Source organism: Zootoca vivipara, chromosome 2 (assembly GCF_965207765.1).
Source record: "Zootoca vivipara chromosome 2, rZooViv2.hap1.1, whole genome shotgun sequence".
In the NCBI taxonomy this organism is placed as follows: domain Eukaryota; kingdom Metazoa; phylum Chordata; class Lepidosauria; order Squamata; family Lacertidae; genus Zootoca; species Zootoca vivipara.
In genome coordinates, this window is record NC_142584.1 from 101895102 (window position 1) to 101949653 (window position 54552).

The following is a 54552-nucleotide window of genomic DNA, read 5'->3' on the forward strand; positions in this document are numbered from 1 at the left end:
AAATACAGTCTCTGCTGCGCCTTCTTCACTTCTGAATTAGGGAGGGTTTCAACTTCTGATTCACTTGAATGAAAGCCCTGTGTGGAGAAGAGGCGGGCCACGTATGATTCACTTGAATGAAAGCCCTGTGTGGAGAAGAGGCGGGCCACGTATGAGGAAATCTTGACGAAAACTGAAAAAGGATGGAGTTTAAAACCTTTTGAGGACATTAAAGGAGTGTTAACAGGATGGATAGAATACCATCAAATAAATGATGTGCTTAAAGAAGATAGAAAAATAGGCTTTGAGGATAAAAGATCCAAATTTCAAATAGAAGTGCTAGAAGGCAAAACAAAGCTTTTGGCAAAGATGTATGATTTGTTGTTGGAGTGGTATACAAAAGATGAGTTGACAAAAGAAGTGATGATTAAATGGGCAAAAGATTTGGGGCATAATATTGAATATGATGCGTGGTTGAAATTATGGAATCAAACTTTAAGATTTACAGCATGTACTGCCTTGAAAGAAAATGTATATAAGATGATGTACAGATGGTATTTAACTCCAGTTAAATTAGCTAAAATGTATAGAATGAGTGATAAAAGTTGCTGGAAATGTAAAGAGAAAGATGGTGAATTTTATCATATGTGGTGGACATGCGAAAAAGTTAAAAGATTTTGGGAAAGTTTATATAACGAATTGAAAAAGATGTTTAGATATACCTTCCCAAAAAAACCAGAAGCATTTTTGTTAGGAATAATAGGAGGAGAGATTAGAAAAGAAGATCAAACACTGTTTATGTATGCAACAACCGCGGCTAGGACTTTGTTAGCCCAAAAATGGAAATTACAGGAATTACCTACAATTGTGGAGTGGCAGATAAAAATGATGGACTATGCTGAACTTGCTAGATTGACATGCAAGATTCGTGACCAGGGGGAGACAAGGTTTCAAAAGGACTGGAGTAAATATGTGGACTATATGGAGAAAAACTGTAGATCATTAAAAACTCTCGCAGGATTAAAATAAACCTTACGAATTGACCAATATGTTAAAAAAGGAACTGCAAAAAAGGGAATTAACAAGAAACCCGCATGAAGGGAGGGGGGGAAGTCATAGCTCGGCGGAGCAAGGTAAAAGATGTGAATATAAGATTTTGTATAAAAGATTGGTTTTGTTAATTTGTTGAATTTGGAAAATTGGAATAAAATGTATTTTTTTTTAAAAAAAAGAATGAAAGCCCTGTGAAGCCCTACATGGCCCTGCAGATGTTAGAGCCTGATTTATAATAATAAAACACAGAAAAAGCAATCATAAAAAAACAATTTGACATTGATAGACTTAAAACTATATACATATATAAAATCTATTAAAACCATATAGCACGGCACCAGTCCTTTCATTAAAAGCAACTAGTTCTCAAAAGCCTGTTGGAATAAGAAGATATTTAGCTGTTGGCGCAAGGGCAACAAGGAGGGAACCAGTCTAGCTTCTCTGGGGAGGCAGTTCCAAATCTGGGAGCAGCCACCGAGAAGGCCCTGTTCCTTGTCCCTAGCAAGTGTGCCTACCAAGGCAGACTCATTTGAGGGGATACGGTCTTTTAGGTAGCTTTGCTTTCCCCACCAACATTACATCCCCCCAAAATTCTTAGATATAGCAGGAACATCCTGTGGGTTATATAACGTTTGGATCAAGCTCTTACCATAACAATACGAGGAGGAGGCTACAATTCAAAGGTTTAAATAAATGCAAATTAAACAATAAGCAAATTATTTCCCTTTTTCCTAGAAAGAATACTCCCTGCAGCCCAAGTGCCACAAGGAAAACGGGAATCATGTTATCAATGGTTCAGGTGAGTGTTTGAGATAGCTATGAGCCCAGGTGATGGGGACTGCTTCTGTAGCTGGGCCAAAAATTTCTGAGACTTTCTCTTCACATGAAGTGTCCTGCCCCCTCCAGAACTTTGGATAGAGTGTTATACTGAGCCAGACCCATTGTTCCGTCGAGCTCAGTATTGTCAACCCTGACTAGGAGCGGCCTCTCCAAGGTTTGAGAACGTAATGCTGTACGCCACCCCAATCTCTGAATGATGCAAGATTCCGGGGTTCCAGGCATGTACCCAAGGATTGGTCTCTCTCTCTCTCTCTCTCTCTCTCTCTCTCTCTCTCTCTCTCTCTCTCTCTCTCTGGCTTTTGTCTTTCTCACTACCAGCCAGGTGAGGAAGGAAGGTCCACCCATTTGCCCTTCCTTTCTTATACCAACGATCCATACATAGGGCCATTACCAAGAAGCTGGCTTGGCTACTTCAACAGTGGGGTCCTCCATTAGATTTTAACCCTCTGCTGGATTGGGCCAGTGCCTCATCTAGTCCAGCATCCTGTTCTCACAGACGCCAACCAGGTGCCTGTAGGAAACTCACATGCAGGATCCGAGGACAAGAGCACTTTCCGCTGCAACTGGTATTCAGAAGCGTTACTGCCCCAACTGTGAAGCCAGAGATCTCATGCAGGGGCATAGCAATGGGGGGGGGGGCGATGGGGCGATGGGGGCAGTCCGCCCCAGGTTCCACTCGGGGGGGGCACTCGGTGCGCCGAGTGGACTTTTTACCAGTAGGCTGGAGGCTCGGCTTGGGAGTCGCGAGGGTGGGAGCGCCAAGTGGCACGCCCCCGCTGTGCCGAGCGGGCTTTTTACTTGGAGTTTGAGGTGCGCGGCTTTGGAGTCGCGGGGGGCGGCGATACCCCGCCACGTAACGACGCATGCGCAGCATCACGCTGCACATGCGTGTTATGTAGCGGGGTATCACCGCCCCCCGTGACTCCAAAGCCGCGCACCTCCAGCCCCAGGTAGAAAGCCCACTCAGTCCGGCAGGGGGCATGCCACTTGGCGCCCCCACCCCCGTGACTCCCAAGCCTCCAGCCTCATTACTTCATTACGTGGCGGGGTGTCGTCGCCACCCCGCGCCTCCAAAGCCGCCGCCTCCAGCTCCAAACTCCAGGTAAAAAGCCGCCCCGGGTGTTGCAGCGGCTCGCTATGCCACTGAGATCATGGCTAGTAGCCCTTTCCTCTAATCCTCTTTTATAGCCATCTAAGTTGGTGGCCATCACTGCCTCCTGTGGAAGCGAGTTCCATAGTTTAACTAGGTTCTATGCATGAAGATGTGCTTTCTTTTATCTGCGTTGAAACTTCTAGCACAGGGTCAGCAAACTTTTTCAGCATTGTCCCTCAGACCTTGTGGTGGGCCGGACTATATTTTGGAAAAAAATTAATAAATGAACAAATTCCCATGCCCCACAAATAACCCAGAGATGCATTTTAAATAAAAGGACACATGCCCTACAAATAACCCAGAGATGCATTTTAAATAAAAGGACACGTTCTACTCATGTAAAAACACCAGGCAGGCCCCACAAATAACCCAGAGATGTATTTTAAATACAGTCATACCTCATGTTGCGTCCGCTGCGGGTTACATTTTCCAGGTTACAAACGCGGCGGACGCGGAAGTGTTTACTTCCGGGTTTCACTGCGTGCGCGTGTGCTGAAGCGTACTGCACTCTATCGCACTTTCATGCATGCGCAAAAGCGCTACTCAGGTTGCGGACTTTTCAGGGTGCGAACAGCCCCCCGGAATGGATCAGGTCCGCAACCCAAGGTACCACCGTAAAAGGACACATTCTACTCATATAAAAACACGTGATTCCCGGACCATCCGCGGGCCGGATTGAGAAGGCGATTGGGCCACATCCGGCCCCCGGGCCTTGTAAGTTTGCCTACCCCTGTTCTAGCGTTTGGCTTCAGAGCAGAGTGCAAGAAACTGCAGCAGAGCAGCCTTTCAAAAGTCAAAGTCCTCCATGATGTAAGAGAGGCAACATTTTCATTTTCTGTTTCTTTCAACGTAGAGGCAAACACAGAAACGCCGGCAGTGGTTTAATCCCAATGATGCAACAAGCTGATTGATACGGAAGTGCCTCGCCGTATGTGAGAATAAACTCGCTTTCTATCTAAAAATGCTGGTTGCATTCCAGGTTCCCTGGGAAAGTTCTCTGTGAACTGCCTGGAACCCTGAAGCTGCTGCATGTCAGAGAAGGCAATGGGACATTGGTCTGACTCGGAAAAGACAGCATTATCTCTTCACAGGCAACTACAGTACTGACTTTCACTGCGAAACATTAAATGTTGAGCTTTGGTGCTGGAAGTCCATTGGGGAGTTTCTAGAACCTTGTGGTATCATGACCTTACTCCTCGAGCGCCGAACTTTGGACTACTGTGTTCTAGAAGCAAGCAGAGGATGAGTTAAAGTGAGCCTCTTTTGAGGAAACAGTTCTGTAACTCATGGGTCCATCTCTGCTGCCAGAGGCCCATGTGACCTCAATAGCTGAGAAAGCCTTCTACCAGGCAGCATGGCAAAAACTTAGTGATAGCGGGAGTTGTAGTACAGCAGGATTTGTAGGACAGAAGGTTAGCCAACATTGCCATAGCCAAAAGATGGGTCTTCAGATGTGGAGAGCTGAGGCCACATAGTGCTTTGTAGGTTATCACCAGCAGGGCAACAGAGCTTCGTAGTTAGCAGGCAGGTAATGTTAAAGGGATGCGGGTGACGCTGTGGGTTAAACCACTGAGCCTAGGGCTTGCTGATCAGAAGGTCGGCGGTTCAAATCCCCACGATGGGGTGAGATTCCATTGCTCGGTCCCAGCTCCTGCCAACCTAGCAGTTCAAAAGCACGTCAAAGTGCAAGTAGATAAATAGGTACCTCTACAGCGGGAAGGTAAACAGCGTTTCTGTGTGCTGCTCTGGTTCACCAGAAGCGGCTTTGTCATGCTGGCCACATGACCTGGAACCTCTACGCTGGCTCACTCGGCCAATAACGCGAGATGAGTGCCGCAACCCCAGAGTCGGTCACCACTGGACCTAATGGTCAGGGGTCCCTTTACCTTTACCTTTAATGTTAATTTGATGGTACATAAGCATTTATATCTTGTGCCCTCCAGAACTTTTGGACTTCAACTCCTATCGGTCCCAGCCAACAAGACCAACAGTAATGGATGATGGACACTGTAGTCCAGTAGTCCAGTGATATCTGGAGGCCACCAGCTGGGGAACGATTGCTTCACTCTCGTAAGAATGATAGCAGCTAAACTTTGTGCCAGTTGCAGCCTCCAAATGTTTTTTGTCAGTGAAGGGGGAATGAAGGATGCTTCCATGTAGGAGCTGATCTTTAAATGTCCCTTGGCCATTCGCATGGCATGTGAGGTATTACAAAGCGTCATCTTCACTCGTAGGCGTAAATTAACAGAGAACATGATAAAAAGATCCTTATTAAGCTGATCTCACTTCCACTCTGCAATGCAACACCTTTGCAGCAGCTGTTAACACACTTCTTTTCAGGTTAAGTGGAGGGTAGTCATTGGTCCAGAGCATGATGCTAAACTACTGATCAAGCTAAGCAGCAACACAGGAAGATATAGAGGGCTTTGTAAGTCATTACTAGCACCCAGAGGCACTAAGTTGCGCCCAACATTAGGGGGACCCATTGCCCATATGTGACGTCACAAACTGGTGCATATGGCTATGGAAAAAGCAAAGCCTTCTTGGGGTGTTAATGCTGCAAGCCCCTCCATTGTAGGCTCAGGTTGCGTATATGTGTAAATAAACCATAAATCCTAAAGACACCACCCAAAAAATGTGTACTAGGAGAAATCCACACAAGATGCTGATGAATTTTCACGTGGACTGTAAGGAACAAACAGAATAAAAATAATAATAAGAATAATAATTTATTATTTGTACCCCGCCCATCTGGCTGGGTTTCCCCAGCCACTCTGGGCAGCTTCCAACAAAAAATTAAAATACATTAAAATGTCACACATTAAAAACTTCCCTGAACAGGGCTGCCATCAGAAATAATAATATGTGGGATGTGGATGTGGAAATATGGTGAATGGAACTTTAAAAACAAGGAAAATAGGAAACAGAGAGAAACCAAAATCGATTGATTGATTAATCGACCCCTAGTTGTAAGTTACATTGCTTACTATCACTACTAAATGGTGAAAGTTTGGGAAGAACCTGGAATATGTAGGCTACCTAATTCTTACTTCCCTGTCATAGGTGCCAAGTTCCAGATTGAAAAATCCGGGATCAGCAGCGCCGCGGCACCGGAAGTAGCTTCTACGCACTTCCGGACATGCGTAGAAGCGACTTCTGGCACTGTGGACATTTTGGAAATGGGCACAGCGGCATCGGAAGTCACTTCTACGCATGTCCGGAAGTGCGTAGAAGCAACTTCCAGTGCTCGCGCGGCACCAGAAGAACATGGCCGTCGGCAGGAGCTCCGTAATCCGGGGGAATACGGGGTATTTTGCCATTCGGGACACCTGCGGGAAACAGTAAGAAAATATGGGGGGTTCCCAGGTAAAACGGGGTACTTGGCAGCTATGCCCCCTGTACAACATGTGACCCAGTAGAAGCTAGAGCAGAAAAGCGGGGTTGCCATATTCCAAAGCACAAAAACCTGGACACATTTGGGGCACACACACACCCCACCATCCTGCATCTCCGTCGCTTGCCCCCTCCCATCCGCTGACCCCTTCCTCGCCCGCCTGCTTGCCCCTTCCTTCCCTCCCCTCTCTTACCTTTGCTGTCTTTGTCCTCCTGCTCATGAGATACTGCGTCTCCAGACGATGGGAGGCTAGATGCCCGTGCAAGGCCTGGCGGCCATCAGAGTCATCACCAGACCTAGCGCGGCCCCAAAAATAAAAACGTTATTTAATGTAAAATACAAAAATCCGCCCAGAGGGGTATGCTGGGCCCCCAAAAGAGGCCATGTCTGGGAAAACCTGGACTTATGGCAACCCTACCCTGCCCAATTACCTCAGTAATTGGGACCTAGCATCAGCCCACCACTTTCCTCACCTGTTGTTGTTTTCTTGGTGGTTAATTAACATTTATACCCTGCCCTTCTATTATAAAGTACCCAGAGCAGCTTGCAGAAAAGAATAAACAGAAAAGTTAAGATGTTTTTAAAAAATAAATAACGAACTTTGCTTACGGGGGACCAGATATGCTACACAATGCCCTCTTAATTTGCCCAGAGGCACTTGTTTTACCTTTAATGGGCACATAAACCGGAGGTTCTTGCCAAAGGGTTGCAGGTAGAGCGGAGGGCCCAATCCAGGGCACTGGACCTGGAAAATTCTGTCGGCACATAATTCCCAGTAAACCTTGGGAGCCAGAGTTTGTTGTCTCCCCCTTATATATTTGCACATACTGTACCATATAAATATAAATTATCACGTGGCACATTGTGTTATGGGCCTGTGTGTACCCAAAGTCTTTTAAGCACATAGCTGTCAACCCTCCCTTTTTTTGCGGGAAACTCCCTTATTCCAAGCCACAGCTGTCAACCTTCCCCCTTTTTTTTGCTGGAAATTCCCTTATTCCAGCACCGTTTCCCGCTGCTATCCTGGATTGTTAGATATACCCTAGACCAGGCACCCCCAAACTTCAGCCCTCCAGATGTTTTGGACTACAATTCCCATCTTCCCTGACCACTGGTCCTGTTAGCTTGGGATCATGGGAGTTGTAGTCCAAAACATCTGGAGGGCCGCAGTTTGGGGATGCCTGCCCTAGACTGTCCCCGGGACAGGTGAGGCTGCTGATCCCTTATTTTCAAATCCGAAAGTTGACAGCTATGTTTAAGCACCTAGCAGCACTCCTCCTTGGTAGTAAGCAGGCTGTGACCCAGAAACAGGGTGTCAGGAGTTTGTGCAGGAGCCGGGCCCTGGGACCAGCAGGGCTTTGCAGGACTGGGATCCTCTTCGGCTTGATCCAGAGAGGCAGGGCGCGGCCGCACAGGTGAGGCCACTTGGTATTTGCAGCACCTAGTGGCAAGAGCCGGCAGGGGATTTAAGGTCAGCATTTCCCCTCAGCAATTTGCCACACTCTCTGCCTCGATGTGTGCCTTCTTTCCTTTTGTCTGTGACTTCATGCCTTGATCCTTGGACTGTGACTTCATGCTCTGATCCTCGGACTGTGATTTTGTGCTTCAACCTTCGGACTGTGACTTCTTCCCTTGTGCTTCTTGACCCTTGGACCTCTGCTCTTCGGACGTTTGTGTCTACCATCTTGCCCCCGGTCCCGACGCTCCTTGCTGGGACTTCGCTCGTAAGCAACCCAGACCGTGACACAGGACTCCATCACCACTTAGCTTATTTTGACCGAGGACTGTAGGGAACCATCAGCTTCCAGTGTTTCTCAAACTTGGGCCCCCAGCAGTTGTAGAAATACAACTCCCATCCCTGACCGCTGGCCCTGCTACCTAGGAATGATGGGAGTGGTAGTCCAACCACAGATGGGGTTTGAGAAACACTGGAAAGGACTGCGGTTCAATGCCAGAGCACCTGTTTTGCGTGCAGAATGTCCCTTATTTATTTAGATGGCTTAGCCTAGATGGGCCAGCGGCCTGAGTCAGGATAAGGTAAACTTCATGTGCCCCTATGGCTTTTGCCCACCAACTTTCTCTCTCTTTCTTTCTCCTGAGGAACAGTGTTCAGAGTGCACCTGTAAAACAAAGTCTCTTTGGCTGCTGTGACCTGGGTGCTAATTCTGACATTGGCACCTGCTATTCTAGGCGTAGGAGGAAAGCTGCCAACATTCCTGTCTAAATTGCCATTCTAGGAACTCCTCAGCTCCTTGAAAGCTGGCTTCTATAACTCATTGTTTTGCACCACGCTGCCCACTTGCTAATTCAATTTCCACCTCCCAATATATGTGTGTGTGTGTGTGTTTCCTGAAATGAACACAAAATATTATTTTTTAGCATTGAAGGCACTGACAAAGTTCACAGCATGAACAACAAACCTAGTGCAAAGGGGAGTCTATAGTGCCCCCTTCTTAAGAGGTGTGGGCTGATGTGCTTTCTTTCTTCTTCTTTTTTGCACAGTAAGTAATGTAATATATTACAGGATCTGAGGGAAATGGTTTTGTTAGAGCAGAATGTGCTTGTCAGCAGGGGAGGGCAGCAACTATACAGCCGCTCGCAGGGTCACATGACCGCTTATTCTCGTTGCCTCTGAAAAGGTCTTTGCAGAAGTGAAAGAGCTTAGCAGTATACTGCCAAAAAGTCATGCAGGCTTAGAAACATGCCGAGGTGCTGGAAAGAGGGAGAGGCTTAAGTCAGTGCCAGGGAGCTGAGAGAGAGAGACCGACCAAGACCTGAAAGCCTAAATGAGCCAGAGGATGGAAGACCAGGTGAGGATCCCACCTGGGGCGACTGGACTTTACAGAGCAATGCTAGTCAAATCAGGTAAGTGCAAACATGAGGGTGCTTTCTGAGCAGCACAGCGCAATATATCTGCCGTATATGACACTGGGTTTGTAGCAGAGCACGCACGCACGCACGCACGCACACCCCTATTTTCTTTGACAACAGGGACTGTAGATCTCACACTGCCTAGGAATTTCTCTTTTGGATTGCAGAATCCCTTTCGTCTACGAATGGGTCCCCCTTTTGTTTCTCGTCGTCCACTGAATTTCACTATCCTGAGATGTCTGGATTTGGTGGCAGATTCTTTTAAATCTTTCTCAGCTGCAGAAGATTTCACTGTGCATAGTTCTAGCATTACACAACTTGAAAACTTATCAGGCTAATAGCATTTAGAAATATATTTTCCCTTTCTTTCTTTCTGGAAGACTGCCAGCAAATAAACCCTCTCTGAACTTTCTGTGACAATTTGCTCTGCGCTGTCAGCTGGGGCTGAGGGAGTGGACCCTGTTTCTGCGAGGTGTCTAGTTAATTATCTAATTAATGATGACGTGATGGTGCAAATTGGTAGTTTTCGTATTGTTCCCGGACACCCGTCACTGCTTAGCAAAAGCAAATAGTTGTTTTGATCCTTTAGATTACATAGTATTTCTTCATATTGAATATATCGTTATCAGAAGGGCTGGAGAGAATTGTTTTATACTCTTTAGAGGTGGGGGAATCAATATTGCTGCACTGCTTCTTTGCAATTATATTTTTAGAAAAATATTGCTGGCTACTGGAGTGGTTTTGGTGAACAGTAGCATGCTTGACATTTCAGAGAGGCATTTAAAATGATTCGCTGTGTTAACTCATCAGGGGAAGGACAAATATGTAACTTGGCGTATTTATATGCCTGCAGTCTTTTAGACCTTTCTTTTCCCAGAGAAGATGAAGCTCTGCACTCACTTAAATAGGAAGTTGGATTGCACCTGTATTGGCTAAGGGTGGGTTCCCATGTGCATAAGCTGGTTTAGCCAGGTGCATGTGAAATAGTTTAATCTTCCTTTACCCCAAGACCTGATAAGGAGGAAGGACGATGACCCAGGATGAAGTCAGCCTCGGTTTCCAGACGCCTTGCTGCATTATGAATACGGGAAAATTAGATGTGGTTAATTATTTAATGTTTCACATGCCGACCGCACAAAGGGGGCTCGACTCTTCCTTTGGGAGCTTTTGTTCCTGGAAAAAAGGGGCATCGCTTGGCATTCGGGTGAGTGACAGGAGAGCAAATGGTACCCCGTCAAAAGTTATGCTCAAGTTTTTCCCTCTTCGCGGGCAGATAACGGGCATGGTGTGGGAATCTCTGCGCAAGCCAAACTCCCACAAGCTGCTGAAGAAAAAGCTCTGTGATTAAAGGAATAGCTCACTGTTGGCTTAAATGGGCATATCGTGCGAGAAGTTTGGAGATGATTGGATAGGCAATTAATTGCAGAGACAATTGGTAGAAAAGAATTAAGGGTCATCAGCCTACCTAATCCTCAAACTCATGTGACTCCATGCCTACAAGAAATTTCATATTCAGGGAATTAGGAAGAGGAGTGACTGTACTTCAACAGGGCTGCCCTAGAATTGAAGTGGCCAGGGAAACCTATGCATGTAGGAATTCTTGTGCACACTGAAAAGCACATAAAGCTTTGGCCCGGAGTCCATGTAGTTGGGTTCACAAGCATGGAATCTGGTTCCTCATTCAGTATCTTGTCCTGAAAATCAAAGCTTTGGTTTTATTTTATTTTTAAAGAAAGGGAATCAAGGTCCTGGCCCTCATGATTGCAAAGAAATATTGTGCATGGTATTTGATTAGCAAAGACTCCTAAACTAAAGTAGGAATGTACCTTAGGAGACAAGGCATTAACTGTTTCTAATAGTCCTTTATCAGGCTGAGTATACAATGTACATTCAAAGTGCATGAATCTCCCCCCTCAAAGAATCATGGGAGCTGTAGTTTATCCCTTGCAGAGCTACAACTCCGAGCACCCTTAACAAACTCTCCCCAAATTACCTCAGTCCCCATGCAGTCATCCCATTGCTTTTCAAAATTAATAAAAAAGCTCTCAAAATGTTGGCTGTGCAACAAGGTAGGTAAACAAAAGAAGTAGTAAATTTATGCAAGTGTTCTTAATTTGCAAAAATTATTGGGGGCAAAAACTCTAGGTTGCAATTCTGTTCATCACCATCATTCTTATTTATTAAATTCATATACCGCCCTTCTTCTGAAGATCACAGGACAGTTTACAGCATTAAAGAAAATGAAAATACAAAATGCATAGCATATTAACAACCCCCCCCCCCCACAAACACATTTAAAAGGCTATATATGATTAAATGAGCCAAGGCCCTGCTTGAAAAGCAGTATTTTCACCCGATGCCTAACTTTTCGTAACTTTTGAGTGTTTGCAAACTCTTCCGTGTTCACAGATTCTTTTGCTCGCAGAATTCAACAGCTTCCCACCCATGTTCCAAACCTCCTTCCAGCTCCCTGCATCTCTCCAGCACAGAGCTGCAATCTTCTATATCTCCAATTCCAAAACAGGACTGCAGGACATACAGCTGCCAGAGGTCTGGTTGCAAAGGTTGCATCCATTGCATGCAGCCTAATTAAGAGACTAAAAAGGGCCCCATTTCTGGGTCATACGAAAGGCCCATCAATTCCACCGTACAGTTCCCCACACAGTTGCCAATTAGATACCACTGGGAAGCCCTCAAGCATTGCTCTTGGCAGCTGTTGCTTCCCACCGAGTGGTATAGAATGATAGAATCATAGAGTTGGAAGAGACCACAAGGGCCATCCAGTCCAACCCCCTGCCAAGCAGGAAACACCATCAAAGCATTCCTGACAGATGGCTGTCAAGCCTCCACTTAAAGACCTCCAAAGAAGGAGTCTCCACCACACTCCTTGGCAGCAAATTCCACTGTTGAACAGCTCTTACTGTCAGGAAGTTCTTCCTAATGTTTAGGTGGAATCTTCTTTCTTGTAGCTTGAATCCATTGCTCCATGTCCGCTTCTCTGGAGCACCAGAAAACAACCTTTCACCCTCTTCTATATGACATCCTTTTATATATTTGAACATGGCTATCATATCACCCCTTAACCTTCTCTTCTCCAGGCTAAACGTACCCAGCTCCCTAAGCCATTCCTCATAAGGCATTGTTTCCAGGCCTTTGACCATTTTGGTTGCCTTCCTCTGGACACGTTCCAGCTTGTCAGTATCCTTCTTGAACTGTGGTGCCCAGAACTGGACACAGTATTCCAGGTGAGGTCTGACCAGAGCAGAATACAGTGGTACTATTACTTCCCTTGATCTAGATGCTATACTCCTATTGATGCAGCCCAGAATTGCATTGGCTTTTTTAGCTGCTGCATCACACTGTTAACTCCTGTCAAGTTTGTGGTCTACCAAGACTCCTAGATCCTTTTCACATGTACTGCTCTCAAGCCAGGTGTCACCCATCCTGTATTTGTGCCTTTCATTTTTTTTGCCCAAGTGTAATACTTTATATTTCTCCCTGTTAAAATTCATCTTGTTTGCTTTGGCCCAGTTGTCTAATCTGTTAAGGTCATTTTGAAGTGTGATCCTGTCCTCTGGGGTATTAGCCACCCCTCCCAATTTGATGTCATCTGCAAACTTGCTGAGGATGCCCTCAAGCCCATCGTCCAAGTCATTGATAAAGATGTTGATAAAGAGGAATACTACCTCTGAAAATGGAGGTTCCATTTTGCCACCATGACGGGCAGCCACTGATAGATCCATCTTCCTCATGTGTCTTATCCCCCTTTATAGCCATCCAAGCTGGTCACAACCACCAGCGAATTCCATACATTAATCTGAAGGAAACAGGGCAACGTAGGAAGTTGCCTTATTATACCGTACTGTATAGCTCAATATTGCCCACACTGACTGTCAATGGGCAGCTTTCCAGGGTTCCAGCCAGGATTTCCCCAGTCTTCCTCACTTGGGGATGCCGGGAACTGAACCGGGGACCTTTTTCATGCAAGGCAGATGCAGTACCACTGAGCCACACAGTCTGTATAAAATATTTCCACCTTAAGAGGCTCGCCATGCAGATCAAGGGATATCCGCCATGTCACCCCAGGGATGGGGCTTTTTGTTTGTTTGTTTTACTACTTTTAGTGATGTGGGGAAATTGTCCCTTTTCCCGTTGTATGTTAAGATCATGTTAAGATCTTCAGGTGACAGCCCTAATCAGATAATGCGGTGATAAGCAGACGTGGGGGGGGGGACAGGGGCCAGGAAAGGAAGCTGCAGCAGAATGTCTTGGCCTGTGGTGTGCGTTAGTTCCACTGTTCAGCGCATTCGCCGTCTCAAGTAAAGAAACGCTGTTACTTATTCTCAGCCTTTTCTTTAAAACAGATATCCCCAAACTCGGCCCTCCAAATGTTTGGGAACTACAACTCCCATCATCCCTAGCAAACAGGACCAGTGGTCAGGGATGATAGGAACTGTAGTCCCAAAACATCTGGAGGGCCGAGTTTGGGGATGCCTGCTTTAAAAGGTCCACTGGTGCCCTCCAGGGACTACAACTCCCATCATTCCTGAGCATTGGCCATGCTGGCAGGGGCTGATGGGAGCAGGGCCATCTTAACCGTTGGGCTAGGGGTGCACAGCGCTCGGGCGCCGGGCTTTCAGGGGCCCCAGGCCGAGAGTCCGGGGCTGCGCGTTGGAGTCCAAGGAAGAGCCACCAATAGCTGGGCGGAGCAGAGCTCGTCAGAGCGCCACGGGCGGCGGCTCTTCCCTGGACTCCCAACGCTTGCCCCCAAACTCGCGCCGAGCCGCCTGCAGCAGAAGAGCCCGCAGTGGTCTGACGGGCTCTGTGCCACTCGGCTGTTGGCTCTTGCCCCAGCTGCATGGCAGCTAACTGTTTCAGCCCCACGCCGATTTATGGCTTATTTACACACCCAACGTGGGGTGCCAGAGCAGAACGACTGGGAATGCAGCGGAGGAAACATCTCTGGATGGGATCTGCCGCACGCCAACAGTGCCAATGGCAGCAACAAATCCCGACGAATAGGAGCATGCGGATCCCGTCTGGAGATCTTTCCTCCACTGCCGCTTGCATTTCGCGTCGTTCTGCGCTGGCACCCCATGTTGGACGGTGCTGGGTGCATGCGGCGACAGCAGAAAAAGCCAGCAAAGGAACCCACAGCTTGGCGCACGCAACAGGATGCGTCGCGCAGGGCCCAAAACATTACACGGCGCTCCGGGTGCTGCGTGCGCAGCCGAAACAGCCGCCATGCAGCGGGGGGGGGGGGAGAAGGCAGTGGGCAAACAGCAATCTAGGAGCGCCGTACGGATCTTTGCACTCCAGCGCCACATATGCTTAAGTCGGCCCTGGATGGGAGTTGAAGTTCAATGAAATCTGGAAGGCACCAGTTTGAAGAAGGCTGTGGCGCATTTCTATTAGCATGCCTAAGACAGGTGTGCTTAAAGGACCCCTGACAGTTAAGTCCAGTCACGAACGACTCGGGGGTTGCAGCGCTCATCTCTCTTTACTGGTTGAGGGAGCCGACGTTTGTCCGCAGACAGTTTTTCCAGGACATGTGGCCAGCATGACTAAGCCGCTTCTGGCAAAACTAGAGCAGCACACAGAAATAAAGCACAGAATTTAAAGTATGTCTCTGGAGGCATACACACCCTACCTTTAGAGCACATGGCTTCCCCCAAAGACTACTGGGAACTGTAGTCCTCACAGAGCTACAATTCCCAACACCTTAACAAACTACAGTTCCCAGGATACCTTGTGGAGATGCACTTTAAATGTGATTAAAAAGTATGGTTTGTACACAGGTTCAATCTAACAATGAGGCTGGGCGGGAGGGAGGTTGCCAGTTTATTTCACATTTCTCGCCTTCAATATTCTCAAATTGAGGTTTGGGCATTATGGTAACTTTAAAAGCAAGGGGGTTGATCAACTCTTCAGTTGGCAAACCACCCTATCCCTATTCTTTCAGAAATCCGACTCTCTTCTTTGCTGATCTGCGAATACAATAAGGCTGCAATCCTAAACACGTTTTACTAGCCAGTAGGCCCCATTGTACAAAAAGCACATTGGCTTCCACTGTGGAAACTGCAAAGCAGAACCTTCAGAAACAATGGGGGAGATTGTGTTCTGCAAAGTTTTGCCTCTTTTGTGTCGACTTGCGGAATGGAAATGAAATAAATTATCAGCCACTCCTCAGCCGCATGAAAACTATCTGTTGGCATTTGGCTTTTTGACACAGTGGAATGTGTATCCTGCTTGCAGACTTGAAAACATGTCATAAGTGTCCAGATGCACTTGGTGCCCCCAAATTTATATGGGTTTTTATCACCAGCCCCCCTCAGTAACCCACTTGCCTGACCATAAAATGTGGAATTCAGGACCAGGAACCTGCCTCTGGCCGCATACTCAAAATTAGATTTTACAGTGGTACCTCGGTTTATGAACACAATTGGTTCCGGAAGTCTGTTCATAAACTGAAGCGTTCATAAACTGAAGCGAACTTTCCCATTGAAAGTAATGGAAAGTGGATTAATCTGTTCCAGACGGGTCCGCGGAGTACTTAAACTGAAGCGTTCATAAACTGAAGCGAACTTTCCCATTGAAAGTAATGGAAAGTGGATTAATCTGTTCCAGATGGTCCATGGAGTACTTAAACTGAAGCGTTCATAAACTGAAGCGAACTTTCCCATTGAAAGTAATGGAAAGTGGATTAATCCGTTCCAGACAGGTCCGCGGCGTTCGTAAACCGAAAATTCGTAAACCGAGGTGTTCGTAAACCGAGGTTCCACTGTACTACCAAACTGGCCTCTTACCTAGTTGCAGCCCATTGTGGAAGGGCCTAGGCTCCATGGGGGGGGACGCCTCTCCATCCTAGCCAGGTCTGTTCGGGAATTCCCCTGACCAGCCGCAAAGGAGGGCAGGACAGCCCGCCATCAACTGGAATTCAGGTTGGCCAATCATTGGCCAGAGAGGGCAAGGCTTGGGTGACGGACCAGAGTGAAATCATCATCTTAATTTAAAAGGAAAGGAAACTGCCCTTTTTCCATTTTGGCCATCTCTGCCTTTATTCATTCATTAAATTTCCATCAAAGGATCCCAGGCTGGCAAACCTCAGAGCTGAAGGCAATTAAAATAGTTAAAATAAAACATAATTAAAGCAGGTGGCGCTGTGGTTAAACCACTGAGCCTAGGCTTGCTGATCAGAAGGTCGGCGGTTCAAATCCCTCTGGCGGGGTGAGCTGCCGTTGCTTGGTCCCAGCTCCTGCCAACCTAGCAGTTTGAAAGCACGTCAAAATGCAAGTAGATAAATAGGAACCGCTACAGCGGGAAGGTAAACGGTGTTTCCATGTGCTGCTCTGGTTTGCCAGAAGCGGCTTTGTCATGCTGGCCACATGACCTGGAAGCTATACGCCGGCTCCTTCAGCCAATAATGCGAGATGAGCGCGCAACCCCAGAGTCGGTCACGACTGGACCTAATGGTCAGGGGTCCCTTTACCTTTACCTTTAAAATATTTAGAACATCTATGAACATTTAGAAGCAATCACATACCCCCACTGTTACAGCCTGTGTCTATCAGCCTGTGCCATGGCCTGTGTATATCAGCCGTCAAATGCCTGGGTAAACAGGAATGTTTTTTAAAAAAATAAAAAAACCACTTGAAGCCACTGCCAAGAAGACCCTGTAGCAGAGGAAATCCATCCAGGCTGCAACTAGAGGCACCACCACCAAGAGGGCCTCTCCTGATAGTTGTAGGGCCCGAGGTGGTTGATATTTAAACAGTTCAATTTGCTAATCTACTGCAAATCCTTTAGAGATCAGTCAGTAGATTCTGATCTACCCATACCATGGAGTGTGAGACGGAGCTGCTAACTGAACCAATTAGGAGTAAGCTCCATTGAATTCAATGGGATTTACTTCTGAGTATACATGGTTGGTTAGGATTGTGCTGTAAGTCAGCCATTCCCAATTGTACTGTAACTGAGTTGGGCTTCAGCAGGCTTGTAAAATAGGGATGTTCGAATCTACACCTTCAAAATCTCCACAGTGCTTGGCATTCCTGCTTTTCAAGCTGAGGTAAGGCACCTTCCTTCATTCTCTTTTAAAAAAGGCATTATTTCTAAAATTAATTTTATTTGGACAAGGCTTTTTTGACAGAGTTTGGAATGGAAAATATCAGATTTGGTCACCGAAACCTTGAAAAGGAGGAGGGAGAGTTCAAGTTGGCATGGAAACCCTTTTGTATTTAATATCTGTACTTTGGCAGGCAAAATGCTACTTTTGTTTAATGGCCCACTGTAATGTCAGCTTCTTGGAAACGCCAACTGTGTCAAGGAGAAAAGATTCCAAGCCTCACTTCTCAGGGACGTATATTGTATCTGGGCTTGAAGTAATGCCCCTTTCTCTGGAAAGTAACAGGAGAGCTTCAGTTTGCTGTTAAAGGAGAATTGGGGCAGCTGTTTCAGAAAGCACTATTGCAAAGGGTTTTACGTCAGCATCTGCATGCCCTTTTCAGCCTCCAGAGACTGAAACAAGAGCATGGGGGGTTGTCTTAATGGCCTTAGCAAAAATGGTATTTGAAGTAGTCCCAGGCTTCTCCTTTAAGAGAGCAGGCAGGTACAGTACTGATGGTGGGGGAGAAAATACTTCTTTTTCCTCCCTTGTCGCCCACCTACCCACTTGCTTAAAGCAGAGCTGCTTCAAATAGTGCTTTTGCAAAGAGCTTTAACGCTGATGAGTAGGGGTAAAACTCTGCTGCCTTGGCTATTTCCCCCTGGGAACATGGTGTGTGCAGCTAATGCAAGACTAAACCTCGCACCCAAAAACTGACCACTGATGTCAGCTAGTGGGCAGGTGGGTGTGGTTTGGGAGAAATGGCCTTGCAGGCAAAATTGGACCCATTCGCGGATCAGGACCGGCCTGTGGGATGACAGTTCCCCATCCCTAGTATACAGGATATCAGTGGAGGGACAGGGACTACTGGAGACATGAAAATAAACTAAAAACTAACAGGCTGCATTCAAGAAGTTCATTGGCAAGGTTGTGCAACAAGATGTTAAGGGGACCGACTTCCAATTTAAGTTAAATCAAATGAAATGGTCTTGATTTTTGTCCAGTGGTGGTGTATCGCCTCTCAGCGGGGGCAATCCTTTTCCCTTTCTTTCTCTTCTTGCATATAATGAGGAAGGTGCTCCGTCATAGCACTGTTTCCATACCAGGTAATTCTGTTGGCAATGAGGAGCGCCACAACCCTGACTACTTATTTTGGTTGCAGCTTTTTTTTTCAAGTAAGAAAAACTATGAAATACAGTCATACCTCGGTTTAAGTATGCCTCGGTTTGAGTATTTTCAGTTTAAGTACTCCGCAGACCTGTCTGGAACGGATTAATCCACTTTCCATTACTTTCAATGGGAAAGTTCGCTTCAGGTTAAGTCATAGCTGCCAAGTCTCCCATTTTCCCCGGGAAATCCCCATTTTTCCAGCTGTTCCTAGCTGAAAAAACGGATTTTTTTGTTTTCCCCCGGTTTATTCTGGCGCAGCGACTTTTGATGCTGCTCTGCCCAGTTCCAAAATGGCTGCAGTGCGACTTCTGGCGCGGTGGCCATTTTGGAACTGGGCAAAGCAGCATCAAAAGTCACTTCTGAGCATACTCCGCCCAGTTCCAAAATGGCGGCAGCGCTACTTCCGGTCTGGTATTTCCGGCCCGGTCCCTTATTTCTCTGACAGCAACTTGGCAGGTATGGGTTAAGTACGCTTCAGGTTAGGAACAGACATCCGGAACCAATTGTGTTTGTAAACCGAGGGACCATTGTAGTCTGTTGCTTCATCTGATGTGGTAAATCCACTCCCTCCAACATTAGAATTTCGCCTTTGAGAGCTACTTTTGCTTCGCCCTCCTAAAGGCATTTTTAAAAAAATTGCTGTCCAATTACTTTAGTCGAAACGAAAAATAAAAAAAATTCTTCCAGTAGCACCTTAGAGACCAACCAAGTTTGTCATTGGTATGAGCTTTCGTGTGCAAGTGTGCATGCACATGAAAGCTCATACCTATGACAAACTTAGTTGGTCTCTAAGGTGCTGCTGGAAGGAATTTCTTTATTATTATTTTTGACTACGTTAGACCAACACGGCTACCTACCTGAAACAATTACTTTAGCTTAGCTCTAATTTAAATAATGGCTTCGGGCAACACGGCATATAGCACTGAGTTACCCAGGAATATCCTACCCTTAAGTATTGTTTAGTCACAAGTAAGCCCTGTTCAGCCAAAGTCCCCTGAAAAATTAATTATTAGCTTCCTCTTTGTAGCTTCTTGCCATTCTGTTGCTTCCTGTTCAGTATGACTGTGAGGAATAATGATTAAGTACCTCTTAATTAATAAGCTCCTCTACTGCGGTAGAGCTTTGACTACATCATCTCCTTCCATTTTCCCCTTTTCTTAGGTAGCTAAAACAATATAATTTTGCTACAAAAGAAAGAAAACAAAGTGTAATAAAAGAATGCCTGCCGTTAAAGCTTCTCCCTGCAGTGAACAGAACCTGCCTAATTAAGGAGCCATTAATCACTTATCGCCCAGCTATGCTGAACAGGAAGCAATTAAAGGAACAGAAACAAAGCTTTTAACTAAAGAAAAGTCTGCCCTAAAAAATGTCAGCATGAGAGACATAGGATGAAATGGTGAAGACGGCAATGATCAATTGGGCTATAGATGTGGGCCACAATATAGAGTTAGATTTGTGGGGGACGGTGTGGAAAACAGGATTAAAATTCACGGTCTGCTATGTTCTTAAGGGAAAATATAAGTCAGAATCAGGTAAATGTTGGAAGTGTAAAGCTATGGATGGAACCTTTCATCACATGTGGTGGACCTGTAAAGAATATTGGGAAATGATATATAATGAATTGAACAAAATTATTTCGGAAGACCTTTCCAAAGAGGCCTTCCTGTTAGGAATAATGAGGTCCGAGGTGCCAAGTAAACAAATATTTAAAGCAGCAAGAATCCTATATGCACAAAGATGGAGAGAAGAGATAGTACCTACAAAGGAGGAGTGGCAGATGAAATTAATGGAATACGCAGAATTAGCAATCTTAACGTGCAAAGTTAGAGAGCAAGAAGAGAAAAGATTTAAAGAGGAATGGAAGCCGTTTGTAGACTACCTAAAAAAAACAACCATTGTAAAAATGTTAGAGCTTTAGTTCATTTGGAGTAAGCTGAACAGTTATAGTTCATAATGAGAAGAATTTGAATGTTTAAATAGTTAGAAAAAAAATAAAATTTGTAGCAAGAACGGGAAACTTAAGGGAGCCTTAGAAGGATGGACGGGAAGTGATGGAATAGAATTATAGATTGATGTAATGTATCGTTTCTTCCTTTCACTTTTCCCCCCTCCAGTTTTGTATTTTGTACTCTTGATTAATAAAACAAACAGCAGTGTTTTGATACTAGACAGGGTGGGTTGCAATTACATTTTGTTGTGGGAGAAACATGGAAGGAAAACATACATTGTGGGAAGAGCTGCGGCTCGGGGATAGAGCAGTTGCTTTGCATGCAGAAGGTCCCAGGTTCAATGCCCGGCATCCTCAGGAAGAACTGGGAAGAGAGCCCAGTTTGAAACCCTGGAGAGCAGCTGCCAGTCAGTGTAGACAGTACTGAGCCAAAGGGATTGCCAGTATGACATAAGGCAGCATTCCTATGGAATGCGATTTGGCCATGATGTGTTCTGGATTCTCCGTAAAAAAAAGTTGAGTAAGCAAAATACAGCACTTCCAGAGAAAAGGTTAGTGCTGAAGCCACCTTAGTACTGTACCACAGTGCAAAATCCTGGTTCAGCAACACATTTCTAAAGAGCTGTAGACGGTAAGGTTTAATAGCTGAAAGTATCAAAGGAATTGATCGTCCTCCTAATTAAGAAAGATTTAAAGAAGTGATGCTTTTAAGCTTAGATAAAAAGCTTCTAATGATGGCTATGAAAGATTTAGGAGACCAAGAATGATGTAGAAAATTTAATTCCCAGGTGACAGAAAAGGTTATTTATATATGCAACAACTGCAGCCGGTGTTTCGTTAGCCCCAAAATGGAAAATTAGCGAGGTCTCAACTGAAGAAGAATGGCAACTTCAGGCTGACAGAATACACACAACTTGCAAAGTTAACATGTAGAATAAGAGAACAAGAAGAGTGTACAGTGCTACCTCGGTTTATGAACACAATTGGTTCCGGAAGTCTGTTCATAAACTGAAGCGTTCATAAACTGAAGCGAACTTTCCCATTGAAAGTAATGGAAAGGGAATTAATCCGTTCCAGATGGGTCTGCGGCGTTCATAAACCGAAAATTCATAAACCGAGGTGTCCATAAACCGAGGTTCCACTGTATTGGAAAACGTTTATTGAATATATGGAAAATGACACTGTACAGCTGAAAACGCTGGCAGCATTAAGATAAATTCAACAGTGTAAATAGGTTTTCATGGGTGTAATAATGGAAAACCAATTGGTATACAGTAGTTTTTTTTGTAAAATGTGCAGGGAATTAGGATATGCAAAATGAACCATGGAAAGAGAAGAAGGGAGGTCATAGATATCTTAGATATGTACTGTAAAATGTTTATCTGAAATTGTAAAATAGAAAATTCAATAAAAATCGTGTTTTTTTTATAAAAAAGAATGATGTGGAAAATTTACTTAGGGAACATTTTTCATCCTTTCTGTCAAAGCACAAGAACTTGTGCTCACTTAATAGAATTAATAGGCAACAGCTTTAAGCAAATGACAATGCTTCTTTACACTGCATATTGTTATCTTGCTGCAAAACATGGAAATCACCTTTTTAGCATGATGCTTTTTAGAAGACTGGGAAAAATAGGTTCTTATTTTTATTTTTTTTAAAACAAGATTATCTGCAGTCAGTCCGCCATCAGCAGCATTGCATCTTGGGCTGCTCCTCACAACTGTAGAGAAGCAGTTGCTGTGACATCATCACTCATGGGTTGGGTTTGAGCACAACCCTTCTAATGCCTCTGTATATAAATATGTAGGGACACGGGTGGCGCTGTGGTCTAAACCACTGAGCCCTTTTCCAAACCACTGATCGGAAGGTTGGCGGTTCGAATCCCTGTGACGGGGATTGCCCAGAGCAATGCCAACTAACAGTTCAAAAGCACGCCAGTGCAAGTAGATACATAGGTACCACTGTGACGGGAAGGTAAACAGCGTTTCCGTGCGCTCTGGTTTCTGTTGCGCCAGAAGCGGTTTATTCATGCTGGTCACATGACCCGGAAAGCTGTCTTTGGACAAATGCTGGCTCCCTCGGCCTGATAGCAAGATGAGTGCCGCAACCCCATAGTCTCCTTTGACGGGACTTAACCATCCAGGCGTCCTTTACCTTTTTTACCTCCAGTATAAATATGTGTATGGCAGCATGCAGAGGTTGAATTTGACTCAGGGCAGTGTGCAACTGCCTTGCCATGGTCTGATTTTGCCGAAAACTCAGCACAGGTTGGATTTCCCCAAAGACTCGGCCACACTGAGTGGTTCTTGGTCAGAGCACTTGGATGTGCACATGAGACACATGTGCTGAGAGAACTGCATTGGCTGCCAATCAGTTACTGGGCCATGTTCCGGTCCTTGTTGCTAACAAATAAAGAGCCCTGAACAGCTTGGGACCAGGTTACCTGAAAGACCACCTGCCCCTGTATCGACCTGCATCAATCTGTATCAGTCTGACCCTCGTCAGATATTCCTTCCCTAGCAGAGATCGTTCACATTTTAAAATGCTTTTCTCTCCCCCCCCTCTTCTCCTCCAGTTGTCATGGAGTCTAAAACATTACCAAATAACCCCAAACAGATTGCAAATGATTGCCAGTGTGATTAATCTAATTCTGTCAGATTTGGTCTTAAGACTAGTTTGAACTGCAATGGGCTTGGCTATTTCTTGGCATCAGCTGCCCTGATTTTGCCCTCATGAGACCGGTGTGTAACAGAATGTGTTGCTACCATCTTGGTCCAAGAGACCATGAGATGCCAAGTAAGAGAGGTCATTGATATATCTGTTATCGGACTTAACATTCATTGGTGAAAAGGATGGCAGGGGGCTGTTATATTAGGAAATAAGGGACTCGGCTATGCAGCTGCAAGTGAAACGTTTTGAATGTGTCGTAAAGTGCAATATACAATTGTGACACCAGATGGCGAATGTGAGCTATAGCAAATTCAATGAATTTTTCAAAACTTTCTTTTTAAAGCATTTTCACAACGCTTTTAACGTGTGTGTAGATTCCACCTAGGGTTGCCAGACTCAATAGTGGACAGGACTTCTGTGCCTTTAATTGCCCTGCTCTCTTCTGAGTCTGGAAACCTTAAAGAGAAACCAGCAGACCCTTTGCTTGGAAATTAAACAAAGGGTCTGCTGGTTTCTCTTTAAGGTTTCCAGACTCAAAAGAGAGCAGGGCAATTAAAGGCACAGAAGTCCTGTCCACTATTGAGTCTGGCAACCCTAATCCCACCCCCAACTGCAGAATGCTTTGTACGCTGAAAAGCGCTGTAGCAGGAATAATGTTGCTCCTTTTGAAAAGCAAAAGTGAATGAGGGAACAACGAGGTTTTCAAGTTTGTCGGTAAGTGATCAGACGAGGGGAAATCAGAGAAAGAGGAGAATACTGTAACCAAGCAGAGATTGAGCGCAGCTTCCCTTTTCTTTGTTTGCCGTTCCTACTTCATGCTAGCTGTTTCTTTGCAAGATCGTTTGCATTCTAAAGCTATACGTTGCATTTTATCAGGCCGAAGCTCAGTATGTTTGCAAGCTGAACCTATGTAGTAAGCACTGAAATCAGTGAAGCTGACTTCAAGGGAGTTGTGCGTAGGATTACAGCCATGCTGATCCTAATAAATGGGGTATTGTTGTGTACTGCTACTCTTTGGTGTATGTGTGTACATATACATACAGTAGACCAACAGAGCTGGCGACATTTCTGGAAGCTCTTTGGGGGTGTCATAATCAGCTTCTGCACTTCAAAATCCCCCACTATTCCACAGCCTAATGATGTTGCCTTGTGGTTAAGGCCAGAAGCTATCAGGAGGAAGTTCTGGATCCAGGTGTAAAATTCAAAACATTGATGACTACAAAAAAAAAAAACCTCCAGGATCCTAGTGATTGAGTGCTACGTTCCCTGTTAGCTTTGCCACGTCAATATTCAGAAACTGTTCCCTTTGTTTCCAAAGAGAACTACACATTCCTTACGAAGCTCGTGCTGCTGCAAGGTGAGGTCCAGCAAAAACCTGCTATACCTCTCCTTTTTGTAAATACCCGAGTAAATATTTGTCTGAAACTCACTCAGCTTGTTGAGTATGTTCACGCTTCAGTCACTCTGAGCTCTGCACTGATCCACACAATCTTTCTGGCAATCATTCTGAGCTGTCTCCGGGTCAAGATTCTGCTCTCCGTCAAGCCAGGCATCTGGTAATGTTGGCAAGTGCACTGTGCTCTGCGTGCTGCTCAGTGCCGGCCCTACTGTCGGGCAGGATGAGGCGGCCACCTCAGACAACAGGTGTTGGGGGACAGTTCTGTGTTTTCCACACTGTCTGCACCCTCTAAGCCTGCTGTCCTCAAGTACGGTGGGAGATATGCTGTCCTGTTGTTGTTGTTGTTTAGTCGTTTAGTCGTGTCCGACTCTTCGTGACCCCATGGACCATAGCACGCCAGGCACTCCTGTCTTGCACTGCCTCCCGCAGTTTGGTCAAACTCATGTTCGTAGCTTCGAGAACACTGTCCAACCATCTTGTCCTCTGTCGTCCCCTTCTCCTAGTGCCCTCAATCTTTCCCAACATCAGGGTCTTTTCCAGGGAGTCTTCTCTTCTCATGAGGTGGCCAAAGTATTGGAGCCTCAGCTTCACGATCTGTCCTTCCAGGGAGCACTCAGGGCTGATTTCCTTAAGAATGGATAGGTTTGATCTTCTTGCAGTCCATGGGACTCTCAAGAGTCTCCTCCAGCACCATAATTCAAAAGCATCAATTCTTCGGCGATCAGCCTTCTTTATGGTCCAGCTCTCACTTCCATACATCACTACTGGGAAAACCATAGCTTTAACTATACGGACCTTTGTCGGCAAGGTGATGTCTCTGCTTTTTAAGATGCTGTCTAGGTTTGTCATTGCTTTTCTTCCAAGAAGCAGGCGTCTTTTAATTTCGTGACTGCTGTCACCATCTGCAGTGATCAAGGAGCCCAAGAAAGTAAAATCTCTCACTGCCTCCATTTCTTCCCCTTCTATTTGCCAGGAGGTGATGGGACCAGTGGCCATGATCTTGGTTTTTTTGATGTTGAGCTTCAGACCATATTTTGCGCTCTCCTCTTTCACCCTCATTAAAAGGTTCTTTAATTCCTCCTCGCTTTCTGCCATCAAGGTTGTGTCATCTGCATATCTGAGGTTGTTGATATTTCTTCCAGCAATCTTAATTCCGGCTTGGGATTCATCTAGTCCAGCCTTTCGCATGATGAATTCTGCATATAAGTTAAATAAGCAGGGGGACAATATACAACCTTGTCGTACTCCTTTCCCAATTTTGAACCAATCAGTTGTTCCATATCCAGTTCTAACTGTAGCTTCTTGTCCCACATAGAGATTTCTCAGGAGACAGATGAGGTGATCAGGCACTCCCATTTCTTTAAGAACTTGCCATAGTTTGCTGTGGTCGACACAGTCAAAGGCTTTTGCATAGTCAATGAAGCAGAAGTAGACGTTTTTCTGGAACTCTCTAGCTTTCTCCATAATCCAGCGCATGTTTGCTATTTGGTCTCTGGTTCCTCTGCCCTTTCGAAATCCAGCTTGCACTTCTGGGAGTTCTCGGTCCACATACTGCCTAAGCCTGCCTTGTAGAATTTTAAGCATAACCTTGCTAGCGTGTGAAATGAGCGCAATTGTGCGGTAGTTGGAGCATTCTTTGGCACTGCCCTTCTTTGGAATTGGGATGTAGACTGATCTTCTCCAATCCTCTGGCCATTGCTGAGTTTTCCAAACTTGCTGGCATATTGGGTGTAGCACCTTAACAGCATCATCTTTTAAAATTTTAAACAGTTCAGCTGGAATATCATCACTTCCACTGGCCTTGTTATTAGCAGTGCTTTCTAAGGCCCATTTGACTTCACTCTCCAAGATGTCTGGCTCAAGGTCAGCAACCACACTACCTGAGGTGTACGAGACCTCCATATCTTTCTGGTATAATTCCTCTGTGTATTCTTGCCACCTCTTCTTGATGTCTTCTGCTTCTGTTAGGTCCTTACCACTTTTGTCCTTGATTATGGTAATCTTTGTACGAAATGTTCCTTTCATATCTCCAATTTTCTTGAACAGATCTCTGGTTTTCCCCATTCTATTGTTTTCCTCTATTTCTTTGCATTGCTCATTTAAGAAGACCCTCTTGCCTCTCCTTGCTGTTTTTTGGAAAACTGCATTCAGTTTCCTGTATCGTTCCCTATCTCCCTTGCATTTTGCTTGCCTCCTCTCCTCCGCTATTTGTAAGGCCTCGTTGGACAGCCATTTTGCTTTCTTGCATTTCCTTTTCCTTGGGATGGTTTTCGTTACTGCCTCCTGTATAATGTTACGAGCCTCCATCCATAGTTCTTCAGGCACTCTGTCCACCAAATCTAAATCCTTAAACCTGTTCCTCACTTCCACTGTGTATTCATAAGGGATTTGATTCAGATTGTATCTTACTGGCCCAGTGGTTTTTCCTACTTTCTTCAGTTTAAGCTGGAATTTTGCTATAAGAAGCTGATGATCTGAGTTACAGTCAGCTCCAAGTCTTGTTTTTGCTGACTGTATAGAGCTTCTCCATCTTTGGCTGCAGAGAATATAATCAATCTGATTTCGATGCTGTCCATTTGGTGATATCCATGTGTAGAGTCGTCTCTTGTGTTGTTGGAAGAGAGTGTTTGTGATGACCAGCTTGTTCTCTTGACAGAACTCTATTAGCCTTTGCCCTGCTTCATTTTGAACTCCAAGGCCAAACTTGCCAGTTGTTCCTTTTATCTCTTGATTCCCTACTTTAGCATTCCAGTCCCCTGTAATGAGAAGAACATCCTTCTTTGGTGTCATTTCTAGAAGGTGTTGTAGGTCTTCATAGAATTGGTCAATTTCACTTTCTTCAGCACCGGTAGTTGGTGCATAAACTTGGATTACTGTGATGTTAAAAGGTCTGCCTTGGATTCGTATCGAGATCATTCTGTCATTTTTGAGATTGCATCCCATTACAGCTTTTGCCACTCTTTTGTTGACTATGAGGGCCACTCCATTTCTGCTACAGGATTCTTGCCCACAGTAGTAGATATGATAGTCATCCGAACTGAATTCGCCCATTCCCTTCAATTTTAGTTCACTGATGCCCAGGATGTCGATATTTATTCTTGTCATCTCATTTTTGACCACATCCAGCTTACCTCCATCCATGGTTCTTACATTCCAGGTTCCTATGCAATATTTTTCTTTACAGCATCGGACTTTCCTTTCGCTTCCAGGCATATCCGCAACTGAGCGTCCTTTCGGCTTTGGCCCAGCCGCTTCATCAGCTCTGAATCTACTTGTACTTGTCCTCCGCTCTTCCTCAGTAGCATGTTGGACGCCTTCCGACCTGAGGGGCTCATCTTCCAGCGTCATAACTTTTATATGCCTGTTGTCTTTGTCCATGGAGTTTTCTTGGCAGGGATACTGGAGTGGCTTGCCAGTTCCTTCTCCAGGTGGATCACGTTTAGTCAAAACTCTCCACTATGACCTGTCCATCTTGGGTGGCCCTGCATGGCATAGTTCATAGCTTCTCTGAGTTATTCAAGCCCCTTCGCCACGACAAGGCATTGATCCATGAAGGGGATGCTGTCCTGTTACCAGCATTGAAATAAGATTCAACCGGCTGCCCAGTCAGCTTCTGTACATGGAATAGGAGGAAGGGCACCATCTTGCCTTTTGCCACAGGCGGCAAAATGTCTTGAGCCAGCCCTGGTACTGCTGCACAAGACAAAAAGCCGCTATTATTCTCATAGACTGGGGTGGGAAACTTTTTTTGTCCAGGAAGCCTGATCCTTATTCCCCACCCCCATCAATAGGCCAGCTCTGGCAAGTGGGCAGGACAATCCACCTGTCAATCACTTGGTGTCATCACGATATCGGCAGGTGGTTTGTCCCATCAAAGCCCCTTGTTCAGTGTTTCCCAAGTGCTAGGCAGTGCATTGGTTTTCCGGCACTTAGGAATCATAAAGCAGGGAGGTTTGCTGGCCATCTGTCAGATGTTTGGAAAGCAGCATGCAAAGTGTCGACAAGTGTGCACTCTTTCACACAAGCCCTCGTACATATGTAGAGACAGCTTGTGCCTGCGCTCAGTGTAACGTGTGAACAAGCCTTTTGTTTCCGTTTTTGGCCGGAGCAAGGAGGAGCTCCCAACCCCAGTCTTGAGATACCCTCCTTTCCACTCATTGCCATCGATTTCTTTGGTTTCGAACATTCTGGGATGTTGGCAAATTATTTGAGCCTCTCTTTGCGAGAACAAAGTCCAGTCCTCTTCAGTGAGGAGCTCAGGGGTTACGTAAGAGCGAGAGGGATGAATAACAACCGGAGGCTGTTCCTTTCTCCTGACAGATTGCCCAGGAACTGGCGTCTCCCTGCTCCTCTCATTTTACACTCAAATATCCAAGTGGGAACACTTGTTTGTCACAAAGGCCGAGGGATCGCAAAACAAAAGGCTCTCCAGCTTCTCATTTTCCTTTGCTTTAGAGGGCAAATTAAATATGTTTTCAAGGTTGTTTCTTTCTTCCCCTGCCTCCGATGTTTCAAAAAATTCATTTCAATGTGACACGTGGGGGGGGGTTGGGGGGTCAACAACCACTGGATATCAAAGCCAGTGTATGACTTCAGCATTTTATATGGCAAAAGGACTTTAATAAACTAGAGAAGCAGTGTGGTGTAGTGATTGGAGCATCAGACTCATAGCTGCCAACTCCCGGATTGAAAAATCCAGGATCATGCGTAGAAGCAACTTCCGGTGCCCAATTTCCAGTGCCCAGACATGGGCAGAGCGGCACCAGAAATCGCTTCTGCGCATGTCAAGACAGCCGGGAGCCAGGACATGGCCGCTGGCAGGAGCTGCACTCCAAATCCGGGGGATTTATGGGATATAAATCCATTCGGGATAACAGTGGGAAACGGTAACAAAATACGGGGGTTTCCCACGAAAAATGGGAGACTTGACAGCTATGATCAGACTCTGAATGGCAGAAACTTGGTTCAGATCCCGACTCAGCCCTGAAGCTCACTGAGCGACTTTGGCCCTATCACACATCTCAACTCAACCTACCTCAGGGTGGGCATGAGGATAAAAGTGAGCGGGGGGGGGGGGGAGGGAGAGAGACTTAGGAACATAGGGAACTGCCTTATGCCGAGTCAGACCATTAGTCCACCTACCCCAGTATTGTCTACACTGGCTGGCAGAGGCTCTGCAGGGTTTCAGACAGGTGTCTCGCCAAACCCCACCTGGAGATGCCAAGGACTAGACCTGGGACCTTTTTCTGATGCTCTGACCATGTGTGTCACCCTTTCCTTTGAACAAAGGTGGGATATAAATGTTTTAACCATACAGTGGTACCTCGGGTTGTGGACCCAATCTGTTCCAGGGTGCCGTTCGCACCCCGAAAAGTCCGCAACCCGAGCGGCGATAGAGCGCATGCACAAAAGCACAATAGAGTGCTTCTGCGCATGCGCAAAGCGCGCAGAATGCTTCTGCGCATGTGTGCGCTGCAGAACCTGGAAGTAAACACTTCAGGGTCCACTGCATTTGCAACCCGGAAAAACGCAACCCGCAGCGGACGCAACCCAAGGTATGACTGTATACTGTATAGATCTGGCAAGGAAGAGGCTCTAGGTTCTCCCCTAGTTTTGTAGCAGCTCCCAACAAAACCCTCCGGGGCAAGAAAGTGGGACTGTGCCGCTTGATCTCACTGCACCCATGATGGAAAAATCCTTCCCTTAGAACCATAGAGTTGGAAGGGACTCTGAGGATCATCTAGTCCAAACCTGTGCAATTCAGGAATATGCAGCTGCCCTTTATGGGGAATTGAACCAATGACCTTGACATTATCAGCACCCCACTCTGACCATCCAGGACCATTGCTGGAAAGTTGGTAACCATTTTGCAATCATTATATTATTCATTATCGAAAGTTGTGAGGCAGGTCAATCTTATGGCCATCTTACAAATGAGAAACTCAGGCTGGAGATAGCAACGTAATACACAGAGCAAGGTCTCGTTAATAATAATGATTTATTGTTTATACCCCGCCCATCTGGCTGAGTTTTCACAGTCACTCTGGGCGGCTTCCAACAGAATATTAAAAACACAATAAATACATCAAACATTAAAAACTTCCCTAAACAAGACTGCCTTCAGATGTCTTCTAAAAGTCAGGTAGTTGTTTATTTCATTGACATCTGATGGGAGGGTGTTCCACAGGGCAGGCGCCACTACCGAGAAGGCCCTCTGCCTGGTTCCCTGTAACCTCACTTCTCGCAGTGAGGGAACCGCCAGAAGGCCCTCAAAGCTAGACCTCAGAGTCTGGGCTGAACAATGGGGGTGGAGATGCTCCTTCAGGCATTGGTGGCGCTGTGGTTAAACCACTGAGCCTAGGGCTTGCTGATCAGAAGGTCGGCGGTTCAAATCCCTCTGGCGGGGTGAGCTGCCGTTGCTTGGTCCCAGCTCCTGCCAACCTAGCAGTTTGAAAGCACGTCAAAATGCAAGTAGATAAATAGGAACCGCTACAGCGGGAAGGTAAACGGCGTTTCCATGTGCTGCTCTGGTTTGCCAGAAGCGGCTTTGTCATGCTGGCCACATGACCTGGAAGCTATACACCGGCTCCCTCGGCCAATAATAATGCGAGATGAGCTCGCAACCCCAGAGTCGGTCATGACTGGACCTAGTGGTCAGGGGTCCCTTTACCTTTACCTTTTACCGGGCTTTAAAGGTCAGCACCAACATTTTGAATTGTGCTCAGAAATATACTGGGAGCAGGACCGGTCTTGTTCAAGGGTCTCCTATGCCCTGGCCCCACAGATCTCCCTCCACTACCTGGCTGTAGTATTGCCATATAGCCTGCAAGGAAGTTTCCAGGTGACCTGTTCATTGAGTGTTCATCCTGAACTGTTTTGGCAGGAAGTTCAGATGAAGTTGGCTATTCAGTGAGCATCTATTCTGACTTGCTGGTGGGGATGCGCCAAAGCGAGTTCATTTCCCCATCGCTTTGCTTATCGCAAAAATGAAACGAAACCCAACCTTTTGGGGAGTTGCGTTTGCTGTGCAAAACCTCCCAGTGAACCCAAATTTGCTGGTATGTGACTGACCCCACCTGAAAATAGTGACAGTCTGGATTCTGGAAGCACCCCAAGATTCTTGCTTCCAAGGCTGTGGAAGAAGCATTTAGAAACTCCACACACTGTTCCTGGAAAAAGCCGTGTTTTACAAAGGAAGGAGCTGTTCCCACAAGGATCATTCCTAGATATGGAGCTGCCCTTTCCTGAGTACAGCAGGTGTTTCTTCTTTCGTAAGAGGCCATGGTGAGCCGCAGGTCTGTGTCTCAACAACGGTGGCCAAGCTAGACAAAACTAGCCAGCCTCTCTTTCCCTGCTAGCCGAATGGGGTTTGCGGCTGCTGCAAAATAATTTGGTGCATGGAGCGGCTGGATCTGCTGCCCTGCAGCGTTTAATTGCAGCATTGAACTTTTTGCTCCAATTATGCTGATGTAATCAGTTGTGATCTGTTTTTCTCCCCTTCCCTTGACCCCACCCCTGCCCCACCCCCGGTGGGACACTAACCCAGTTAGCATGCAATGCACCAGGAAGCCGCTTCAACACTCTGAATTCTGTTTTCTTCTTATATGGGTTTTATCATGTCGTAATTCACTTAACGCTGCCCTGCTTCTTCCTCTCTGCTCTCAGTCTGACATTTTCAGCATTTGGTACAAGTATGTCCGGCAGATATCACTACGGCACGCAGGGCGTTGACAGTCACGGAAGTGGGGGAATGGGGCAGAAGGGTGGGGGGAAAGGGAGTTAGAGCTGAATATTTTAGGCAGCATGGCCCAATGGTCAAGGATGACAGGAGTCATTAGGGCTACCATATGTCCGGATTTTTCCAAACATTACTGGGATTTCAAAGGCGGAATTGACATCACCCAGGGGGAATTTCCGGAAATCTCAGCAATTTCGTGGTGTTTTAAGCTCAACAATTCTGCGGTCTTTCTAATGAAGAGCTCAACAACTTTCAGGGTGTCCTGGTTTTTTTTTACTTTTTGATATATGGCAACCCTAGGAGTTGTAGCCCCGACATCTGCTGGGCACCATGCCGTTGCCTACCTTGCTGGAGGGTCACTCAAAGGACCACCATTCATGCATTGAGGAAGGGAGTGGCGTTGAGCCAGCCAGACCCACTCCCACAGCACCCACATTGCCAACCAGCTCTAGGGATGTGGGGCCCAGTGCACACAAGCGGAGGACCTGAGAACATAAGAAGAACCCTTCTGGACTATTTGGTTAAAGAAAAGTTTAATATTAATTTGGTGATTTGCCTAAATTGAAAGATGAGCAGGGAAGTACTAGAATTATAAAAGCAAGATACTAAGAGGGATAAAGATAGGAATCTATAAAATATTGAAATAGTGTGAGAGATAAAGATTAGTAAGTAAAGCAAGATTAGAAGAAAATAAAAAAAGGAAAGTGATGTTTGTACAGTAGGAAGTTAATTTTAACTTATATGTTTAATGTAACGATTATAATGTGTTGTACTCATATTATTGAGTATTATGGAATATTATTATTTTTCGTTGTTTGTTTTGTTTTGCTTTGCTTTGCTTTGCTTTGCTTTGCTTTGCTTTGCTTTGTTCCTTTCCCCTTTTTCCCCTTTCCCTCTTTGCTTCACTTCTTTTGTAAACTTGATTTCTTTTTTATGTATGTCCTTTTTTGTTGATGTTAGTTATTTTCTTATGATTTTGTATTGTTTGAAGATTGAAATAAAGTTTTTTTTTAATAATAAAAAAGAAGAACCCTTCTGGATCAGGCCAGTGGCTCATCTAGACCAGTATCCTGTTCTCACAATGGCCAGCCAGGTGCTGTGGGAAGGCAAGGAGCAGGGCATGAGCTCAGCAGCCCTCTGCTTGCCTGAAATTCCCAGCCACTGGCCTTCAGAGGTGCATTGCCTCTGACAGTGGAACATAGCCATCATGGCTAGTAGCCACGGATAAATCTCTTCCATGCAAGGACCAATCAGGATTCCCATCCCCTTGTATGGGGGGGTTGTGGAGCTCTATGCACAGGGATGGTTGGTGAGCAGTGTGGCTCATGTGTGCAGTGCCAGGATACACAGCAATTATATCACACACAGAGAGAGAGGGGGGGGGAGAGCTTTTTTCCAGCCAGAACTCAATTTTGGCACCTCTCAGGTGGACGCCATTGCCATTATAAGAGAACAAGGGAGGCGTTCGTAGTGAGTTCTGGCACATTCTTTCAAGAGGTGAGGGAATCTGTGTGGAACTCTCCACACACGGAGTCAAAACATGAGTCAGTCCTCCAAAAGCATAGAGCAGGCATCCCCAAACTTCGGCCCTCCAGATGTTTTGGACTACAATTCCCATAATCCCTGACCACTGGTTCTCTTAGCTAGGGATCATGGGAGTTGTAGGCCAAAACATCTGGAGGGCCGCAGTTTGGAGATGCCTGGCATAGAGAGTTCAGCTCAAGAGCCACGCAAGAGGTCCAGCGCAAACTGCTTGCTTACTGTCATGGAATGACGTTGCTCAGGTAGTCGTTGTAATCCTGAAGGGCACAGACTTGAGATGATTCATATCTACAGTATATATCTGGAAGAAGCAAAAATAATAATAATCCAGAGGCCTTCTTTCTTTATTTATTTCTCTCCTCCCCCCCTCCCTCTTCCCCTCTCTCCTAGCATCTATGTATACTGAAATACAGAGAGAGAGGCCAGATATTGGGAATATCATGACTCATCCAGATTACATTGACGGAAGCCCTGATCTTATCAAACCTAAAAAGCTGCTCAACCCTGTAAGAGCCTCGAAAAGCCACCAAGAACTTCACAGGGAGCTGCTTATGAATCATAAGAGGTGAGGAAAAAGACCCAGCACGGCTGCTTACTGCACTCTAACCTCAAAGTGAGTAGAATTATGAACTAGGAAGAAGAAGCAGGTCCCTTGTCTATGCACAATTGTACCGCTGACCTGCGTAGTTTATGCCGCTTGTGAAAACTGGAATATGCCATGTCCTTCCACATCCCAGACTATGGTTTATTTTTTTCCTTCCTACAGGCCTTTGGCCTGTAAGCTGGGGGGGGGGTGGATTTTAAGAGTCTTTCTTAAAGCCATATTTTTTTTGTAAAAATAATAATTGCAGAATAGAGGCCAGGAGTCATAATAAAGAGCAGGGATTGGTGTGAATCAAAGAGATCCATCCCTCCAATTAGTATGATTCTCATTGGGAAATGGCACCTTTTGTAGCTTTCCCCCCGCAAGCCATGAGGACTAGGAAGTTGCTCTGTTGAATGAAAAATAAAGCTGACATTTTAAGCACAGAAGCCTCCACACTCGTACTAGAATAGAGCTATATACAGTGGACGCTCGGGTTGCGAACGTGATCCATGCGGGAGGTACGTTCGCAACCCACAGAGTTTGCAACCCGCATCTGCGCACACACAGGTTGCACTTCGGTGCGCATGCGCAAAGCGTGATTTAGTGTTGTTGCGCATGCGTGCGCACCGAAACCCAGAAGTAACCTGTTCTGGTACTTCTGGGTTCGGCACGGAGCACAACCCAAAAGGATGCAACCTGAAGCAGCTGTAACCCAAGGTATGACTGTAGTCATTTTGAACAGTAGTGATTAGGGTAGTAGACCATAGCTGAGCAGTAGGGCATGTGCTTTATAAGGTTTATATGAAGAAATTCCCTGGTGCCCCCGCTTTAAATGCAAGTGGCTCCTCCACAGGCCCTGCTCTGCCCCTGCTAGTCATGGAGCAAGATGGGGAAATAGGTGGACCCGCCAGGCTTCTGATAATCCATGCCAGATTCTGGAATTCTAGCCCTGGAATCAATGTGAAGGTCTCCATAACTATTCCGATTAGCACAGGCAGGCCTTTCCTTTTAAAATTTATCCATCCTTACCCTTTCGTCGTCGTCGTCCCCCCCCCCCTTTTTAACATTCACCTGCTGGTCCATTGCACTACAATATCCATAGCTCTTTTGCTTCTCTTTTTAAAAATATCATTCTTTAAAATCTCAAAGCCTGAGTGGACACGCACTCCTACACCAGAGGAGAAGCCTACACACAATTCAGGTCACGTTTCATAATCTCGCCTTGGGTTCTTGCAGCATCAATAGAGCCCGATGAACGTCAACTCCCGCCAAGATTTCCCCAAACTCTCCAAAGAGGTACATGTATTTATAGATGAAAGGAAGACAGGGGGGGGGGTTGTAAAGGTCCTCCTAGATAAAAGGAAGCAGAAGAGCTGGTAAATATCCTGCCTGCTTCCAAGCCACATCCGCTATCGTTGTTTGTTTTATGAAGCATGAATCTTGTTTGAAAAGGGCAGGCAGGGGCAGTTAGGCTATGGAATGAGCTGTTCAGATCGGATAATTAGCATATGTATTTATTCATGCATTCGTTCATTTATAAATTTGTATTCCACCTTTCAGGGCAAAAACAACAACAACACCCTCCCTAGCCGGCTTAGAACAAGAACAATCATTTGTGGTGGGTGGCTAGAAAAGAGCTATAGCTCAGAGGTAGTGGATCTGCATTGAATGCAGAAGATTCCTGGTTCAGTCCCTGGCATTCCTGCCTAAAAAAACTCTGGAGAGCTGCTGCCAGTCAATGTAGGCAGTATTGAGCTTGGTGAACCAATGACCTGACTCAGTTTAAGGCAACTTCCTATGTTCCTCTGTAGATACAATTAATGGGAGTGTAATAATAATGGCAGCAGCTAACAACCAGCATGCTTACCTGTGGAGCTGGGAGCTACTTTTATTCCAGGCTGTGTGTATCCTGCCTGCTTCCATCTGATAAGAATAGGATCTGGCACAGCATCTTCACAATCTTAATACCTACCTGTGCTAGAAGTGTATTGGTTTTAATACTAGTTTAATTGTCGCAACATCTTCGAAACAGTCTCAGGCCTGAAGCGTGTTTAGTGCCCAGGTGGTGCTGTGGGTTAAACCACAGAGTCTAGGGCTTGCTGATCAGAAGGTCGGCAGTTCGAATCCCTGCAACGGGGTGAGCTCCCGTTGCTCGGTCCCAGCTCCTGCCCACCTAGCAGTTCAAAAGCACATCAAAGTGCAAGTAGATAAATAGGGACCTCTCCGGCGGGAAGGTAAACGGCGTTTCCGTGCACTGCTCTGGTTTGCCAGAAGCAGCTTTGTCATGCTGGCCACATGACCCGGAAGCTGTCTGCGGACAAACACTGGCTCCCTCGCCCTATAGAGCGAGATGAGCGCCGCAACCCCAGAGTCGGACACGACTGGACCTGATGGTCAGGGGCCCCTTTTAAATACACCAGAGATCTCGGAGATCTGCAGTTGCCTCAGCAGGCAACATACCAGATCTGAAGGAATCTGCAGGTCCTGGTCAAGGATCTGATCCCTATCTCTAGGTTGAAAATCCAAGGCAAGTTATTGAGCTTAGGACCAGATTTTTGCTCTCCTCTTCTGTGGGTCCTCAGCACTTGCTTTTAGCTGTACAGTGGTACCTTGGTTCTCAAACTTAATCCGTTCCGGAAGTCAGTTCCAAAACCAAAGCGTTCCAAAACCAAGGCGCACCTTCCCATAGAAAGTAATGCAAAACGGATGAATCCGTTCCAGACTTTTAAAAACAACCCCTAACACAGCAATTTAACATGAATTTTACTATCTAACGAGACCATTGATCCATAAAATGAAAGCAATAATCAATGTGCTGTACTATAAAATAAATAAGACAGTATTGTAGATGATAAAAGTTACATTTTTTCCCCTCTTACCTGTACTGATGATAGTCATTGTTTGGATGGGGAGGCTTTTATCCATTTCCACAGTCACACAATCAATCAAACAGTAGCTGAACTGGGTTCCACACAGTCACAAAAACAAAGTAACCGAAAAAGCCTCAAAAACAAAAACGCAAAATAAATAGCAAAACCGAAAGCACCAAACTTAATCCGTTCCGGAAGTCTGTTTAACGTCTGAAAAATGTGCAAAAAGCACAGCTTCTAATTGGTACAGGTGCCCCGGAAACAACAGCCACATCGGACGTTCAACTTCCAAAAAATGTTTGAAAACAGGAACACTTACTTCCGGGTTTTTGGTGTTTGAGTACCAAGGCATTTGAAAACCAAGGCACCACTGTATATATTTATTTCACAAGCTTGGACCACATAGAAGGGGGGGGGGTCTCTCTACGACTCCCATCTACACTATACTTTTAAAACCATATCATACCTCTTTATCCAGTCAGGGCTTCCTCTGAAGAATCCTGGCATCTGTCGTTTGTTAAGGGTGCTGGGAGTTGTCAGAGACCTCTGTTTGCCTTACAGAGCTGCAGGGGTTTAACAGTCAACCTATCTCCCTAGGGAACAAACCACAATCCCCAAGATTAGTTGTGGGGTGGGGAGGATGTTGCCTTATACAGCGAGACCATTGGTCCATCCAGTCCAGACATGATTGACTATGTTCTCCAAGCTCTCTGTCAATTCATTTGATGTTTATTGTTGTTGTTAAAATACAGTTCAGATCTTGATAAGTCGCAAGGGACGTCATCTGGCCAGGGTGACCAAAAGGTCAAAGAATGTAAACAGTCGCATTGGAGCTAAAAACCCATTCAAATACACCACACTGACTAAGGCCACACATCCGTACCATGCGGTTATAGCACCCTTATGCAACATTAACAGCCATTGAATCCTGACCCAACTTTGCTCAAGTCAGTATGATGGGCAATGGCCACCACTTGCAGTACTGAACTTAAAAGCAGGTCAATTTGTGCAGGAACTATTTGCAGCAAAAACTGCCAGAGGTATTCTAGTGTAAGATTATTGGTTGAATTACTCCCCCTGCTGGTGGATGGTAAAGAAGTGGCTGAGATTTATTTATTTATTTTTAAGTTGGTCAAACTTTGGAATCTGAAGAAGCATGCATGCACACGAAAGCTCATACCAAAATAAAAAACTTAGTTGGTCTCTAAGGTGGTGCTGGAAGGATTTTTTAAATTTTGTTTCGACTATGTCAGACCAACACGGCTACCTACCTGTAACTAAACTTTGGAATGTTATGCTTAATTAAAACATTTTCTTTTTACACTTTTTCCATACAATTTTAAGGGTACACCCAGTTGATCACAGAGAGTAACGGGGCGGGGAATAATTTCGGATAAAGCTTTTGCGCGGATGCGTGATTTGTCATACATAAAGTTGCCTCACTGATCAAATATTCTCAAATATTTTTCATTGTCATGAAGTGGGACCTTCAGGAGTCTGTGGTTTTCCTTTTCCCATTCATTCATTTTCTATATTTCTATGCCGCTTTTCATATGCCGCTTTTCACTCTCACGAGTCACAAAGCGGCTTACATACGATAAATAATAACATAGCAGAACATCACAATTGCAGCATAGATGATATACAAATTACCAAGTCATCAATAAAGTGACCACCTCCTGTAAAACATTAACCAAACAACTAAAAATAATAGATTGAACAGCCCAACCGCAAGAAAAGTCACATTATAAAATTCACAAAGCGCTCACAATCCACAAAACAATCTTAACAACATTAACAAACGGACAACCAAAAAACAAACTAAGTACTGCTGAATTCTCTCTCTCTCTCTCTCTCTCTCTCTCTCTCTCTCTCTCTCTCTCTCTCTCTCTCTCTCTCTCTCTCTCTCTCTCTCTCTCCCTACCTCCCCATGACTCATAGTCTTCCAATCAGTTCATCAAAAAAACATATTCACATTATGGTCATGGTAGCAACTTCCTTCTGAAATCTCTGAGGGCTGGAGGGTGGGGCAAGGCAGGTGGGAAAAGCCCTTGCCTGGTGGCCAGCACAGAGTTCCCCCTTCTCCTTCCCATCCTTGCTGCAGTTGGGTCATTTTTAGACTCTGAACTTAGCAGTATTGTGGGGTTGGGGGTTGCCCTTTAGATGGCCACGTGCATTGCCTTGCTTACTCTAAAAGGTGGCAAGCCAGCCCTTCTCTGCCTTGGGGGTGGGGGGCTCCTGCTTATTTTACTTGGTGGGGAAATGGGTACCTTCTGTCTTAACCCCCTGCCTTGCCAGTACCACAGATTCCCATCACTTTCTTTCTGGCCAATGGAACTGGTCCTGTGCCCAGTCAGCCTGAATTGGTTACTCAGGAAGACACCACCAGGCACATGGTTGACCACACCACTAACCCGCTACCATTCCTCCCCCCCCCGCCTCTTTTTTTAGGGTGGCCAAATGGTAAAGAGGACAGGTTTTTGTGGCATCTTAAAGCAACACCTGTTGGAATTCTAAGATACAGATAGATAAGTTGCCTCTCATCATCTTCGATTTCAGACCCCGTGCTTCACAAAATAAAACAATATAATAAAACACATAAATGAACTAAAGCAGTAGGTTGGAGGCAGCTGCATAATCAGCAAAGGGGAGAAATGTTTAATTAAATATCTGGGTAAATAAAAATGTTTGTGCAGCACCTGAAGGGCAGCAATGTGGGCATCAGCCGACTCTCTTTATGGGACTGATTCCATTGCTGGGGCACCTTTGTACATAATCATTATACCCAAGTAGTTTTTTCTTTAAAGGCAGTCCTTTACACATCTACCTGGGAGTAAGTCCCATTGAACTCAATGGGACGCCCTTCTTAGCAGTAGACATGTGTAGGATTCCACCACAAGCATGCAATTCTTTGCCCACTTTTCTTGTAGTAAGTACCATTGAGTTCTGGGTCTTACTTTTGAATAGCGTTGCCTACATATAGGGTTTCCCTGTGTGTTTCCCCCGCAGGATGCAACCATTTGCACTTGGCAGCTCAGCCTTAACCTGCCCCTTTTCCCTTCCCGGGTTCACAGAGGCCTGGGAGTCGAGAGCAAACCAGAACTTCAGCGAGTCATGGAGCATCGGCGGCGGAACCAGCTGATCAGGCAGAGGAAAGAAGAGGAAGAGGCGAAGAAGTTGAAATCGCCCTTTGAGCAAGAGCTCCTGAAGAGGCAACAGAAGCTGGATCAGGTAGGACGCAGTTCTGAAATCTTGTTGCAATAAAGCAGAGAGAAATCCAGCCTGTACTTACTCTAAACAAGCACATGGTCCTCTTCAGTCTTTTCACAATCAACTCTGCATTGGTAGGTTAGGGAAAGGATCTGTGGGGTTTTATGCACGATGCTGCTGTCGAGCTTCAATACCTGAACAGGGCTTGGAAACCGATGAAGCCATGACCAATCCCAGTGCTCTGTACTTGCACCACAGTGATGCTGCTCTGTCTAAACCAGGAATCCCCAAACTTCGGCCCTCCAGATGTTTTGGACTATAATTCCCATCATCCCTGACCACTGGTCCTGTTAGCTAGGGATCATGGGAGTTGTAGGCCAAAACATCTGGAGGGCCGCAGTTTGGGGGTGCCTGGTCTAAACCACCAGGGACTGATGTTTTGTGACTAGAGGGCTGTATCCATCCTTAGCCATCCCTCTGGGCGCCCCAGGCCAGCAGTGGGTGTGGCCAAAAGTGGGTGTGGCCATGCGACCGTCTCACATGCATGCCCACACAAGGCATGCAGAGGCAGGCAGCCAACCCATGTCTCCCTCCCCACTCATCAAATGATCCATTAGATTGGTGGCTCCCAAACATTTTTGGTCCAGCACCCCCTTCATTCCATAAACTCATCCCCAGTGGCCCCAACCCTACCAGAAGTGCTATTCAGAACAGCAGTCTGCAGGACCCGCTCAGAAAAAGGCTTACACCATAAGAATTTAAATCAGTAACAAATACAGTAAGTGAGATTATATATATTTAAATTCATAAAAAAACAAATACACAATCAAAAAAGTAAACACATTAGATATAACATAAATAAATCATAAAATATACAAAAATACAAACCTAAAACAAAACACCAACATAATATTGACTTCCAATCATTTGTATATCACTTCCCTTAATAATTAAGCAAACCTTGCTATACCTCCTATAAATTCTAAAAAAAATAAAATCACTGATTAATATATATACTCCTGCGTGTTATCTCACCCTAAGCATATCACCAGTTCTGTTTGTATACCTTCTTTTTTCAAATACTCTTCAACATATTTCCACTCGGCTTAATTTTTTTGTTTTGGAATGTTTCTAATTGCTGCTGTCATTTTTGCCAAATTCATAAACTCTACTAATTTAATCTGCCATTCTTCAATTGTTGGTACTTTCTCCCCTTTCCAGTTTTGAGCTTTAAGTATCCTGGCAGCTGCATATGCATACAAAAATCAAACAAATAAGTGAGAATTTATGCAGTATCCAAGTAAAACAATTTAGTTTAACTGATGCAACAAAAATGGAGGATTTAGTCATTTGCACCTCCAGCCCCCTCCCCCCATGCCTTTGACCATGGGTAGGCAAACTAAGGCCAGGGGGCCAGATCCTGCCCAATCACCTTCACAATCCGGCCCTCAGACGGTCCGGGAATCAGCATGTTTTTACAGGAGTAGAATGTGTCCTATTATTTAAAATGCATCTCTGGGTTATTTGTGGGGCCTGCCTGGTGTTTTTACATGAGTAGAATGTGTGTTTTTATTTAAATTTAAATTGTATCTTTGGGTTATTTGTGGGGCATAGGAATTCATTCATATATATTTTTCAAAATATAGTCCAGCCCCCCACAAGGTCTGAGGGACAGTGGACTGGTCCCCTTCTGAAAAAGTTTGCTGATCCCTGCCTTTGACTCTTAGCACCCCACTTCCTAATCCCACTGCCCACCCCCTGGAGGCTTGTACCACCCAGATTGGGAACCGCAGAATTAGATCATTTATTTTTATTGGTTTTATTGTTATATTTTTCTCCAAGGAGCTTGAGGTGGCTCCTTTATATGCTCCCTACCCCACACTTTAACCCAGGCACCCCCAAACTTCGGCCCTCCAGATGTTTTGGACTACAATTCCCATCATCCCTGACCACTGGTCCTGTTAGCTTGGGATCATGGGAGTTGTAGGCCAAAACATCTGGAGGGCCGCAGTTTGGGGATGCCTGCGAACCGAACGGGCTGACAAGATTGAACTGTGCTTTGCCACCAAACGAATCCATTTTTATTCTTAAACAAGCACCCAGCACGCCAGCCCCTTTTGCAAAAGGAAGGGAAGCAGCCCAGACTCCTAACCAACAGTAGGATAACAACCAACGTGCTGCAAATTGTGCTACCGGAGCCAATGGCAAGCAGACCCAACTAATTCTAGTTTTGTCCGTTTGCTGAGACTAAGCAGGAGGAAGCAGAAAGGTAATGCCCCCTGCTCATAGCTGCCAAGTCTCCCCGGGAAACCCCCGTTTTTCCAGCTGTTCCCAGCCGAAAAAACGGATTTTTTTGGTTTCCCCCGGTTTATTCTGGTGCGGCAGCCATTTTGGAATTGGGCGGAGCATGCTCAGAAACGACTTTTGATGCTGCTGTGCCCAGTTCCAAAATGGCTGAAGTGTGACTTCTGGTGCGACGGCCATTTTGGAACTGGGCACAGCAGCATCAAAAGTCACTTCTGAGCATGCTCCGCCCAGTTCCAAAATGGCAGCAGCGCTACTTCCGGTCTGCTACTTCCGGTCCGGTCCCTTATTTCTCAGGCCGGAACTTGGCAGGTATGCCCCTGCTACTATGCCCCTGCTACTTTGACAGAGAGGGCAGACTGGGGTTGGTGTGGCAGGGGGCCCATTCACTGGAGCAAACCGGCCTTCATTGGCAAAGGGCACGCCTACTCCCCAGTCCATGACTTGGCACCGTGCAATTTACCTTTGCTCAAAACTCGCAGGAACATGCCTCAAGCTTTCACCTGATGATCTGGATAAACCCTTTCCATCCAGGTTCTGCCGTCTGTAATGGGATTGCAGCCACCAGGCCGCCTAAGCCTCCTGCCCCAGCAGCAGAACAGCTGCTTTCCTATCCTGGCTTTGATCCCCAGATCTTAACACCACTTACAAGCTCTTCAATCCCCTTGAAGTCACCGAGAGCTCTAAGCTTGTAAACACCGGTTCAGGATTTCAACATTTTAAACCAGCCCGGCGAAACAGGGAAGGCAACCAAAACATTGCTCATTGCACTCTTACCAGAAAGAGATCTTAATTAAATTTTCGGCAGAGCGTCGCGCACATCTCTTGAAGCCACAGTTATCAACATGTTACCATGTTCATCCTTCTTGTTTTCATTAACACAGGCTGCTCCCTTCTCTCACGCTAGCTGGTAATTGCAGACATCGCTTAAGTGGATGTTCCATGGCTTGGAAGACGCGTAGCGTGAGCTTAGCTGGAAATCTGCTGTAATTAAGCTCTTTTATTTTTTATTTTTCAAAACAAAAAACCAACATACCCCAATACAATTTAAACAACATACTCTCCTCCTCAGGCGTTTAATTAAGAGTTCTTAACTATTTATCATTTTATTTTAAAGCCTCCTGATTATGATGATTATTAATTACTATTGTCTCAACTCAACCTGATTTCAGCAATTTCCTAATTATTCTGGCTTATTTGCAATTAAAGCTATTTGCTAGATAGGCAAAATACATGATCCGAGCATCTCTCTCCCCCCCCCCCCCAAGCTTTTAGCAGCTACCTTTCATTAGAAAAGGGGGGTGGAGTGTAGATGGTACAAGAGCAGGAACAGAGGCGTCTTTCCCATAGGACCTAGTGGCTCATTGCGCCAGGGCGCTGGCCTCTCAGGGGCACCCCAGCAAGTTGGGGAGCTGTGCGGCTTTGCCGGCGGCCTTCCCTTTCCTTGCACGCCGCCAAATGGGTGGCGGGGCGCAACGAGCCACTAAACCAGGCATCCCCAAACTTCGGCCCTCCAGATGTTTTGGACTACAATTCCCATCATCCCTGACCACTGGTACTGTTAGCTAGGGATCATGGGAGTTGTAGGCCAAAACATCTGGAGGGCCGCAGTTTGGGGATGCCAGCACTAAGCCCTATGGCTCCACCGCCGCCTACTCCTCCTCTCCCTCGGCCGCAGGAATCCCCTCAGCCGCTGCCCACCAAGCCGCTGTCATCTGAGGGAGCGGCGGTGGCGGGAGTGGCTCCCAAGGGGCCTCCTCCACGTAACCGGTGCCCGCCGTTCCACCACCTCTCCCCTGGGCACAGGCAGCGGCATGGCAACCACCTCCTGCTCCTCAGGCCACTAGGCAGCAGTGAGAGCACCAGCAGCGGGCTGTCGTTGTTAGGCAGTGGAGGAGGAGGAGGCGCCCCAGAGCCTCGTAAGTGAGTGCGGGGCTCTGGCGATCTGGTCAGCCGTGCTGCGGCCACCACATCAGCAACGTCTTCTGTGGGCGGCGGCTCCCGGGGCTGCAAGGTGGTCCGCGAGTTCTGAATTTTGGGAAAGGGGGGGGGCGCCGGAGGGATCATTGTGCCACGGCGCTGGATGTGCTTAAGACGGCCCTGAGCACCACATTTCAAGAAGGATACTGACAAGCTGGAACGTGTCCAGAAGAGGGCAACCCAAATGGTCAAAGGCCTGGAAACGATGCCTTATGAGGAACGGCTTAGGGAGCTGGGTATGTTTAGCCTGGAGAAGAGAAGGTTAAGGGGTGATATGATAGCCATGTTCAAATATATCAAAGAATGTCATATAGAGGAGGGAGAAAGGTTGTTTTCTGCTGCTCCAGAGAAGCGGACACGGAGCAATGGATTCAAACTACAAGAAGATTCCATCTAAACATTAGGAAGAACTTCCTGACAGTAAGAGCTGTTCGGCAGTGGAATTTGCTACCAAGGAGTGTGGTGGAGTCTCCTTCTTTGGGGGTCTTTAAGCAGAGGCTTGACAGGCATATGTCAAGAATGCTTTGATGGTGTTTCCTGCTTGGCAGGGGGTTGGACTGGATGGCCCTTGTGGTCTCTTTCAACTCTATGATTCTATAAAATGGGAGGAGATCAAAATGCATTCTCCCCATACCTTAGTGGTACAGCATCTGCTTTGCTTGCAGAAGGTCCAAGGGTCAGTCCTTGGCATCTCCAGGTAGGGCAGAGAGAGAGAGACCCTAGTCTGACCCCTAGGCTGGAGAGGGGCTGCCAGTGAGCGGCGTATACAGTACTAAGCAATGTGGACCAATGGGTCTGCTTCTTATAAGGAGACTTCCTATGTTTCCCCCGGTAAAAGTGTGGCAACATTCCAAGGAAGTTCGCGCTGCTAATCAGCCTTCCTTCCCATTCTACGTCCTGCCTTTCTCAAACCAGTGAAGGGGATTTTTTTGGGTGACAAGGAGGGCCACCCCTGCAAAGCTATACCCCGCCCTCCCACCAATGAACCTCCTGTTTGTAGAAACCTCCGACTGGAATGTAGCCTGCTTGTACAGTGATCTGTATGCAAACCTTTTTCGGCTGAAGAGTGGGATTAAAATATCTTTAAATAGATAATAATAGAGAGCGTGCTGGAGATGGAGAAACATGGAGAGCTGCATTTCCCCCCATCCCAACCTGAGCGTGCTCTCTCTCTCTCTCCACACACACAGTTTTATTCATGTATATATCCTTCCTCTCTTCTCCCATCAGTTGGAGAGGGCGCAAGAGAAGCAAGAAGAAAACGCGCCGGAATTTATTAAAGTAAAAGAAAACCTGCGGAGGACATCAAAGCTAACTGGGGCGGAGAAGGTCGCCTAGCAGATGGGAGCAGCTGAGACCAAAACGGGAGAGGAGGACCTTCTCTGCTCGCTTGAATACCTACACGCTGACATCTTCTTATATGGTGGACATTCACAGTTACGTCTTTGGGGCTGCTTACTGTTTATTAACGCTTGCTCCGGTAGAAACTCCCCAACATGGGCTTTTGCTGTACATCTAGGAAGGCATAACATCAGTGGGGGGGGGGCTGGGAAAGTTTGTGGTGCTCTGCTAGTAGAAGCGCTTGGGTGAGGCGTAATAATAATGGCCTGAGCCTCCCTCTCGAGTAAACAGGCAATGTTGATGCCCTATTCCATCCCTTGTTAGTTCTGGGCTTAAACCTTGGAGAGGCGACATGTGCTCAGGAGTACAGAGCGGGCGATGGTCTGTACGAAGAATAGGCCGCCATATCAATGCCAGGGCTTCAAGCTGCTCAGAAGCAGAAACTAATGGTTGTGTAATAAATTTCAGGCTCAGTCAAGCTAATCTTTGGAGTAGCTTGTTGGAAAACCAGAGAAGGGGGTCAAAAAAACCAAAAGAAACGAAAAAGGGAAGAGGCTATCAGCGCCAGCTAACCGCTAGAGCTCACTCAGAAAATGCAACCATGTCAATAAGCGTGTGAGTTTCTGTACTTCACTTGAAGTTCGCCTCACAATGTGAAAGGCTCCCAGGTCGAAACCCCCACTTGAAACCTCAGAAAGCTGTGGCTGGCCTGTGTAGACAGTACTGAGCGATTAGACCAATGGTCTGACTCACGATAAGGCAAGCCTCCTATGTATTGCACCGCTGAGATGATGGGGGGAAGCACGTGGTGTCTTTTTGTTTCTCTGGGGATATATTGGTCCTCTCTTAGATTCAGTCGTGAAAAATGGCACTCAAGTTTCTTTCTGCAACTTAACATGCTACTACGGAAAGAGCAGGCCCGGGTTGTATCATGCGGTCGGATGCAAAAACTTCTCAACCCTCGTGCTCTGACAGGGGGAGCAGGGGTCATATTCCAGAAGGGGCCTTTAGGAGCTGTGTGGAAGGAATAAGAAACTATGTGTTGCTTTTAGAATATGGAAGAAGAAAATGGCGGTCTCAGAGAGACGGGGAAGTGGTGGGGCACCACGTCTGAAGGCTATGCAGAGATCTTTATTGGGCAGTGTTTTAACAGCTCCTGGGGATCTTGTACTATTCGAGTCAGAATTCAGCCTATACAGAGGTACCGGAAACTGTGCTTCCCAAAATGTCTGTTATTTTCCCTCGAAAGTGCATATTGTTATTATTATTATTGCCCCAAAGAAATTCATTCTGTACCCTACTTAGGTATACTGTGCTATATAAACATAGTGATATCTGTGTATCTGCTGCATGTATATTATTGCACATGCTCATATTAACAACTTAACTGCCACCATTGCTTTCTTGGGGAGAGAACATTTTATCAAGAACAAACACAGAACAAAACCTGAATTGATGAGTAATTGTATATTTTGCTAGATATTCTATGAATGAAACAGCCAGCAGCCAAAATAAACTGATTTCGTTTTTCTAAGGAACGGATGCTCTTTTAAAACTACAACTCCAGGCTTAATCAAGGAGGGTGCTTCAACTTTTGTGGTATCCCCCCTCCCCAGGTGACCACCTTTTCATTTGCACAGTGGGATTTCCTCCCAGAAGAAGAAAGTGAAATATACTCGGAGTCAAGAGTGAATTTCATGCTCTTTGTTCGGCTTAGCAACAGAAGAAGAAGAAGAGAAGAATGGCTCTTTCCCCAAAACATCTCTTTCCCCAAAACATTATTTACACAAAGGGCCTTGCGTGATTGGCTACTTCAGGGCTGCACCTGTAGGCCAATCAGGTTGTGGATTCACTTCTGCCAGCAGCCTGATTGGCTACACCTGGAGGCCAATCAGGTTGTTGACTCGCTTCATCCAGGAGCCTGATTGGCTGCTCCTGCAGGCCAATCAGGTTGCTGATTCACTTCCACCTGGAGCTGGGTTGGGTGGCTCCTGCAGACCAATCAGACTGCTGCTTTCTGGATCCTATTGTTCTAGGATTCAGCTCAGTACATAACAGAAAGCATAGAGGAGAGAAGTAACCACATTACTTTCTGGGCAACGTTCTGCTGGCAGTAGACACAATCAGAGAAGAAAGTGGACAGAGCAAAAATGTAGCTTTTATCTTCATATAGTTGGCTGGTTTCTATACAGGATGGCCCCTGTGCCCCTCACAGAGCTGCAAGTGCCGGAGGGGTTTCACAATCAATGCATCTTCGAGAGGAAATCTGAGAACTGTAGCCTCTGTGAGGGAAAAGAGGGGCTCCTAACCAACTCTAACCAACGACAGCTTAACAAACTACAGCTCCCAGAATTCTGTGCGGAAAAGCCACAACTTTTTAAAGTGGCTTTCAGTGTGTGGTGTAAAAGCAGCCTTTGTCTAATTCCCTGTGTGTGTGTGTGTGTGTGTGTGTGTGTGTGTGAGAGAGAGAGAGAGAGAGAGAGAGAGAGAGAGAGAGAGGCTGCATCTACACAGCTTTTTTTAAAAAACACTCTGAAAATGCTTTGAAGAAAACCGTTTTAAAGCTCGCAATGGAAAATTTCATAGTTCTTATTTCAGCTCTACAGCATCATCTGGTGTCAAAGTGTTAAAACACATTTATAACTTCTTTTTCTTTTACTAATGTAGCTTTAGCTTGAGCCCAGAGAAAGAAAGACCGTTCCTCGAGGGAACCCATATACTGTCACTGGAAAGATGCTAAACCCAGGCAAAAAGCTGCCCTCATTACTCTGGTCAGGTATGTTAGCCTCTAGTCCTGGCATCCCCAAAATGTGGCCCTCCACATGTTTTGGCCTACAAGTCCCATGATCCCTAGCTAACAGGACCAGTGGTCAGGGATGATGGGAATTGTAGTCCAAAACATCTGGAGGGCCGAAGTTTGGGGATGCCTGCTCTAGTCACTTAAGGTCAGCAACATTGTGGAGCTACTTCCAAGGCCCCAGCCCTGCAAAGAATTCACAAAGCAATGTCGTCTTCTCTATTTCCAAGTCGCTTGGTGGAAATCGTGAAATCTATTGGAGCACTTCACGATCCAAGGATGTATAATGCAGCCAACTGTCTGGAACAAAACAGCAGGTCTGGGTTTGGCCAACGTCTGGATAAAAGAGTGCCTGGGGGCTTCATGAATGCTTCCACCTTGCTTTTCAGAAGCAAGATAGGATACAAATGCATTAATAATGATGGTGGTGATGTTTAGAATCTTTGCACAATGCAGAGTCTCAAAAAGAGAATAAGGTCATGAGATTAAGCTGATTAACTTCCCCATTATTAATTTTGGGAGGGCAAATCCTTTGATGTGTCTCACCTGTTCGTTGTTCACAATATGTATTCCGCCTGTGGCTGAGATACTTAATTTACGGGGTCCCATGAACACCTGAGAGTGTTGGCAATCCTTGCTCAATCCGGCCTCATTTCATAACAACCATTTGGCAAGGATCCCCTTATTCTTAGAACACGTTGTGTCGGCAAAGAAGACAAAAGCAAATTCTGCCCTGGAACAAAGAGTTTTCGACATCCCCAGGCAAGCCTGCCCTGTGTACGAGTTGCATATTGATGCCCACAGCCCAAGCCCTCCCACTTCAATCAACCCACCTTTGCATGAGCAGGTAAATGAACCACAAGCACAGCAGGATCATGGTTTGTTTTGCACTCTTGCACTAAGTACAAGTTCTAGTGTCACTGCTGCCAGAACTGCTTTGGGTCTGCTGTTTTCTAGTGTTCAGCTATAGCAAGTGCAGTTGCAGTTAATATAAGTATAGTTACATTCACAGCGCTTTGGTGAGAAGTTGCCCAAGGTTTTGGTCTAGAGACTGAGCCTGACAAAAATGTTTAAACCACTAAACCCATTGGTTTGCATCCATCTGTCTCGGGAGACAATGGAGGGGTGAGTTGAACTGTTGCAATGTTGCAACATCTGCTGTGGCTATAAAGATTGATAAGGGAGAGAGATGTTTTGTTGCAGCTGGGGCAGATGAAGGCTTCCGGTTGTGCTGATGCAGATTTATTCTCTCTGCACTCCTCCCAGAATCATTCCTCCCTTGGTCACTGCTGCGGATAAACGTCCTGGCTGGCTGTCACCAGGCACTGCGGTCGTCTGCAAGGGATTCCCACATGGTGGGGTGGATGCTGCAAGACATAACCTATCGTTTTTTAGGGTGGGGGGGAGGAATTTAAAATCCCATTATATATAATTTAAATCTGGTCCAGAACTGGGAGCCATCTTCCAAGGTCATAGCCAGGATCAATAATGGACAAAAGTATTCCCCTTGTCAGGATTTCCTGCTCTCTCTCTATCTGGATTGGCTTTTTAAAAAAAAAACCCACAAGAAGTGATAAGGATTTATGCAATGTTAAATGTTTAGGAAATAAGGTATGATATATGAGTTAAGAGATATGGAGATATTGTTGGAGATACAGTGGTGCCTCGCTTAACGAATGCCCTGCTTAACGAAATTTCCGCTTAACAGAAGGATTTTTCGAGCGGAGGTTGCCTCGCTAGACGAATTCGTTTTATGAAAAATTTGTCTAGCGAATCGCGGTTTCCCATAGGAATGCATTGAAATTCAATTAATGCGTTCCTATGGGCAAAAAAAAAATAAAAAAAAATTCAATGCATTCCTATGGGATTCGCTAGACGAATTTTTCGTTATAAGAAAAGACCCGTGGAACGAATTAAATTCGTCTAGCGAGGCACCACTGTATATGAAAGCTGCATGATTTAGCTATAAAATTGAGCTCAAGGAGGGAGATGCGAGGAAGTCTATAATGTTAAGAAATAAGATTTAAAATGATATTTGGTTTCTTTTTCTCTCTCTTTGTTCTTTTTTCTTTTTAAATTCTTTTTCTATATTTTTTTGTGCTTATGTTGTTTTAAAATGAATAAAAATTATGTGAAAGGGGGGGGGACCACAAGATTCTCCCACCTTATATTTACACTTTGTGCCACTAGCTGGTGTTCAGGCTAGCTCTGATGCAGTAGTGATAAAACAGCCCTACAGCAAATCCAGCCTGTTGAATGAGTCTGAGAATCATAGAATCATAGAGTTGGAAGAGACCACAAGGGCCATCCAGTCCAACCCCCTGCCGAGCAGGAAACAGACACACACACATAACTAGCTGAGTAGAGGAGTGCATATGCTCAGATATGACTCCCTTCCTTCTGAAAGGCTTACTTCTGAGTTAAGCCTGCACAATATTGCATTATACTTCCCCTCCTTCATCGGTGATCTCTCTGACGGGCAGCCTGACCGCCTCAATATTACCTCATCCTTGCTTCAGATGTCAGTTTGCTCCAACCACCCCCTCAGCTTTACAATGGCACTGGGAGGTTTCATTTATTTGACAAGCAGATCCCATTAACTCGAAGGGACTGAGCAACTTTATATAATTTTTTTTTTTAATTCACTGCACTAATCTCAATGAACTATAGCTTCCCGCCCGACCACCAGTTCACACATGCACACAATTCCCAGCTCTCTTAACTTCCCTGTCCTACCTTCTTGACTTGACCAAGAAATACACTTATTCTTTGGACCTATAGTCACATTTGGAAATCTGTCATAGACAACAATACAAGACAACTGCTCCCCTGTTTGTTATTTTATTGTTTCCTAAAATTTATACCCTGATGTTGGGAAAAGACCCTGATGTTGGGAAAGATTGAGGGCACTAGGAGAAGGGGACGACAGACTACGAACATGAAGTTTGACCAAACTGCGGGAGGCAGTGGAAGACAGGAGTGCCTGGCATGCTATGGTCCATGGGGTCACGAAGAGTTGGACACGACTAAACGACTAAACAACAACAACAACAACAAAACTTATACACTGCTTGATTGTAAAACAAACAAACACCTCAAAGTGACATGCCATAGACAATAATACAAGAAAGATTCCCAAAGGGTTAGGGTGCACCCTGCCCCCCGCCCCCAAATCAAATCTTTTTTAAGTAACTCTCAACCCTCTCAACCTGTGGGCCTCCATATGTTGTCGGACTACTGTCCTATTGCCAGTGTGGCCAATGAGCAGGGATGATGGGCATTGTAGTCCATCAATATCCCAAGGGTGGTAGGTTTCCCGCCCTTGCTCCAAAATACGCATGTCAATTCATCCCCCGATGTAGGTATGGGGAACCTTCGGCTCTCCAGATGTTGGTGAGCCACACCTCCCACCTGCTCCAGCCAGCATGGCCAATGGCCAAGGAAGATTAGTGTTGCTCCACATGCCCCAATACATTTGGCCTGTATAACTCAGAAGTGAACTGTCATTGGGAAACTGCAATCCCTGAAACCAGTTTAAGAGGGTGGAGAGATGGAATGTCTTAAGCCTAATCAGACAAACACCTGGACCAATCCTTGCAGAAAACACAATAAAGGGTTTATCTTAATCTCAGCGTGAAGGTGTTGACGGTGGAGGAGGAGGATATTAAAGTAGTAGGGCATCACGGTGTTTTAAACATACAGTCCACATCAAATGATTTCTGCATCTAACCTAGTTACAGGTAGGTAGCCGTGTTGGTCTGAGTCGAAGCAAAATAAAAAAATTCCTTCAGTAGCACCTTAAAGACCAACTAACTTTTTTTTTTGGTATGAGCTTTCGTGTGCATGCACACTTCTTCAGATACACTTGAAACAGAAGAGCCAGACCCTTATGTATATACAGAGGGTGGGGGTAGGTGGGAATGGGTGACGGGCTGGTAGGAGTGGTAAACCTGTTGATGGCTGTTAACGACTGCTGATGACTGCAATTGGTCCTGCGGGGGGGGGGAGGCAAGGGCTGAGGCGCTAAAGAAAGCTTGATCATGCATAATGAGATAAGAATCCAATGTCTTTGTTCATCCCAGGTGGTTCCGTGGTTTTAAGCTTGGTAATGAGTTCCAATTTCCAGTCTGCCTCTGAAATCTTTCTGCAATAAAACAGCTGCCTTGAGATCTTGTATAGAATGTCCTGGGAGATTGAAGTGTTCTCCTACTGGTTTCTCTGTCTTGTGGTTCCTGATGTCAGATTTATGTCCATTTATCCTTTGGCGTAGGGTTTGGCCTGTTTGTCCAAACCCTACGCTATCTAACCCAGTATTTCCCGCCGGGGCTGGCAGCAACTCTTTGGGCTCCCAGGCAGAGGTCTCTCCCATCAACTGCTGCCTGATCTGTTTTTTTGCTGGAAATGCTGGGTATTGCAGCATGTGCTCCGCCACTGGAGTTTGATCTTTCCCCAGTACAACACACACCCAAGAAAATCCATAGGTGCTGGTTATTAAATATTGCTTTCTCCAAGACTCAGATCTGCTGGAAAGTCTGGTGTCTTTTAGCCCTCTGCCCAGCACCCACCTCCCCAGGAAAAAGATGGTTGAGCGTCCAAAGTAAACCAAAGGACACCCATACCCTAAAACAGGGGGTCTCAAACTGTGGCCAGCAGGCCACCAGTGGCAAGTAAACTTAATTCAGATGGTGTGCAGCATGTTTCTGGATTTGCGGTTAAAGGCAGGAAATGGCACATCTATCGCATTAAATATGTGTATTGGCTTTTAACTGCATTTTTATTGCTTCTTTTATTTCTTACATTGTATTGCAATTTGAATTCTACAATGAAATGCAAGATCTAATAAAAGAAGCAATAAAAATGTCATTAAAAATCACAGTGCATTACAGTGGCCACGGAAGGCAGAAGAATCGCTAAGTGGTCCAGCAAGACCCTTAGTGATCTTCAAATGGTCCTGGGGGGGGGGTGTTTGTTTGGAAACCACTTTCCTAGAAGCAACCTCCATTTAAGCTGGTTCATAAAGATTTTATAGCAGGTTTTCAACAGGTGAAAGTTATGGTGCTATGCGCAGAGTTCTGAAACTCTTAACCTCGCTTTCTGTCCTTGCTGAGCCTGGTAATTGAAGGGCATTTGTTTCCACTTGCCTTCATCCAAATCCAGTTATAAAACAGGATCAATAATTTGCCTTCTTATGAAGTGGGTTAGATTACCCGTTTAGGGAAAAAAATGTCTCAAGGAAGGAGTCATGTTTCCCTTCCCTTTCTGTTGAACTTGTGCCTAAGGGGAAACGAAGGCCTTGCGAACGTGGATGTTGCTGAAAAGCCATCAAATTTGTATAAACCGATCTTGTGGAAACTAGCAGGAATTTTCAGTGTTTGTCGGCCTTCCTTTGTCAGCCAGTGTGGTGTAATGATTAGAGTGCAGGGAAACCTGGGTTCGAATCCCCACTCAGCTGTGAAGATCATCGGGTGATGTTGGGCCATACATACCTCTCTCAGCCTAACCTACCTCACCCGGTTGTTGCGAGGATGAAATGGGGAGCAGGAGAACCATGTACACCAACCACCTTGAGCTCTTTGAGAAGAAAACGTGGCAGGTATATCAA

The 54552-nt window shown here is 45.8% G+C and overlaps 1 protein-coding gene and 1 long non-coding RNA gene across 2 annotated transcripts; one reads left to right on the forward strand and one right to left on the reverse strand.

Moving 5' to 3' along the window:
* The first annotated feature begins 8012 nt into the window (after positions 1–8012).
* Positions 8013–47687, forward strand: FAM107A (family with sequence similarity 107 member A). The gene is made up of 4 exons (XM_035106808.3): positions 8013–9284; positions 34253–34427; positions 40393–40549; positions 46043–47687. The coding sequence occupies exons 1-4, from the start codon at positions 9206–9208 to the stop codon at positions 46148–46150; spliced, it is 519 nt and encodes a 172-aa protein (XP_034962699.1). The 5' UTR covers positions 8013–9205; the 3' UTR covers positions 46151–47687.
* Positions 30692–38078, reverse strand: LOC148686985 (uncharacterized). Its single transcript, XR_015948301.1, has 3 exons — positions 37785–38078; positions 35670–35798; positions 30692–34163 (listed from the first exon to the last, which is right to left on the reverse strand). It is a non-coding gene; the product is annotated as an uncharacterized LOC148686985 (long non-coding RNA).
* Positions 47688–54552: the final 6865 nt, after the last annotated feature.

Bases quoted from the DNA above. Each gene is read 5' to 3' on its own strand.
- FAM107A (XM_035106808.3), top strand. From the start codon at position 9,206: ATGAGCCAGAGGATGGAAGACCAGGTGAGGATCCCACCTGGGGCGACT. The intron at 34,428-40,392 runs GTGAGGAAAAAG...CCGGGTTCACAG, and splicing joins CTGCTTATGAATCATAAGAG to AGGCCTGGGAGTCGAGAGCA. The intron at 40,550-46,042 runs GTAGGACGCAGT...TTCTCCCATCAG, and splicing joins GGCAACAGAAGCTGGATCAG to TTGGAGAGGGCGCAAGAGAA.